At 38.9% G+C, this 72,089-nt stretch overlaps 4 protein-coding genes across 6 annotated transcripts in view; 1 reads left to right on the top strand and 3 right to left on the bottom strand.

Moving 5' to 3' along the window:
• The window catches only part of WNT8A (Wnt family member 8A), a gene marked incomplete at its 3' end in the record, with an annotated part of 4,592 nt that extends 739 nt beyond the window's left edge, over positions 1 to 3,853 (top strand). The window contains exons 4-6 of the mRNA XM_082621696.1: positions 990 to 1,115; positions 1,997 to 2,139; positions 3,305 to 3,853. Of these exons, the coding sequence (XP_082477822.1) occupies positions 990 to 1,115; positions 1,997 to 2,139; positions 3,305 to 3,853 (818 nt within the window). The remainder of the gene's footprint in view (positions 1 to 989; positions 1,116 to 1,996; positions 2,140 to 3,304) is intronic.
• Positions 3,854 to 23,951: 20,098 nt separating this feature from the next.
• On the bottom strand, positions 23,952 to 62,750 carry NME5 (NME/NM23 family member 5). Of its 3 annotated transcripts, none has more exons than XM_082621879.1 (6): positions 62,710 to 62,750; positions 62,145 to 62,319; positions 55,587 to 55,792; positions 54,847 to 54,947; positions 40,317 to 40,435; positions 23,952 to 24,902 (listed from the first exon to the last, which is right to left on the bottom strand). In XM_082621879.1, exons 2-6 carry the CDS (start codon positions 62,271 to 62,273, stop codon positions 24,819 to 24,821), a joined length of 639 nt encoding a protein of 212 aa, XP_082478005.1. In that variant the 5' UTR covers positions 62,274 to 62,319; positions 62,710 to 62,750; the 3' UTR covers positions 23,952 to 24,818. The 3 variants fall into 3 exon arrangements, with proteins under 3 accessions (XP_082478005.1, XP_082478007.1, XP_082478006.1); XM_082621881.1 differs by having other exon boundaries at positions 62,145 to 62,274; positions 62,710 to 62,745; XM_082621880.1 differs by lacking the exon at positions 62,710 to 62,750 and adding an exon at positions 62,424 to 62,492.
• On the bottom strand, positions 47,008 to 48,384 carry LOC309804413 (zinc finger protein 677; the record flags this gene model as incomplete). The annotated part of the gene is made up of 1 exon (XM_082621757.1): positions 47,008 to 48,384. The coding sequence occupies one exon, from the start codon at positions 48,382 to 48,384 to the stop codon at positions 47,893 to 47,895; it is 492 nt and encodes a 163-aa protein (XP_082477883.1). The 3' UTR covers positions 47,008 to 47,892.
• Positions 62,751 to 63,236: 486 nt separating the features above from the next.
• On the bottom strand, positions 63,237 to 70,848 carry LOC309805118 (bromodomain-containing protein 8-like). Its single transcript, XM_082622948.1, has 7 exons — positions 70,667 to 70,848; positions 69,549 to 69,818; positions 68,541 to 68,698; positions 65,663 to 65,752; positions 65,496 to 65,564; positions 64,086 to 64,263; positions 63,237 to 63,518 (listed from the first exon to the last, which is right to left on the bottom strand). The coding sequence occupies exons 1-7, from the start codon at positions 70,829 to 70,831 to the stop codon at positions 63,468 to 63,470; spliced, it is 981 nt and encodes a 326-aa protein (XP_082479074.1). The 5' UTR covers positions 70,832 to 70,848; the 3' UTR covers positions 63,237 to 63,467.
• Between the last annotated feature and the right edge of the window lie 1,241 nt (positions 70,849 to 72,089).

Raw genomic sequence — 72,089 nt, 5'->3', positions numbered from 1 at the left:
CTCCCTCTCTCAACTTCAGTGTTGTCATTTGGGTCAATAAGGTCAGCTGCTTAGCTCACCAGGAGTGTTGTGAGGGTTGAATGAGGTGAATACAAAGGTATCTCTAAAGAAATTAATTACTCTATTTTTTAATGCATGTCTGTATTTGTGTTTGTATACACTTATCTTGTACTGATTTGCATGAAACAAAAATGGGGAAAGGGCTCTGTGTTTGCAGCCTCTGAGGGAGTTTCAACTGTCATAAAATCCCAACAACAGAGAAACTGAGAGATCACACATGGAGCTATGCTTCAACTTGAGTGTGTGTGTGTGTCTGTGTGTGTGTGTGTGCAGTTGTTTGTAACTATGTATAGTAGTTTGCATGAAAGTTGTTTATGTAGAAACTATTAATGAAGAGAGTTGCCTGAGAAAAGCTGGGGGGAAGGGAGTAAAGAAGATGGGGAAAAAAGTATCTTCCTGTGGGGTATACAACTAGGATGAGAAATAAAATGGGACAATGTTTATAAAGAGTTAGGAAGATACAAGCTCAGTAAGTGGTAGGTATTATCATGATGATTATTACATCGTTCCAACTCCATGTCAGAGAGAAGAAAATACCCTTCTCTCTTTCATAAGCCAGCCTCATAGCTCTGAGTCCTCACTGCCTAAGGACAAGAAGCAATGGCTAACGAACAGAGGCCTAGGCTGGATATCAGGGGGATAGTGTCCTGGTCCCAACACCATAACTGGTGAGGAGAGTGGCCTTGGTCTCATCACTTTATCTCTGGGTTTTACTTTCCCCATCTGTAGCATGGGGATGCTCATTCCTGCCTGGATGAAGTAAGGATGCTGGAAAGGCATGCACTGTTCTCTCAAGTAGAAAAGCATTCTCTTAATAAACCCAAAGAGGGAGGGGGACAGGAGAGAGAAATGAAATGGCATTGCTTTTCCAAAAACTCTGCTTTGGGTCATCAGGGTCCTGGTTTCCAGCCCCCTCTTTCTTTCCAAAGCCACCAGGGAGACTTCCTTCATTCATGCTATCAGCTCTGCTGGAGTCACGTACACCATCACCAAGAACTGTAGCATGGGCGACTTTGAAAACTGTGGCTGTGATGAGTCAAAAAATGGAAAAACAGGTAAGTTGTGCTCTCTGATGGGGGTGGGAAGAGGTGAGGGGTATAGAGCTGAGCGTAGGCTAAACTCTTCCAGGGAAAGGCTGAGGGACACAGCTTCTTCAAACCCCTAGACTCTAGCAGCAGCTTCATTGGTGGGAGCTCCTAGATCTAGACCCTCCTAAGAACTGAGCTGGATCCATGATTCCAGGATCAGCAAGTAGCACCAAGCTCTAAAGCCAACAAGGCATCTAGGAAGGAGGCCAAAGAGAGTTTAAAGCTAACCCTTGTATTTCAGGCTTAGAATGACTTGTACATAATCCAGAGCTACCCAATTATCTGCAGACAGCCTAAGAGACTTAGATTTGTCACTAATGAGGGAGGAGGTGGCTCTAACAAGACTACTGTAGCATAATGGTACAGAATTCTAGAATGTTTGAACTGCAGTGAACATTTGAGATCCTCTAGGCCAGCCCCAGCATGCCTACCTTTACTTTGGGTATAGAGTTGAACTGTCTAGAGTTGGGGAGTGCCTGAAGGGTGGGCAGTTGGCTTTGGGAATAGGACTACCCTCCACTCCCACCCAAAATACCTCCATTTCCCTGTTTCACCTTTTTCTTTTTCCTTTTTTTCTTTTTTTTTTTTTTTTTTTTGGTTGCCCTGCGTGGCTTGCAGGATCTTAGTTCCCTGACCAGGGATTGAATCCCAGCCTTTGCACTGAGAGTGCGGAGTCCTAACCACTGGACTACCAGGGAATTCCCTCCCTGTCTCACGTTTAGCTATAGCTTTACACACTTCTAGGACTCTTGGGGATGGTTTGTCTATGTCAGCTAAAATGACCTTGATTCTTCTCCAGGGACTTAGCAGGAAGCTATATGCAGAACTTATTCTTTCCTTATGTGTAGGAGGCCATGGCTGGATCTGGGGAGGATGCAGCGACAATGTAGAGTTTGGGGAAAGAATCTCCAAACTCTTCGTGGACAGTCTGGAGAAGGGGAAGGATGCCAGAGCCCTGATGAATCTTCATAACAACAGGGCAGGCAGGCTGGTACGTATAAGAGTTGACCAATGAGCCAACAGGCTCAGTATTTACAAAAGCCTCACATCCATACAGACCTTCACAACTTACCAAGAGCTGTCTCATACATGTTTCATCCTCACACCACTCAGCAGGACTGGGATAGCTACCCCCATTCTCTGGATGACAAAGCCAGTTAAGGCAGAGCTGTGGCTTGGCCAAGGCAATACAGCTAATAAGTATCAGAACCAGGCAATGAACACAGATCTTCTAGCCTAGTCCTTTTATCACTAAACCTTATATGCTAACTCCTTCTACAGGCAGGTTTCTGAGAACACAGAACAATACAGAACAAAGGCCTTGCTTCCATGACTTAAAATTTTAACCATTTCAACTGCATTTCTAGGAAATTAACAGGGGTTTATCATACAACCTATGTCCTAATGTCTTTCTGGGCTTGGAGGGGTTGGGACTGATCTAAGCTTCTCTGGAAGGTCTAATCTCCCCCAAGACTTCTGGTGGGGTAGCAATCCTTGGAGTGTTCTGAACTGAAATCTGGAGTCTAGTTGTATTAGAAGCTAAGAGCATAGAAATTTCCCTTTGAACCTATACCTAGATGTCCTGGTTGCCCATGGCAAAGGGAAGAGGTTTTCAAGGCAATTACAACCATGGGTAATCACCTTGGGGGTAGGGATTCAGAATCCAGAGCTTCCTTCCCTCTGGGAGAGGGCCCAAAAGACAAATCCAAATACCTACAAATACTCTAGCCCCCAGCTTCAACACAATAACAGTGCCAATGATCATGTTTTTCATTTTTAATTTACAAAATACTTTCTTGATCATTCTTATTCTTATGGGCAGAAAGAGAAACAAGCTCACAAGTGATGAAGTTGGGCCTTCAGCCTAGGTTTCCTGACTTCAGTAACCTTCTCAACACTTGCCTCACTTCTTCCATAAGAATCACTCAGGGGAACGTTAAAATCACCAATACCATGGCCTTTAAACCTCTGAACTTCCTAATTGAGAAGATATGAGGTAGGGCCCAGATCTTCTTACGGGACTCCCTCATAATTCTAACGTACTCTAAAGTTAAGAAGCACAACTCTAAAATATTCCATTGATTGCTAGCCTTTGGTCTTCTCTACCCAGAGCCAATCTCCTTTTGTCCTCCCTCTCTCTTTCTCTCTCTGTGAAGGCAGTGAGAGCCACCATGAAAAGGACTTGCAAATGTCATGGCATCTCGGGGAGCTGTAGCATCCAGACATGCTGGCTGCAGCTGGCTAACTTCCGGGAGATGGGCAACTACCTAAAGGCCAAGTATGACCGGGCACTGAAAATTGAGATGGATAAGAGGCGGCTAAGGGCTGGGAACAGTGCCGAGGGCCACTGGGCACCCACTGAGGCCTTCCTTCCTAGCGCAGAAGCTGAGCTGATCTTTTTAGAGGAATCGCCTGATTACTGTACCCGCAATTCCAGCTTGGGCATCTATGGCACAGAGGGTCGGGAGTGTCTGCAGAACAGCCACAATACATCCAGGTGGGAGCAATGCAGCTGCGGGCGCTTGTGTACAGAGTGTGGCCTGCAGGTGGAAGAGAAGAGAACTGAGGCTATAAGCAGCTGTAACTGCAAATTCCAGTGGTGCTGCACAGTCAAGTGTGACCAGTGTAGGCATGTGGTGAGCAAGTACTACTGCACGCGCTCCCCAGGCAGTGCTTGGTCCCAGGGCAAGGGCAGCACACGATAGCACCCCACAGGAACTTACTTGCTCAGTTGCATGACAATGGAGGGGAGACAGCTTTTCTCTGGGAGAGAAGAGATAAGAAAAACAATTGGAAGGTCACAGGGTTGATCTGTAGTCCTCTTGATATCTGCTGTACATGGGAAAATGGAGGCCTAAGATTATACAGCATGTTCTTGACAGAGCTGAAATGGGAATCTGGGCTTGGGTAGACCCCATTTCATCTTTCCTACAAGTTACTTCCTGGTCTTTCTGCCTGTAATTTTGCAGCTTGCTAAGGGGGAGTTTTGGTTTGGGGTCCATATCCAAAAAGACCTTCAAAGTACTTGCCCCTGGAGTTTCAGACCATGTCCAACCCAGCTGTGTGGCTGAGAATCAGAGAATGGAAGCCAAAAATGAGAGTTCTGTCCAGACTCCTGAAGGAGCAACGTTCCCCCACTCTGGCAAGCTCCAGAAAGACCAACTACAAGTTCATACAGATAAGTGGGGCAGAGGCTACATACCTGCCTAGAAGGAGGTATTTAAGGTGTTGGGTTTTTTACCTCAATATGCACTTTTGAAAAGTTCACCCCACCCAACCCTGGGGAAACTAGTACCCAATATAACCTGATGACTTTTCCAGCTCAGAAACTAGCTCTGGAGCCATGGAGAAGGGATGGTTACAGTAAGTGGACAGATGACTACAACTTACCTGTTCAAGGCCCCCCAAGAGGGATTTTCCCCCAAAGAGCTGTACAACAACTCTCTTTTGTTATTTTCCCAGATTGGGAACTCATCTTCATTCTGCAATAAATGCTTCTAGAATATATATTTAATTGAGACCTTTTATTTCTCTCCTTGGAAACCTTAGGATCAGAAAGGGAATGAGAAACCCTGCTTCTATATCCCAATTATACACAAGGCTAAAAGGAGAAACTGGAAATATCCAACCCCCTTGATATCAGTGTTTGACAGATAATAAAATTGAGACCCAAGAACTGGCCTATAGGAAAAGAATCCAGATTTCTGGATTTGGAAAGTATTATTTTAATGCAACCTAAGCAACTTGAGGAACAAGCAAGCCCTTCGAACTTGAATCATATTCAAAGTGTGTTTGCTCTCTTAACTTGGGCTTCCTGGGGTGTCTGTACACCAAGGACCTGGGCCCCAAGGCAAGAGACTAGGAAAGTTGTGGATTCTACCTTCCTCATTTACACTTCTACATCTTCTACTGGTAAGCTTTGGGGGAGGAGTAGTTTCCCATAAAGAGAGCCCTAGGGGCTCAAACACTGGTCTCCTAAATCTGAGCATCTTGGCCTTTGGAGTCTCCCCTCTCTGCAAAGGTCAAGCACCCTGCAGGGGGCACGTATTTCAAAAATGTTGAATAAACAAGTAAAATGACTGGTCACCAAGAGTGGGAAAACATTCTTAGCTTAATGTTTTAAATTAAAAAACAATTTAAATGTTCAACATCAGGGCAAACTAGTTAAGTCATGGCTATACAATGGAATATTAGCCATTAAAATAATATTCTGAAAAATATTTAGTAACATGAAAAACATGCATGATATAATTAAGTGAATAAAGTTAATTGCAAAACAGCATGTTCAGGATGAACCCAATTTTGTTTTAAAAATAGGAAAATATTAGCTATCATGTAATACCAAAATAGAGTGGTTTGTTTTCCTTTTTGTGTTTTTCTGTATTTTTATATTTGTCTACAATAAACAAATATTTTTGTCATCAAAAAAATTAATAGTAAGTTATTTTTTTAATGTCAGCAGGGAATAACCAATCCATTTTTTTGTTTGTTTGAGTGAAAAGGAAGGTGAAATGTTCATTAAGGAAGTTGGCATCTCAGGAGAAAACATAAGCAGGTGCCTTGAAAGTCTACCCTGGTATCTATTACTTCTGTGCATTTAAAACTACCACAGATGCCAGACACCAGAGATAAAGAGAAATCCATAAAAATGCAGCCTATGTCAAGGAAATGGAAGATTTCCTCTACCTCCCTCCTTCTAAGGAAGGTTAAAAAAAACACACTACAGTTAGCAACGAAGAAGTGTGTATGTGTGTGCGTGTGTGTGTGTGTATGTGATGGTGGTGGTGGCAGTGGTAGAAGGGAGAATAGAAGAGATACCATCTAAGCACAAAAATTGTGGTGAAGCAATAGGCAACCAAAAGAAAAGATTATTTCCCTGGGGCTCAGACAAAAAAATAAAAAACAAAATTATCTAGCTTGATGTTAAACCCTCAAAACCCTCAGTAAACACAGACAATAAACACAGACGCCAAATTACTCATGAAACCTGTGTTGTGACACTGCCAAGGAACTGAACAAACTAGACTTTTCTCTTTATTCGTAACTGAATCTCCATCCAAAGACCTCAGGTATCTGATGCTTTGACATTTTCCCCAGGACCTTGTTGACATTCCCAAATAATCTTATGGGGGATTTTCAGAAACAAAACCATCCCTGATGCCTGGTACAAACTGCCATTCATGGAGAACATGCCTTGTGTTTTCTACGGGTTTGTATCTGAGGTTTTCACTAATGAAACTGAGAACAATTGGGAATTCCATGAAAAGTTTGCCTACTTCCCCAAAAAGCTCATAGTCCCACTCCTCCCAAGCCTCTTCCAACATCATTCATTTTACCCTCATGGCAATCAATCACATCAACCAATCTTCCCACATGGACCCTGGGCCAGAAACTAAAGGAATTTGGATTTCTCTGCATCCATCACCTTCCTGTCAAGGACTCATTCCAAGGCATTACAGTGGCATTCAGATTCATTAGTTACAACCATACACTCCTTCCCTTTTGGCTCATCCTTAACAAGCTGGCTATCATTAAGGTGACAGAACAGTAAAACCCCCGTGTTCGATAGGTCCAGGGCCCAAGACAGGCAGGTTGGCAGCCACAATCTGAAAGTAGATCTTGAAAAGCTGCTGAAAAAGGAATTGACTCAATGAGAGAAACCTGTCCATGAGCCTAGTCCCACATTTCAGTAAATCCAGGCACTGATTCACATTGCCTGGAGAACAGAAGCCTGTATTTTCTCAGTCTATGCTTGCCAGGCCGCTACAAAACTTTTTCTCCTCCTCCTCCACCTCCTCTTCCTTCTTCTTCTTCCTGTCTGATCTTTGCCATGGGCAGAATTAAGAATACCCTAAGGCCTATTCCCAGAGTTTCCCATGGTCCCCTGCCAGTCGCCTCAGGGCTTGCTGGTGGGTGATCACAAGGGTGGAAAGGGAGTAACTGAGCACCTACTAAGTGTCAGGTGCTTAATATATACTATATCCTTCAATCCTCAGAACAATACAGTTAAAGAGTTACATTTATTTCCCTCTTACTACTGAGGAAACTGTGGCTCAGAGAAGTTAAGCACCCAACCTAAAATTAAACACATGGAGGTAGATTTGAATTCGGACCTATTACCACATAAATCTATACTCTTCCTTTATACCACTTACACTCTGGGACCCCAGGGATCTCTTGCGACATTCTCCAGCTGTCAAGACAGCTTTGTAGAATGACTCCATTTATATGCAGTGAAAGGTGTCCTTTTCCTCCCTCTTCTACAAGTAGAAGAGTCACATTTCTCAGCCCTTCTCCAGAAAGAAGAAACCTAACTTTTGACTTGCAAAGGCCTTCCTTAGAATGATAAAGCAGATAGCCTGGCTCCTGCTGACTTGGGAGGGCAGAATCCTGGTTCTCCAGGGGGTACTCAAAGAAAAAGGCTAACCATTGTGGTCTACATTAGAGGTCAAAGTTTCAAAGGAATGTCAAAAGAGGGGTGTTTATTTTAGAGGATAGAGGAAAAAAATACAGGATCCTGAGAAAGACAAATTTCTAGCCCCAGATCACAAACTACTCATATCACTGATCACAAAAGACAGTGACCAAGGGCCCAGATAAAGAGGTTTGAGGTGTGGGGGATGAAACGAAAAGAAAGACCAGAGCAAAGACTTCCAGAAGAAGTTAAAGACCTTCGGGTGGGACTAGTGCTCTACACAATTTTAATTCAGTAGCATTCCCTACCACAGGAGGTAAGCTAGGTTTAGAGGAGGAAAGTTCCCCCGCACCCAGGATCACCAAGTGAGATAGCTGAACGTTAGACTCCAGGGCTCTGAACACTCTCCATGGCTGGTGCCCTGCCCACCCTGCCAGGCTGCCCTTTTTATCAGGAAATGAATGTATGATGACCAATGAAAGCACTGAAGACATTAGGCCCAGGCTCTGGGAAGCCTCAGACTGCACTTGGTCAGTGAGGGAGGAGGGAGGCTGTGGGTAAGAGAAGTGGAATATGGGTACGGGGTGGGTGGGATGTGGGTAAGGGAAAGGTGGTGCACATTCCTCTCAGATTCTCAGATACCTGCCTAGATCTATGATAGGACTAGGGGATCCTAAAATGGCCACTTCTTCATCAGGAGCTTCTTGCAATCTATAAGAGATCACTTGATTCAGCTACCTGCTTCTTAACAGGAGAGCTCCTAATCTAAGGCCTAAGGAAGAGGAGCACATTTTACACTCTGTGTTGAAAGACCATCAGAGCGGGAGGGAGAAGCTAGTACTTCCCTACCTGGGATAAAGTGCCTATTAGGACATTTGCTGCATGCCTAACCTGAATCAGCACTGCTATATTTTAGCAGTACAACCAAGTGAATCAGCTATATGTATACATATACCCCCGTATTCCCTCCCTCTTGAGCCTCCCTCCCACCCTCCCTATCCCACCCTTCTAGGTCACCACAAAGCACTGAGCTGATCTCCCTGTGCTATGCGGTTGCTTCCCACTAGCCGTCCATTTTACATTTGGTAGTGTGTATATGTCAGTGCTACTCTCTCACTTCATCCCAGCTTTCCCTTCCCCACCCCACCCCCGTGTCCTCAAGTCCATTCTCTATGTCTGCATCTTTATTCGTGTCCTGCCACTATGTTCATCAGTATCGTTTTTTTAGATTCCATATATAGGCATTAGTATACGGTATTTGTTTTTCTCTTTCTGACTTACTTCACTCTGTATGACAGACTCTAGGTCCATCCACCTCATTACAAACAACTCAATTTTGTTCCTTTTTATGGCTGAGTAAGCACTGCTATATTTTAAGTCTATGAAATCTTCTAGGACCTCTCATTATGGATTGAGGCCTTCAAAATACTCCTTTTCTCCAAGCCGAATAACCCTAATTACTTCAGTTTTTCACTAATTCTCTCTCACACACTTTTTCTTAGACCGTCTTCAAATGTACACCAGCTTTGGGTTTCTGTGAGGGGTTAGGTGAGGGTGTGAGCCAGAAACCCTTCTCAAACCTCAATTGCCATCACCTCTTTGCCCTCAAGTATCTGAAGAATCTGCCTATTCTTGGCTGTCACAGAGCTTTGATTGCCCCATCAGGCCCCACTTGCATTTCTCCATGGCCCAAGTTCATTTCTAACCCCTTCATTTCAGCCAAGTAGCCTTGATTCCCAGCTGCATCAGCTGGAACCTCAGTCATCAGGGTCCTCCTGTGCTAGAGGCTTGCAGGCAGTGCAGGGCAAGAACATGAAACTGACAGGACACACTTCCTTCTCTGCTCTCACCCGTGAAGCATTTAGCTACTTTAAAATTCCAGTTTTATTTCTGTGCTGATGATTCCAAAATCCCCACTTCTGTGCAAGGTCTAGGCACCACAGCTCTAATATTCCATGGGCTGTTTCAACTTGAGTGACAGAATTGATTTTCTCTATGATTCCTCTGCTTCCATCAGTAATCTAATGAAACTTTGAGTGACTAAGGCTTACTAATGAGTCACCCCTCACTTGTCCCTCTGCTCAACTCTTCATATTGTACCTGAATTTTCACTAACTCAATAACTGATATTTTGCCCCTCAACTCTCCACCTAACACAATGCTACCATACTTTTCTTACTAGTACACTACATTCAATTCATCATTACCTGATTAAAAACAAAAAACCTGCAGTGTCCTAGAGAATACAATTCCAGTTCTTTGGCCTGACATTTCAAGTCTCCTAAACTTGACACTATCTTACTGTAAACATTAAAAATTTTTTTCTATGAATATAATCTCATAAAAATCCAAAAAATTTAGAAGTAAACAGACCAAAAAGTGAATAATACCTTCACTCCCTTCTTCCCCCAGCTCACTGCCCTCCCCAGAGGTAACTGTTCCTATTTTGCTTTTCCAGTTTTATTCCTTGCTTCCTCAGTTCCAGCTAGACCAGGTTATGACAATTCTCTGTATATGCCATTCCCATGCCATTTCTGTATCCCAGTTGAGACCATTTCCCTCCCTGAGATACCTTTGCCTCCTCAACTTCAAATACTCCCTCCTTAAGGTCTATCTGCTCTTTGAAATGACCTGCCATTTATTTGAAAGAATCTAAATTTCACTGCCTATGATATCTAGGCATTATGTATTTCTTTATGCCTCAACAATAGAGCTGACAAGTCTCCTCCTTGGAGGTAGGGCCATGTTACCCACCTTGGTGCCTCTGCAAGCCTCTCACAACACTCTGCATTTGGTGGGTGATTATTGCTCTCCAGACATTAGCCAGTCTTGCCCAAAGGTGGTGTTAAGTGTACAGGTCATGGAATTTCAGAGATGGAAGAGACCTTAGAATTCATCTCCTACAAACCTCTCACTTTACAGAAGAGGAAAGACATTTGCCCAAGGTCATTTGCCTAGTTAAAGGTCAAGTTGAGGATAGACCTCAGGTCTCCTAATACCAAGTTCAAGCAACTGCTAGGACCTCTGCTTTTGCGGGTGGGGGGAGTGGCCCCAAGTACTCTCAGGACCGATCAGCTAGGCAGTAAATCAGACAGGTAACTGATGGGGGAGGACTTGTATATGGTATGTGATATTAAAAAAATTTTAAGTTTAAAGAGAACACTTGAGGTTCCCAAACATACCATTACCACTTGAGCCCAAAGCAAAGGAAAAAGTCAGCCCATTCATTCCCCCTGCTACACTACACTTCATGGCATGTACCCCTTTTCCCCCTCCTCGGTATTCACCTTAAACTGGCTTCACCTGAATAAAAATGTTGAAGGGCACAAAATCAGAGTCATCTTGGATGCTGATATCTCTAGAAATCCAGTGCTCTTCCTATTGCTTCATGGTTTATGCCTGCTGTCCCAAGTATAATTGTAATTGCGCTTCCTTTCACTCCAAAAAGTGTATTGTTTGATGGCAATCATATAGTCCTCCTATTTATAAACCAATTCATCCATTCAATAAACATTTCTTGACCACATATTCTGTTATAGGCATAGCACTAATGTGAGAGATGAAGAAGTTCATGACATTGACAAGGTCTCTGCCCTCATGGAACTAGCATTTTCATGGAGGACACATACAATGAACAAGTTAAAAAACAGATTATTACAGATTGAGATAAGTGTCATGATGGAAATAATAGGGTTCTTATAATAAGGTGGCAACATCTTAAGAAAAAGTGGTCAGAGAAGGTTCTCTGTGAAGTTGACATTTAAAGTTATACCCAAAGGAACTAGTTATAAGAGCTTCAAGAAAACATATTTCAGAGAGAAGCATTAACAAGCAATAAGGCCCAAAGCAGAAAAGAGCTTGGAAAATTCCAGGAACTGATAAAAGTTTGATATGACTGGAGAATGCTTTGCATGTGGTGGCATGAGATGAACTTAGAGAAGTAAGCAGGGGTCAGATCATTGAAGACCCAGTCAGTCACAGTAAAATGTCTGAATTTTGTTCCAGAGAAATGGAAAACCATTAAAAGATTTTAAGCTAGGGGATGATAGGATCCTATTTACCTTGTAAGAAAACTGGATGTTATCTGGAGATAGTCAAGCGTGGAAGCCTGAAGACAAGGAGGCAGTTGTATTAAGACAGGCAAGAGCTGATAGTGACTTGGACTAAGGTAGGGATAAAGTGAACAGAGGGAAGAAGGAAGACGGGCAGTATGTATAAAAGAGGTAGAACCAATAAAATTTGCTGATGGATTGGATGTGATGGGTGAGAGAAGGGGAAGGATCTAGGGTGACCTCCAGTTTCCTAACTTTAGTAACTGAGTGGCAGGTGGTGCTGTTTATGGACATAGGCAAAATGAGAGGACCAGGTTAGGGCTAATGGGAAGATGGGGATCAAGAGTTCCATTTCAAGCACATTAACTTTGAAATTTTTCTGAGACATTCAAGTGGAAATATCAAGCAGGCAATTGGCTATTAAGTCTGGGAAAGATACTAAATAAACTAGAAAAGAAATTTGAGATGGAGATGCAAATTTAAGAGTCGCCAATACAGAGAGAGTTTCTGAAGCCATGGGAGTAAATGAGATTTCCTAAAAGGAGTAGGAAGTGAAGGGAAGAGGGCACAGGTCCAAAGAAGCACCACACCTCTCCCATTGACAAGTGCCTATTGAATAACCTGAGCAACTGAGCCTCTTTCTTATTTTAGGAACAGATGGGTTCAGATTTGCCAGCAGGTAGGGAAATATGAGCTAATCTTTGTGGGGGGCCTCCATCAATCTATTCAATCAGTAAATGTCTTCTATGGGTCATGATGGACTGTGCTAGGTGCCTGTCTGGGAGGTAAACACGAAGGGACACGTTCCCCCCCCAACCAAGAAGGAAAGCACACCTATGCCCATAAAAACGTGGTGTGATATTCTAATAAAAGTGTGTACAAGGGGGCTTCCCTGGTGGCACAGTGGTTGAGAGTCTGCCTGCCGATGCAGGGGACATGGGTTTGTGTCCCGGTCCGGGCCAGGAAGATCCCACATGCCGCGGAGCGGCTGGGCCCGTGAGCCATGGCTGCTAAGCCTGCGTGTCCAGAGCCTGTGCTCCGCAACGGGAGAGGCCACGACAGTGAGAGGCCCGCGTACCTCAAAAAAAAAAAAAGTGTGTACAGGGGCAGTAGGAACATAGGGATGAAAGCAACCAATCTCTGCCTGGCCCAAAACTGAGGCAAACTCATCCAAGTAGTGAGAGGAGTTGAACATTAAAAGGGTGCTCTGAAGCCAGAAAGGCTTCCTTGCACCCTGTTTGTTTCTGTTTTGCTTTAAAACAAATCTCGTACTTCCTAGAATCAAGGTAAAATCATGACAGGTTGGTATGGGTAAAAAAGGCGTCTTTGGCTCTCTGTCCTTTGACGACAGAGACTAGCCCTTTCCCATGAGCCTTAATCAGGTGTGGGGTGGGGGTAGGGGTTAGAGGAAAAAGTGGAAGAAGAGAGTGGTTTATGGCTGTTCACAAAAAAAAAAAAGCAATAAAATACTTTGCCCTGAGCTGCAGAAGGGTCATAATTGGTATGATAAGCTATCATTTAACATGAGGAGGAAATTGAAGTTTCATTTCCTTGCTTTTGTGGCACCCCTTGAATTGGGTTGATGACACCATTCAGTCAGTCAGCATGAGGCCTGCCTTACCAATTTTGTTTTGCAAAACAAAGCCAGTCACGGTCAAACTCAGTTGGTCAATTCCATAGATTAACATGAGAGACCCCTGGAAAGCAAGACAGCTGGGTTAGCTCTGGCTGGGAAATGACGGGTTAATCCTAGGCCAGCTAGGCAGGGCGCTTTCATAAGATCTTTCAGGCCCCTGGCACCCTCCCACTCCTCACCCCTCCAAGAGCTTCCCACACTCACCAGTGTCCTGGGGTTGACTCTAAATAATCTCCAGAGTTTGAAGGACAGGGCTGAGCTGAGAGTATGGATGCATTTCCCCATTGTGCCATATGTTGATTGTCAGCTTCTCGTCATGATATTTTAGATGCAGACTGGGTAGTATGGTGTGACAGAAAAAAAAGCAGGCAGGAATCTATGAGCACAAACTGGGAAGAATGAAATTTTCTTTAAAAATTGACAATAATACAAAATTTCTCTCTAATTCTGGGCTCTAATAGGTGTACCTACTCATTCCACAACCTAAAGAAAACAGCAAGATGAAAATTTTGTTAAAGTTCTACTGAACAGCCAGACAGTTTTGTTGTCTCTATGGCTAAGACATTAGAAAAGAATCGTTGATTCTCTTAGAGAATGATTCCCATTCTGATTCCTCTTCATGTCCAGAAAGTTGCTGAAAAATCGAGGCCACTTCAGAATAGATCACAATCTGGAGACTTTCAAAGTTCCCATTTAGCTGAAATAATTCCATTTTTCTCTCTTTCTGAAGTCTGATGTTTCTGGTGAAAAACAATTCTGCCAGTAACACATAAGGACTATCAAAAAGCCAAGAAAATCTGCACATGCAATGAAGTTGCCTGAATAATAATGGGGTTCATGTTCCAAAAGGAGATTAAGGTAATGTTTAATTTTAGTTCCCTGAAGGTTGTCTTACATTTTTCCAAAAGGATTTATTCCTGAGATCTTCTGTGACAATCAACACAATTTAATTTTGAGGTAATCAAGAGAGGTAATTTAGTATTGTGGGAAAAGTGCTGCTGATTTTGCCACAGATTTTACTGTAAAGCCATGCAAATCACTTTTTGTGCTTCAAAATCTTTACTATAAAAAAGAAGGGAATTTGATTAGATTACATTAGATATTCACAAAATTTTTTTCAAATTCTAAAATTCTATTTTGAGCCTCTAAATTTTTCTATCCTGACAGTTCTGGCCTTTATAAGATGTCCCATGCCAATTGCCATACAGAATAAATTAGAACCCCTTCTGGTTTCAAGAAACATATAGCCTGTAAAATAGCAATAGTCAGATGTTCTTCATGTACACAGAGTCTTATGATTAGATTTTACTAATTTGAATTTAGTGCAGAAGGAGGCTTCTTTGTACATTATATGTTACAAGGATTTACTATTAAATTACCACAAGTAAGATGGCAGGTGGAGGTTTTTAACTGCTTATGACAATATTTTCAAGTGCTTCTTCTCAAGGGGTTCCTGGTATAATGAATATCACTCTGGGTATGAGCCAAGAACATGGATCATCAGCCATTAGCTTTATGTGTGACCTTGGGCATGTCTCTTAGCTACCCTGAACCTCGTTTGCTTCAATTATAAAAAAAGGGGTTGGATTAGGTGGTTTAAAATTAATTAGTGGGCTTCCCTGGTGGCACAGTGGTTGAGAGTCCGCCTGCTGATGCAGGGGACACGGGTTCGTGCCCCGATCCGGGAAGATCCCACATGCCGCGGAGCGGCTGGGCCCGTGAGCCATGGCCACTGAGCCTGCGCGTCCGGAGCCTGTGCTCCGCAACGGGAGAGGCCACAACAGTGAGAGGCCCGCGTACCGCAAAAATAAATAAATAAATAAATAAAATTAGCAAAGCTTTTTTTTTTTTTATAAAGTTGATGTGCAAGAGCATGTAGTGGTTAAGTGTAAATAAAGGTATCAGTGCCTTTAGTAATACGAAGAATGAAAAGGGGTTTGGAAGCACTTTCTGAGTGAAGAAGGAAGAAAACCTATGACTGTCAGCCACAAAAAGCAATAGCATAAATGGAGTAAAGGCCCAAGTCCCACTTCATTAATTTATACACAATAAATCCATTAAATGAATGAACTTGGTTTGTACACAACACTCAGTTGGCCCTATGAGAAAAATAAGAAGTTTCCCATGTCTATGACGAACCACTGTTAAGTAATGGAAAGGCTTTAGAGCCAAATATAATTAAGTTCAAAACCCCAGCTCTAATAATTCCCAGATATGGCCTCTACATCAAATCGCTTTAACTTCAAGATTGTTGTGAGGATTAAGATAACATAAGTGAAAGTGCTTAGCACAGTGCTTGGCACATAATAGGTAACAACAGATAGTAATCCTTCCATTAATGATGCGAAGAGAGTCCATATATAAGTTTAAAGAAAAAGACCTGAGGTAAAAAAATAATAGCTGGGGCTTCCCTGGTGGCGCAGTGGTTGAGGGTCCGCCTGCCGATGCAGGGGACACGGGTTCGTGCCTCAGTCCGGGAAGATCCCACATGCTGCGGAGAGGCTGGGCCCGTGAGCCATGGCCGCTGAGCCTGCGCGTCTGGAGCCTGTGCTCCGCAACGGGAGAGGCCCATGTACTGCAAAAAATAAAAATAAAAATAAAAAAAAATAATAGCTAACTTTAACTGAGTGCTTACTCTGTGTCACAAGGCACTGTTAGGTACTTTTACACATTTAATCCTTAAAACAACCCTGTAAGGTAGGTACTATCATTATCCCCAGTAGAGAGATGAGGAAACAGACTCAGAGAGGTTAAGCAAATTTTCCCACAGTCACAGAGCTAGGAAGACATGGAGTTATGATAGAAAACTGCTTTGCTGTTTCCAAAGCCCAAATGCTAAACCATTTCACCATATGTCCAGTACATTATGTCAAAGGAGTATATTATTAAGTGCCAGATAAGTCAGCAATTAAGCTGTATTAGAGCAAAACTATATGAAATTGTCTCCTAGGCTAGGAATTATACAAGCATAAAAGAATAGGAGAATCTTCAGTGTTTGTGATGTAGGATGGCAGAGTAAAGGAAAGAATGGCTTTAGCAAATGAGCAGAATTAGGAATGAGCAAGGTGAGCAAACCGACCACTCTAGCTAGAACAGTGTCCATAAGGCAGGTTCTGGGGATATATGTTTGGAAAGATAAGCATTGACCAGTCTGTGGGAGCCCTGAATGCCAGATTAACAATTATAAAATATTTTTCCAGCATATTATGTATATACAAGATAATAAGTATTTGTTGACTGTCACAAAGTAGTGAACATTAATTTCAAACAGCTACCCATGGAAGTAGGAAACCTGTTTTCTATACGGACAATGTCTATTCAACTTGGGTTCCCCTGACCAAATTGAATAGGAAGAAAACATGTTGGCACACTCTTTTTAACTCTTTCACTCTGTGATGTGCTTCATAATTTCAAAATCTTTTTAAAAATCATATTGCAATATAACTGACATATCAAGATCTTTATAGCAGTTTATGGTCAAGAATACTAAACTCACTGATAAAGATAAAGGGAAATGATCAAGATGAGGACAGGAAAAAAGATGAGGAGACTTTTAAAATAATAGAGATCTAAAAAGGAAGAAGAGTATTCTAAGAAGATACGAGGGCATGGAATCCAGTGAAAAGGTCAGCTCAGATGGCATAGGAGATCCCAGGGTCAGGCCTCAGACCTAGGTAACTACTGAAGAGCTGAGGACAGGTTGAGGGCACCCAGACCTACAGGAAGCTAGACAAAGGGTCTGGCTTCCTAAACACAAGAGTGTGTTCAGGTTGGACGTACAATATTAGCAACAGAAAGAGGAATATAACAACGTGATTTCACTAATGTGCCTAACAATATTACATTTTGACTTAATTTAGTATATTGTGTTTCTTACCATAAAGATTACAATGGTTTCAAATAATCCATTTTCTCAAACCATCTCTGAGAGGCATGAAGGAACTCATAATGGTTTGCTACTTACGTGTTGAACTTGTATCTCTGAAAGGTGCAAACAAGTTAGACTAGAACTTGGGGGTCCTAGTAGATATTTTATTTTAATTGAACTTTGAAAGACTGAAGCTTTAAAATCTAAAAATTTTCATCTGGGATGTTTAGTCTGTAGCTAGTCATCGGATGGTTAGAAGTTTGGCATGACTAATTCTTCACAGTCCATTTGTTAAATGACACATTATAAAAGCAAGCACCACTGAAAAGGATGTGCTTGTTTCCAAAGCTTCAACCTCATTGTAGACTGACTGTTTTATGTGGGTCCGTGGCTAACCGTTTTATGGTGCAAGAGGCTCTAACCACATATATATGTTAAAGACGCCTTGAAATGTTCTCACATTGGCAAGGACTAGGAACACTAGATAAAGACCAGAGAGGCTGTCATTCTGGCCCCAACATAAAGGCCACCCAGAAGGATCAGGATTTTATAATCCTGATTAAAATAAGATGTATTAACCCCTGAGACGCTTATTCTTAAAAAATAGCTTTACCCTCTCTATCCCAAAATTAGAAAACTTGGGCTGAAACGTAACTAGGTCTTAGTAGAACAGTTGAGAATGCTTACTAAGTAAGTTCAGTAGGGCTGCTTCAAAACTAAAGAGTTGAGCACTGAGAGATCCAAACAATGATGACAGAAAGTTTAAAGAAGGATCCACTGTGTAGAATTTTTTAAAATGCATATTCTGAATTAGAAATAAAACTGAAATATATTGAGTTTACTTTAAAAAAAAAAAAAAAAAAAAGAAGGATCCAGAAATTGTAGTTTAGGTTGACATATTGTTGGTAGCTGTGTCTTTAAAGGACTTTGTCTATTTCATCTAATTTGTCAAATTTATAAGCATAAAGTAGTTCCTACTATTCCCTTATTGTCCTTTTACTACTGGTAAGGTCTGTAGTGATTTGACAATATTGGGCTACATAGAATTGTTTGAGAAAGAAAAAAAAGGGAGGGAAATTTGAGATTGCTTTATGTGAAGCCATAACTTTTCCAAGGAGCATTCCATCGCCATCTCAGCCAAGAAATGCAGATGAGGCAAGTGGGGGAAAAAAAGGAATCTTTTTTTTTATGGTTCTAGTGATGGGCTGTTGGTTGGATTAGCTGCCCATTTGTTTGCAAGCTGCTTTCTCCTCCCATTCCGAGCTCCCTGCCATCACAGTGCAGCTGCTGGCCAGGAAGCCTGAGGAAGGGGCTCCCTCTGGAGCTGATGGCAGTGGCACTTTGGAAAGTGCTGGCAGGGGGTGGGCTATAAAAAACAATTTGGTCTGGGAACAAAAGGCATCAATCACAGCAGTGTCATCAACCCTTGATTTGGATGAGGGGAGAGAACTTTCTGGGTCATCCTGGAAGCAGGAAAGGAACAGACATCATATTCAGTCATCTCCCCTTTCCAATGGACTAAAGTATGTAGTTAATTTAATAGGAAAACTATGCTGGACTGCTCCACAAAGATTTTTTTCTTTAGTTATGTCCTCCAGTGAGGTGGGAGAAAGCTATCTCCCTTACAGTATTTATCTGAAATTGCCAAAAATCATTGGACTCTACCTTTAGAAGTGAACTTCTCTACTAAAGGCTCTCATAAGCCAAGGAGTTTCTGAGATTTAGTTAACTTCTGTAAAGTAAATGAAAGGTGCAAAGTTAGTACAGTGAATGTTATTAGTAAGGGGACTAACAAAAATAAAGAACCCAAGATAAGTACCTAAAGTCAAAGAAGTAGCAAACAAAGAAGAATTGAGCCATCTCTGAATGAAAATTCAAAGCTTAATCTAAATAGTTCTTATATAGAGTTAACAACAAGAGAGAAGTGGCAGTATTTCTGAGATGGAAAAGTACTTCTCGAAAGTATCTGTGACACTTTCAAATCAAGCTAATCTGTGGCACCCTTAAGCCAGGGCAGATAAACTATTGCCCTGGGTTCTCCAAATGGGGGGGGGGGGCTTCTACATGTCATCCCAGATCTAAACTTCTAAAGAAGTAAAGAAAAATCTAAACTTCTGTTTAGTCCCAAGTCATAAGAGAACTGCATGCTTGCTTGCTTTTTTCTCTGATCTCTTTGAGTCCTAGAGAAAGAAACTAAATGAAGTGGTATATCTTGATTAACCAGAATACCACACTATCATTCAGTGCAAGAGAAATGCATTAAATCACCACTACTGAACAATAACAAATGTGTACACAGGACTTTGATACCACCTGACAGGTTATATCAGAAGACAGTCTTCTCATTTTCTTATTCATTCTATGCTATACTTTCCAGTTCTGGCCCATGAAATAATGACCTCAAATGTGTCACAAGTTTAAAAATCCTATGGATAACTACATTGTTTTCCATCTGCATGTATTTTTATCTATTTTTTCTCCAAAATGTATCTCAAATTAGTCTGTTTTCTCTATTTTTTTCTTCCACTTAAAAAAAGAAACCAAAAACAAATGGCAGGTCTGACTTCCAGTATAGAATTTTTCTGCCATACACAGTGCTGCCTCTTTTTTGCACAAGAGGAGGCTCTTGTGGTGGAAATGACCTCCTGAAGCTGGAATCTCATTGTAGAAAACGATTTGCTTTTTCCTATATGCTCTTGACCATTGCTCAAAATATAGCCATCCACTATTTATCTTTGTTTTTAAGATTTTAGTTTGTCTTCCCAACACGATGTTAAAGGTGTTTTGAAATACAGTGGGCACAACAGTCCCAGGAGGAATATGTCCAAAAATTCATATAAACACCATGACTGAGAACTCATAAAACATCTTGGCTCTAGATAGCTTAAAGATAGTCTATTAATAAGGAAGTGTTTCTAACCCTTTTAATGTTGACAACCATTAAGATATTTATCTTTTTAAACCCTTTAAAAAATGACAAAAGCAGTAGTATGAACACTGTAGAAAAATTAAAATACAGCTAAGCAAAAAAAAAAAAAAAAATCAGTGTATTCCCACCATCCAGAGATTATATAATAACATTTGAGTGGGCGCCCTTCTACATCTTATTCCACACATATACACATATATGTATTTCTTCATCAAAGTAAGATCTCACTGGGCTTCCCTGGTGGCACAGTGATTAAGAATCCACCAGCCGGGGGGGTGGCCGCATGGTGCGGGGGGATCGGCTCGGTGCTTTGTGGCAGCCTGGAGGGGTGGGATGGGGAGGGTGGGAGGGAGGGAGATGCAGGAGAGAGGGGATGTGGGAACAGATGTATATGTATGACTGATTCACTTTGTTGTAAAGCAGAGACTAATAAAAAAAAATAATAATAATAATTAAAAAAAAAAAAAGAATCCACCAGCCGGGGCTTCCCTGGTGGCACAGTGGTTGAGAATCTGCCTGCCAATGCAGGGGACATGGGTTCGAGCCCTGGTCAGGGAGATCCCACATCCCGCAGAGCAACTAGGCCCGTGAACCACAACTACTGAGCCTGTGCATCTGGAGCCTGTGCTCTGCAACAAGAGAGGCCACGATAGTGAGAGGCCTGCACACCATGATGAAGAGTGGCCCCCACTTGCCGCAACTAGAGAAAGCCCTTGCACAGAAACGAAGACCCAACACAGCCAAAAAAAATTAATTAATTAATTAATTAATTATTAAAAATTTATTAAAAAAAGAATCCACCTGCCAAAGCAGGGGACGCAGGTTCAAACCCTGGTCCAGGAAGATCCCACATACTGCGGAGCAACTAAGCCCATGCACCACAACTACTGAGCCTGCACTCTAGAGCCCGCGAGCCGCAACCACTGAGCCCATGAACCACAACTGAAGCCTGTGCACCTAGAGCCTGGGCTCTGCAACAAGAGAAGCCATGGCAAGGAGAAGCCCGGGCACCACAGCAAAGAGTAGCCCCCACTTGCCACGACTAGAGAAAGCCTGCACACAGGAATGAAGACCCAGTGCAGCCAAAAATAAAATAAATAAAATAGGGACTTCCCTGTTGGCGCAGTGGTTAAGAATCCGCCTGCCAATGCATGGGACACGGGTTCAAGCCCTGGTACGGGAACATCCCACATGCCGCGGAGCAACTAAGCCCGTGCACCATAAGTACTGAGCCTGTGCTCTAGAGCCTGTGAGCCACAACTACTGAGCCCGTGTGCCACAACTACTGAAGCCCGTGCACCTAGAGCCCGTGCTCCGCAATGAGAAGCCACCGCAATGAGAAACCCACGCACTGCAATGAAGAGTAGCCCCTGCTCTCCACAACTATAAAGTCCATGCACAGCAATGAAGACCCAATGCAGCCAAAAATAAAGTTAAATAAATTTATAAAAATAAATAAATAAATAAAATTGATTTTTAAAAAAGTAAGATCTCACTGTACATATTGCTTTGTAATGTGTCTTTTCAGTTAACAATCTTTACCTTCAAAGAACACATTTTCATCGTATCAAATACTCAGTCTAGATTCAAATCTTCCCAGTTATCTCAAAAATGTCCTTTGCAGGGCTTCCCTGGTGGTGCAGTGGTTGAGAGTCTGCCTGCCAATGCAGGGGATATGGGTTTGAGCCCTGGTCTGGGAAGATCCCACATGCCATGGAGCAACTAGGCCCATGAGCCACAACTGCTGAGCCTGCACGTCTGGAGCTTGTGCTCCGCAACAAGAGAGGCCGCGACAGTGAGAGGCCTGCGCACCGTGATGAAGAGTGGCCCCTGCTCACCGCAACTAGAGAAAGCCCACACACAGAAACGAAGACCCAACACAGACATAAATAAATGAATGAATGAATGAATGAATGTCCTTTGCAGCTTGTCTGCATAAATGAGGGTTCAATCTAGAAACTAGTGTTGATTCTGATTATGTATCTCACGTCTCTGTTAATCTAAAAGAGTCCCTTTTCTCATAACACCAATTTGTTGAAAGACCAAGGCAGCTGTCCTACAGAACATCCCATCTTGTAAATTTTTGCTTCTTTATGGTATCATTCAGATGGCCACATTATTTCCTACTACTGTAAGCAGGAAGGTGGGCCTAAAGGCTTGATAATTTTAAGGTACACGTTTGGCTAAAACACATCACAGATGATTAGTATATGTCATTTTTATATCAAATCAAGAGCTATATAGTATCTGAATGTTTCCCTATCAACAATGTGAAAAACTGATCACCAGCTTTTGATAATAACATACAGATCTTTTTTCCCCAACTTCATTTGTGAATAGTTTTAAAGCACAGAAAAGTTGAAAGAATAGTACACTAGAGTGCCCACCACCTAGACTGAAAAATTGTTAATATTTTGCTAACTTTGCTTTATCTTTACATGTATAAAAATATTTCTTGCTGAACCATTTGAAAATAAGTTGCAAACATCAAAAAATTTCCCCTAGAAATTTCAGAATGCATCACCTAAACATGATATTCTTTTATGGCCATATCATTTTGACCCTTTGAAATTTAGCAATTATTCCCTAATATCACCTAATATTTAGTCCATATCTAAATCTCCTTAATTGTCCCCCAAATGTCTTCTATAGATGTTCTTTTAGTCAAGAGCTACTCATTGCTTTTGGTTAAGGTGTTTCTTTGGTCTTCCCCATTTCCATTTTTTGTTTTATAATGACATTGCCTTTCTGAAGAGATGAGGCCAGTTTAATTATTTACTCTTAAAAAAAGCCTTTTACAACTTGGATCTTTTTTTTTTTTTTTTTTTTTTGCGGTACGCGGGTCTCTCACTGTTGTGGCCTCTCCCGTTGTGTAGCACAGGCTCCGGACATGCAGGCTCAGCGGCCATGGCTCACGGGCGCAGCTGCTCCGCAGCATGTGGGATCTTCCCGGACCGGGGCACGAACCCGTGTCCCCTGCATCGGCAGGCGGACTCTCAACCACTGCGCCACCAGGGAAGCCCTGGATCTTTTTTTAAGTAAATTAAAATTTCTTTAATAACTGAGAATTTTCATTTTTTGAAAACTAGCACTTCATCACAAAAACATAATTGAGAAATATTAACCTAAAGACTTTGGTAGAGGGACCAATCATTCCATTTTGTGAAGAATTAAGGGGCCTCACAGGATGCAGGACTTTCAGTGATACAACCAGAAATGAGTTGTCATGCTACTGTCTGGTCACCCTTGTAGGGCACTTATTAATGTTGAGGAAATAGTTATATATGACTGGTTAAAACTATAATTGAGTTCTAACCATTTTCATTTTACTAAATATAGGTAGCCCCCCTTTCTGAAAGTTCACTTGATGCCACTTTGCTCTTACAAAAGACCTGCATTCGTATCTGTTTTCACTAACCAAAAGAAATCTGAAGAGGATTTTTGCTTTTATGATAAAAGGCAAAAAGGGAAAACAGAACTATTTGTTTTGCAATGAGCCAATTCAGAGGCAGTGCGCACACCAAGCAACAAGAGTAGCACCACCGATGTCATTCCTAGGGAACTACACTCAGAATCCCAGCATCCCAGCATCAAGCCGTGATAGCTTTGAACTGTCAGTGAGCACCTGGGCTTTATCCCAATTTATTCTGTGCATCTGTGAGCAACTTGTGAACTAAGGTAATTGATTCTTCACATTACACCCTTTCAGCTTATGAAAGGTTTCATAGGAACACTCTACTATTGGACAGTGGAAAAAACCCGTAATTATTTATATACTTATACTTTTTAAACTCAGCTGTCTGAACTATGCATTAATTATGCATGTAGATACAGAATATAGGCTAGGGAAAATATAACGGAAATTCCACATCTTCTCGAAATTAAAAAATAATAAGCAATATCTTACATCAGCCTTTTATTACTTAATGCTTACATCATTGTTAAAATCATATCCTAAATCGACAGCCATTGCAACACAATGAGCTCCACAGAGACAGCACCAGGGCAAGTGAGAGTCAGATGGGCACTGGATGACTGTGACTCAAGGAGGAAAAATAACTAAATATGAGAAAGGATATCCTAAGAGACCAAGAAGCACCATCATATGCATTCTTTGGGCAAACCTGCCAGAAGGAGCACAAGAAGTACCCAGTCACCTTCTCAGAGTTTTCCAAAAGTCCTCAGAGAGATGGAGGGCCATGTCTTGCACTGTAAAGCTCTGCAAAACTTGTTTTTAAACTGTATAGTGTCTTTTGTGTATAGTTAACATACTACCAAATGTGCCTTTAGCTACCCCTGTCCTGGTGGTATTTTCAATAGCTACTAACCTTGCCTAGTACATTATGGGGGTTGTAAATTGGCAGAGAAATTTAAAGTAGGTTCTTATTGGTGCACAGCAAAAATCAGTTATATATAGAAATGGTATCTTATTATCTTCAGTTGTCTCTGATGCATCCTATATGAATTATTGTTCTCTTAACTGAATACCACTTTGTAACTGTAAAAATAAAAAGTTGCAGTTACTTTGTTGACATTCTAAATCCTGCTAATACAATTTTCTTATTAGAAAAAAAATCATACCCTAAACCAATATTTTACTTTAGATAATGTTATCTGCTGCACGAAATAGTTATTCTTTTAAAATTTATTTTTAAGAAATAATTTATTTCACATGTAGTTACTTAAACCCTTAGGAGTTACTTCTTTCTTAAGTAGAAGCATGCCTTTTACAGTGAGATAGTTCGTGATTTGTTCTTTGAGGGCTTTATTTTAATAAGGTTCTTCTGCAACTGGATGATGACAAAGTTTGGGTTTGTTGGGATTATTTTTCAGCAACCAATCAGCCAGCCAAATCTACGGAAAAAAGAAAAAAAAACCCTTACGTTAATTAACATTTACATATTTCTTCAACATATACTATTTCAATTTAAAACAGTTTCCAAAATCACTTTAAGAATAATAAGAAAATGACCATTAAAAATTGAAACAGGGGCCTTCCCTGGTGGCGCAGTGGGTAAGAATCCACCTGCTAATGCAGGGAACACGGGTTTGAGCCCTGGTCCAGGAAGATCCCACATGCTGCGGAGCAACTAAGCTCATGCGTCACAACTACTGAGCCTGCACTCTAGAGCCCGTGAGCCACAACTACTGAGCCTGTGTGTGACACAACTACTGAAGCCCACGTGCCTAGAGCCTGTGCTCTGTAACAACAGAAGCCACCACAACGAGAAGCCTGCCCACCACAAGGAAGAGTAGCCCCCACTCGCCGCAACTAGAGAAAGCCTGCGCGCAACAACAAAGAGCCAACGCAGCCAAAAATAAATAAATAAATAAAATTTTTTTTAAATGAAACAATAAGTTTTACATTAGGCAATATTGTCAAGTATAGATCCAAATTGGAAAGGAAGGTAAAACTATGTCCATTCACAAATGACATGACCCTATTATATATAGGCAGATCTCCATCGGTTTACTGCACTTTGCAGATACTGCATTTTTTTTTAATACAAATTGAAGATTTTTGATCACTCTGCATTGAGCAAGATTACTGGCACCATTTTTCCAACAGTATTTGCTCACTTTGTGTCTCCATGTCATATTTTGCTAATTCTCACAATATTTCAAACATTTCCATTATTATTATATTTGTTATAGTGGTCTATGATCAGGGATCTTTAATGTTACTATTGCAAAAAAATTATGACTCACTGAAGGTTCAGATGATGGTTAGCATTTTTTAGCAATAAAGTATTGTTGCACACTTAATTGACTACAGAATAGTGTAACCATAACTTTTATAACCATTGGGAAACCAAAAAATTTGTATGACTTGCTTTACTACAATACTTGCTTAATTGTGATGGTCTGGAACCTAACCCAAAACATCTCCATGGTATGCCTGTATTAAAAAAATCCCAAAGAATCAAAGAAAGCTACTAGTGCTAATAAATTAATATGACAAGGTTGTAGGTTACAAGATCAATTCCCAAAAATCAATTGTGTTTCCATATATCAGCAATGAATGATTCAAAAAGGAAATTAGGAAATCACTTTCATTTATAATGGATTTGAAAAAAACATCTAGGAATAAATTTAACAAACTTGTGTCCTGAAAATATAAAACATTGCCAAAAGAAACTTAAAAACCTAAATAAATGGAAAGACATCCCATGTCCATGGATAGATTTAATAACGTTAAGATGCTAAGATGTCAATATTACTCAAAGTGATCTATAGAGTCAACACAATCCCCATCAAATTTCCAACAGTTGTTTTTGCAGAAAAGGAAAGGACAATCCTCAAATTCATATGGAATTTCAAGGAGCTCCAAATAGCCAAAACAATCATGAAAAAGAAATCAAGTTGGAGAATTTGTTCTTCCCAATTTCAAAATCTTCTATAAAGCTACAGTAATCAGGGCTTCCCTGGTGGCACAGTGGTTGAGAGTCCGCCTGCCGATGCAGGGGACACGGGTTTGTGCCCCGGTGTGGGAAGATCCCACATGCCGTGGAGCGGCTGGGCCTGTGAGCCATGGCTGCTGAGCCTGCACGTCCAGAGCCTGTGCTCCGCAATGGGAGAGGCCACAACAGTGAGAGGCCCACGTACTGCAAAAAAAAAAAAAAGCTACAGTAATCAAAACAGTGTGGCATATAGATATACACATAGATCAATGGAATAGAATTGAGAGCCAGAAATAAACCCATATATATATGGCCAACTGATTTTTGACAATGGTACCAAGTCCATTCAGTGGAGAAGATATAGTTACTTCAACAGATGGTAGTAAGAAACTGGATTTCCACACGCAAAAGAATGAAGTTGGACCCCCTATCTCACACCATACACAAAAATTAATTCAAAGTTAATCAACAACCTAAATATAAGAGCTAAACCCATTAAAATCTTAGAGGAAAATATAGGAATAAATCTTCACGACCTTGAATTTGGCAGTGGATTTAGACATGACACCAAAAGCAAAGGAACAAAAGAAAAAAGAGATAAATTAGATTTTTGTCAAATATTCAAAAATTCCATGTGTCAAAGGACCTCATTAAGAAAGTGAAAGGATAACCTATAGAAGAGGTGCATATATTTGCAAATCATATAAGGGTTTAAAATCTACAACAGGGGCTTCTCTAGTGGCGCAGTGGTTGAAAGTCCACCTGCCGATGCAGGGGACGCAGGTTCATGCCCTGGTCCGGGAGGATCCTGCGTGCCATGGAGTGGCTAGGCCCATGAGCCATGGCCACTAGGCCTGCATGTCCAGAGCCTGTGCTCTGCAATGGGAGAGGCCACAACAGTGAGAGGCCCGCGTACCGCAAAAAAAAAAAAAAAAAAAAAAAAAAAAAAAAAAAAATCTACAACATATAAGAACTCCTACAACTCAACAACAAAAAAACAATTAAAAATGGGAAAGAACATGAACATGAATAGAAGTTTCTCTGAAGAAAATATACAAATAGCCAGTAAACACATGAAAAGAGGGTCAACCTCATTTGTCATTAGGGAATTGTAAACCAAAACCACAATGATAGGCCATTTCACGTCTAATAGGACAGTTACAATTATTAAAAAAAAAAAAAAAAAAACAGAAAAGAACAAGCATTGGCCAGGACATGGAGAAACTGGAACACTCATACATCGCTAGTGGGAATGTAAAATGTTGCAGATCCTGTGAAAAACATTTTAGTGGTTACTCAGAAAGCTAAACTTAGAATTACCATATGACCCAGAAAATCCACTCTTAGGTATATACCCCCAAAGAAATGAAAACAGGTCCTCAAACAGATACTTATACACCAGTGTTCACTGCAACATTATGTACAATAGCTAGAAGGGAGAAACAACCCAAGTATCCATCAACAGATGAATGGATAAACAAAATATGATATATACATATACAATCAAATATTATTCAACTATAAAAGGGATGGAATTCTGATACATGCTACTACATGAATGAACTTTGAAAGCATTATGCTAAGTGACATAAGTCAGACACACACAAAAACAAATATTATATAATTCCACTTATATGAAATATCTAGAATAGGCAAATTTATGGGGACAGAAAATAGACTACAGGTTACTAAAGGCTGGGGGAAGGAAGTAATGGGGAGTTATTGCTTAATGGTTACAGAGTTTCTGTTTAGGGTGATGAAAAAATTTTGGAAATAGGTAGTGATGATGACTACACAACATTGTGATTATAATTAATGCCACTGAACTGTACACTTGAAAATGGTTGGGCTTCCCTGGTGGCAGAGTGGTTAAGAACCCGCCTGCCAATGCAGGGGACATGGGTTCAAGCCCTGGTCCAGGAAGATCCCACATGCCGCAGAGCAACTAAGCCCGTGTGCCACAACTACTGAGCCTGCACTCTAGGGCCTGTTAGCCACAACTACTGCAGCCCGCATTCCTAGAGCCCATGCTCCGCAACAAGAGAAGCCACTGCCATGAGAAGCCCACACACCGCAACAAAGAGCAGCCCCCACTCAACGCAATTAAAGAAAGCCCATGTGCAGCAATGAAGACCCAATGCAGCCAAAAATAAATACATAAACACATAAATAAAGAAAGAAAATGCTTAAAATGGCAAAGTTTATCTTATTTATATTTATCACCAAAAAACTTGTTAAGTATATACAGAAGTACTGAAAATGCTGTTAAAAGCAATTGTTTATTGTGGTACTGTTGTTAGAACATACAGATCCATGTAACAGAATACATGCCCATATATAGAATTTAATGTGTGATAAATGAGGCTTCAAAAATCAATGTACAAGGACACCTGGTCAGAATAAAAATCAATCTAGATCTTCATCTTGTAATTTATACAAAAGTAAATTCCAGATTCATAGGAAAGTTAAATATAAAAAAACTAGAAGAATAGTGAATATTTAGCAAAACTTTCAATGGGATAGAACTTCCTAAACTTAAATGGTAAAGTCAAACTCACAATATGAAAAAATCAAGGTTTGACTTATTAAATATTACTTAAAAGGCAAAATTAAAATTTAAACAAAAAGGGAAAAAATTTTGCAGCAAGTATGACAAAGGTTGATGTAACTACTATATAAAGAATTCTTACACGTATCCTTCTCAAACTCTTCCAAAAAACTGAAGAGGAAAAAATGCTTCCAAACTCATTCTATGAGGCCAGCATCCCCCTGACACCAAAACCAGACAAAAACACCACCAAAAAAGAAAATTAAAGGTCAGTATCACTGATGAACGTAGTGGCAAAAATCCTCAATAAAACGTAGAAAGCTGAATTCAACAATACATTAAAAGAATCATACACCATGATTAAGAGGGATTTATTCCAGGGATGCAAGGATGGTTCAATACCTGCAAATCAATCAATGTAATACACCACATTAACAGACTAAAGAATAAAAATCATACAAACATCTCAATAGATGAAGAAAAAGCTTTTGACAAAATTCAACATCCATTTACAATAAAACTTCTCAGCAAAGTGAGTATAGAGGGAACATACCTCAACATAATAAAGGCAATATATGACAAGCCCACAGCTAACATCATACCAGAATTCCCACTTTTGCCACTTTTATTCAGCATAGTATTAAAAGTCCTAGCCACAACAATCAGACAAAAAAATAAAATAAAATAAAGTAATCCAAATAGGAAAGGAAGAAGTAAAACTGTCAGTGTTTGAAGATGACATGATACTCTACAGAGAAAATCCTAAAGATACCACCAAAAAAAAAAATTAAAACTAATAAATGAACTCAGTGAATTTGCACAATACAAATTTAATACAGAAATCTGTTGTGTTCTATACACTACCAACAAAAAGATAAATTAAGAAATCAATCACATTTATAACTGCATCAAAAAAAAACCCTAAGAATAAATCTAACTAAGGAGTAAAACACCTGTACTCAGAAAACTATAATACACTGATGAAAGAAACTGAAGACACAAATGGAAAGATATGTCATGCTCATGGATTAGAAGAATTATTATTGTTAAAATGATCATACTACCCAAGACAAAATTCAATGCAATCCCTATCAAAATACCCATGGCATTTTTCACAGAACTAGAACAAATAATTCCAAAACTTGTATGGAAACACAAAAGACCTTGAATACCCAAAACAATATTGAGAAAGAAGAACAAACCTGGAGGTATCACATGTCCTGATTTCAAACTATACTACAAAGCTAGAGTAATCAAAACAGTATGGTACTGGGGGCTTCCCTGGCAGTCCAGTGGTTAAGACTCCATGCTCCCACTGCCGGGGGCATGGGTTTGATCCCGCATGCCATGCAGCATGGTCAAAAGAGATAAAATAAAATAAAATAATAAAATGTACAGTATTGGCACAAAAAGACACATAGATCAATGGAAAAGAACAGAGAGCCCAGAAATGAACCCACACTTATATGGTCAATCAATCTATGCCAAAGGAGACAGGAAATACAATGGGGAAAAGACAGTCTCTTCAATAAATGGTTTTGGGAAAACTGAACAGCTACATACAAAAGAATCAAACTGGACTACTCTCTCACACCATATACAAAAATAAACTAAAAATGGAATAAAGATTTAAATGCAGACAGGAAACCATAAAATTCCTAGAAGAAAACACAGGCATTATGCACTTTGAAATCAGTCTTAGCAATATATTTTTTAAAAATTTTATTGAACTATAGTTGATTCACAATGTTGTATTATTAGCAATACATTCTTGAATATATCTCCTCAGTCAAGGGAAACAAAAGCAAAAAAAACCCAAATGGGATGACATAAAACAAAAAAGCTTCTGCACAGTGAAGAAAACTATCAACAAAATGAAAAGGCAGCTTATTGAATGGGAGAAGGTATTTGCAAACAATATACCTGATAAGAGATTAATATTCAATATATACAAATGACTCATACAACTCAACATCAAAAAAACAAAAACTGAATTTAAAAATGGGCAGAGAACCTGAAGAGACAATTTTCCGAGGAAGACAAACAGATGGCCAACAGACACATGCAAAGATGCTCAACATCACTAATCATCAAGGAAATGCAAATCAAAACCACAAGGAGATATTACCTCACATCAATTAGAATGGCTATCATCAAAAAGAACAAATAACAAATGTTGGCAAGGATGTGGAGAAAGGGAACCCTGGTGCACTGTTGGTGGGAATATAAATAATTGATACAGCCACTACAGAAAGCAATATGGAGGTTCCTCAAAAAATTAGAATCAGAACTACCATATGATCTAGCAATTCTGCTTCTGGGTATCTTTCTGAAGAAAACAAAAACATTAATTTGAAAAGATATATGCACCCCTATGTTCATTGCAGTATTATTTACAATAGCCAAGATAGGGAAGCAACCTAAGTCAATAGATGAACAGAGTAAAAAGATGTGACAGAGGGCAGACAGCAGAAGCAAGAACTACAATCCTTCAGCCTGTGGAACAAAAACCACATTCACAGAAATATACACAAGATGAAAAGGCAGAGGGCTACATACCAGATGAAGGAACAAGATAAAACCCCCCAAAAACAACTAAATGAAGTGGAGATAGGCAACCTTCCGGAAAAAGAATTCAGAATAATGATAGTGAAGATGATCTAGGATGTCAGAAAAAGAATGGAGGCAAATATCGAGAATATGCAAGAAATGTTTAACAAAAACCTAGAAGAATTAAAGTACAAACAAACACAGATGAACAATACAAAAATTGAAATGAAAACTACACTAGGGCTTCCCTGGTGGCGCAGTGGTTGAGAGTCCGCCTGCCGATGCAGGGGACATGGGTTCGTGCCCCAGTCCGGGAAGATCCCACAAATCAAAATCAAAAAATACCTAGAGACAATACCTAGAAATAGAAAAATACCTAGAAATCAAAAAATACCTAGAGACAAATGACAATGAAAACACGACGATCCAAAACCTATGGGATGCAGCAAAAGCAGTTCTAAGAGGGAAGTTTATAGCTATACAAGCCTACCTCAAGAAACAAGAAACATCTCAAATAAACAATCTAACCTTATACCTAAAGGAGCTAGAGAAAGAAGAACAAACAAAACCCAAAGTTAGCAGAAGGAAAGAAATCGTAAAGATCAGAGCAGAAGTAAATGAAATAGGAACAAAGAAAACAATAGCAAAGATCAATAAAACTAAAAGCTGGTTCTTGAGAAGATAAACAAAATTGATAAGCCATTAGCCAGACTCATCAAGAAACAGAGGGAGAGGACTCAAATCAATAAAATGAGAAATGAAAAAGGAGGTTACAACAGACACCACAGAAATACAAAACATCCTAAGAGACTACTACAAGCAACTCTATGCCAATAAAATGGACAACCTGGAAGAAATGGACAAATTCTTAGAAAGGTATAACCTTCCAAGACTGAACCAGGAAGAAATAGAAAATATGAACAGACCAATCACAAGTAATGAAATTGAAACTGTGATTAAAAATCTTCCAACAAACAAAAGTCCAGGACCAGATGGCTTCACAGGTGAATTCTATCAAACATTTAGAGAAGAGCTAACACCCATCCTTCTCAAACTCTTCCAAAAAATTGCAGAGGAAGGAACACTCCCAAACTCATTCTATGAGGCCACCATCACCCTGATACCCAAACCAGACAAAGATAGTACAAAAAAAGAAAATTACAGACCAATATCACTGATGAATATAGATGCAAAAATTCTCAACAAAATACTAGCAAACAGAATCCAACAACTCATTAAAAGAATCATACACCATGATCAAGTGGGATTTTTCCCAGGGATGCAAGGATTCTTCAATATATGCAAATCAATCAATGTGATACACCATAATAACAAATTGAAGAAGAAATACCATATGATCATCTCAATAGATGCAGAAAAAGCTTTTGACAAAATTCAACACCCATTTATGATAAAAACTCTCCAGAAAGTGGGCATAGAGGGAACCCACCTCAACTTAATAAAGGCCATATACAACAAACCCACAGCAAACAGCATTCTCAATGCTGAAAAACTGAAAGCATTTCCTCTAAGATCAGGAACAAGACAAGGATGTCCATTCTCACCACTATTATTCAACATAGTTTTGGAAGTCCTAGCCATGGCAATCAGAGAAGAAAAAGAAATAAAAGGAAAACAAATTGGAAAAGAAGAAGTAAAACAGATGACATGACAATATACAAATAGCTTCCTAGAGATGCCACCAGAAAACTACTAGAGCTGATCAATGAATTTGGTGAAGTTGTAGGATACAAAATTAATGCAAAGAAATCTCTTGCATTCCTATACACTAATGATGAAAAATCTGAAAGAGAAATTAAGGGAGAACTCCTATTTACCATTGCAACCAAAAGAATAAAATACCTAGGAGTAAACCTATCTAGGGAGACAAAAGACCTGTATGCAGAAAACTATAAGACACTGATGAAAGAAGTTAAAAATGATACAAACAGATAGAGAGATATACCATGTTCTTGGATTGGAAGAATCAATATTGTGAAAATGACTATACTACCCAAAGCAATCTGCAGATTCAATGCAATCCCTATCAAATTACCAATGGCATTTTTCAAAGAACTAGAACAAAAAATCTTAAAATTTGTATGGAGACACAAGAGATCCCGAATAGCCAAAGTGGTCTTGAGGGGAAAAAATGGAGCTGGAGGAATCAGACTCCCTGACTTCAGACTATACTACAAAGCTTCAGTAATCAAGACAATATGGTACTGGCACAAAAACAGAAATGTAGATCAATGGAACAGGATAGAAAGCCCAGAGATAAACCCACACACTTATGGTCAACTAATCTATGACAAAGGAGCCAAGGATATACAATGGAGATAAGACAGTCTTTCAATAAGTGTTGCTGGGAAAAGTGGACAGCTACATGTAAAAGAATGAAATTAGAACACTCCCTAACACCATACACAAAAATAAACTCAAAATGGATTAGAGACCTAAATGTAAGACTGGACACTATAAAACTCTGAGAGGAAAACATAGGAAGAACACTCTTTGACATAAATCACAGCAAGACCTTTTTTGATCCACCTCCTAGAGTAATGGAAATAAAAACAAAAATAAACAAATGGGACCTAATGAACTTCAAAGCCTTTGCACAGCAAAGGAAACCATAAACAAGACGAAAGACAACCCTCAGAATGGGAGAAAATACTTGGAAACGAATCAATGGAAAATACTTGCAAACGAATCGATGGAATCAATCAATCTCCAAAATATATAAACAGCTCATGCAGCTCAATATTAAAAAAGCAAACAACCCAATCCAAAAATGGGCAGAAGACCTAAATAGACATTTCTCCAAAGAAGACATACAGATGGCCAAGAGGCACATGAAAAGCTGCTTGACATCACTAATTATTAGAGAAATGCAAATCAAAGCTACAATGAGGTATCACCTCACACCAGCTAGAATTGGCATCATCAGAAAATCTACAAACAACAAATGCTAGAGAGGGTGTAGAGAAAAAGGAACCTCGGGCTTCCCTGGTGGCGCAGTGGTTGAGGGTCTGCCTGCCAATGCAGGGGACACGGGTTCGTGCCCTGGTCCGGGAGGATCCCACATGCCACGGAGCGGCTGGGCCTGTGAGCCATGGCTGCTAAGCCTGCACATCCGGAGGCTGTGCTCTGCAATGGGAGAGGCCACAGCAGAGAGAGGCCCATGTACCGCAAAAAAAAAAAAAAAAAAAAAAAAAAAAAGGAACCCTCTTACACTGTTGGTGGTAATGTAAATTGATACAGCCACTATGGAGAACAGTTGGAGGTTCCTTAAAAAACTAAAAATAGAATTACCATATGATCCAGCAATCCCACTACTGGGCATATACCCAGAGAAAACCATAATTCAAAAGACACATGCACCCCAATGTTCACTGCAGCACTATTTACAATAGCCAGGTCATGGAAGCAACCTAAATGCCCATCGACAGATGAATGGCTAAAGAAGATGTGGTACATATATACAATGGAATATTACTCAGCCATAAAAAGAACAAAATTGGGTCATTTGTTGAGACATGGATGGATCTAGCAACTGTCATACAGAGTGAAGTAAGTCAAAAACAAATATCGTATATTAATGCATATATGTGGAACCTAGAAAAATGGTACCGATGAACTGGTTTGCAGGGCAGAAATTGAGACACAGATGTAGAGAACAAATGTATGGACACCAAGGGGGGAAAGTGGCGGGGGGTGGGGGTGGGGGTGTGCTGAATTGGGTGATTGGGATTGACATGTATACACTGATGTGTATAAAATTGATGACTAATAAGAACTTGTTGTATAAAAAAAAATTCAGGGCTTCCCTGGTGGCGCAGTGGTTGAGGGTCCACCTGCCGATACAGGGGACGCGGGTTCGTGCCCCGGTCTGGGAGGATCCCACATGCCTCAGAGCGGCTGGGCCCGTGAGCCATGGCCACTGAGCCTGCACATCTGGAACCTGTGCTCCGCAACGGGAGAGGTCGCAACAGTGAGAGGCCCGTGTACCCCCCCCAAAAAAATAAATAAATAAAAATAAAAAATTCAAAGAAAATGATGTGATATATGTACACACACACACACACACAATGGAATATTACTCAACCGTAAAAAAAGAAAATTTGCCATTTGCAACAAGATGGATAAACCTAGAAGGTATTATACTAGTGAAATAAATCAGAGAAAGACAAATACCATATGATTTCACTTATGTGTAGAATCTAAAAACCAAATGAATAAACATAACAAAACAGAGTCACAGATAGAACAAACAGGTGATTGCCAGAGAGAAGGGGGGTTGGGGATAAGTGAAAGAGGAGAGGGATATTAAGAGATACAAACTGCCAGTTACAAAATAAATGTCACAGGGATGAAATGTACAGCATGGGGAATATAGTCAACAACATTTCAATAAATTTGTATGGTGACAGGTGGTAACTTGACTTAATCATAGTGATCATTCTGTAATGTACAGAAATATCAAATCACTATGTCATGCACCTGGAACTAATATAGCGTTGTAGATTAATTATAATTCAGTAATAAAAAAGGAATTCATACAAAACTCCAACAGATAAGTGGACAAAAGATAAATAGATAATTCATAAAGGAGGAAATACAACTAAACATAGAGGAAAATGTTTAACCTTACCATTGTGTGAGGTTAAAACAACTGAATGGAAGTTAAAACAATTGAATTACCATCTTTAATCTATTTTTCCTCTTATCAAATCAGTCCCACTCCCACTCCAGTATTTTTAACTTATATCTAATACTTATGTGGATGAGGTGAAATGGAAATTATACATTGGTGATCACACTATAACTTGGGATGGCCCTTTAAGAAAGCAATGTGAGGGGCTTCCCTGGTGGCGCAGTGGTTGAGAGTCCGCCTGCCAGTGCAGGCAACATGGGTTCGAGCCCTCGTCTGGGAGGATCCCACATGCTGTGGAGCAACTAGGCTTGTGCGCCACAACTGATGAATCTGTGATTTGGAGCCCATGAGCCACAACTACTGAGCCCGCACACCTGGAGCCTGTGCTCTGCAGTGGGAGGGGCCACTGCAACAAGGAGCCTGCACACCGCAAACAAGAGTGGCCTCCACTCGCCGCAGCTAGAGAAAGCCTGCGCGCAGCAACGAAGACCCAACGCAGCCAAAATAAATAAATTTATTTTAAAAAAAAGTAATGTGAGAGTATGTATTGTGACTGAAAATATTCACATTAGAAATAATAATGCAAAACAAAATTAAGAAAATTCTGAAAAAAGAGTAATTGAAAGGTTTAGAACTATCTGATTTTGAAATATATTACAAACCTATAAGACTTAAAGCAATGTGGTACTTACAAATGAACAATGAAATTAACAAACCAAAAAGAAAAAAAAAGAAACCACTAAATGCATGTAAGAACTTAGTATATATTAACAGTGGATTTTTAAATTGATGAAGAAAATACATACTGTTCAATAAATGGTTTTCGTCCATTGAGTAACCAAGTGGAAAATAAAATAAAATGTGGCTCTCTACCTCACTCCCTATAGCAAAAAAATATTCCAGATGATCAAAGACATATACATGGGGGGAGAAAAAGGAAATATTAAAAAGTACTAGAAGTCAGAATGAGAGAATGTTATTTATAATCTTGAAACAGAAAACCTTCTTCAAAGATAACAGAAACCTGGAAGGCATAAAAGAGCTCAACAAATATAGTACAAAAATTAAAATATATCGTGGAAATAGTGATAAACTGAGAAAATCTACTAACCAACAAAATATGTTGGTTAAAATATGTTTAATTTCTTAAACATAGAGAGTACCAATACAGTAAGAAAAAGACCTAGACGATAAAGCACTGGCAAATGGACAAAGGCCTGGGGTAGGAAGTTCACAGAAAAGGAAATGCAAATGGCTTTAAGTAGCATATACTAAAAGATACTTAAACTCACTCACAACAAAAGAAATACTAATTAAGTTACGAGATAACCATTTTTCACCTGAGACTGGTAAAAAAAAAAAAAAACCACAAAACTTGAAAAAACATCAGGTACTCTCATTCACTTTTTAAATTTTAATTAATAATTTATTTTTGGCTGCATTGGGTCTTTGTTGCTGCGCGCGGTCTTCTCATTGTGGTGGCTTCTCTTATTGCAGAGCCTAGGCTCTAGGCACGCAGGCTTCAGTAGTTGTAGCTCACGGGCTCTAGAGTGCAGGCTTCAGTAATGGTGGCACATGGGCTCAGCAGTTGTGGCTCGTGAGCTGTAGAGTGCAGGCTCAGTAGTTGTGGCTCTCGGGCTTAGTTGCTCCACAGCATGTGGGATCTTCCTGGACCAGGGCTCGAACCTGTGTCCCCTGCATTGGCAGGCGGATTCTTAACCACTGCACCACCAGGGAAGTCCCCTCTCATTCATTTTTGATCAGAGTATAAAATGGTACAACCACTACAAAAGGTAATTTGGCAATATTTATCCAAACTAAAAATGCACATATCAAAAACATCAAAATAACATTCTTTTTGACTTAGTATTTTCATTTGTAGGAATTTATTCTACAAATAAATGGTATGCTGATGAATGAATATATTCACTGCAGCAGTTTATAATAACAAAAGAGTGGAAACAACCTGAACAACCATCCATATGTGACTAATTAATAAATTGTAGGGAATTCCCTGGCTGTCGAGTGGTTAGGACTCCACCCTTCCACTGAAGGGGGCATGGGTTCAATCCCTGGTCAGGGAACTAAGATCCCACAAGCTGCGTGGCCAAAAAACAATTTAAAAATTTGTAGAAAATCCATAAAACAGAATGCCATAAGCTGTTCTTTTAAAATGGGGCCGTTTTGTTTATGGTGCTATTTAATAATTTATAATACATATTAAGTATATAAGGTAAAAAGCATCAAATAGTGTGTTTAGTAGCTAGCATTTGTATCTATATGTGTTTTTAAGTACATATAAATAATAAGTATTTTAGTTTATGCTTATATATGTATAGAGTTTCTCTGAAAGGATATACTAGAAGCTGGTAACAATAATCAACTCCAAGGAACAACTGGGTAGCTGAGGAAGAGGAATGGAAAGGAGAGTTACTTTTCACTATATATCCTTTTGGAAATTTTAAATTTTGTACCATATTCCAACATCGCTTATTCAAAAAATTAAACAGCTTAAAAAATAAGTAAGTTCTTAATTTAAGGGATAAAAAATTTTTTAAAATTTCATGTTTTGAATTATAATTTGACTTTTTGATCTCTTTCCAAATGAAATAATCTCAATGTGTGAAAAGCGTTATACTCAGAGATGTTTATTGTTACAGTATTTATAATAGCAAACAACTCAAACAGCAAAAGAATGGTAAAGGTAACAAAAGAAACATCATGTAACTATTAAAATAATCTCTATAAAATATATATTTAAAAATAGCAATATTTATGGGATATGTGTTTATATGTAGTGATATATAAAAATAAAATCTGGGCAAAGAAAAAAAAACAGGACTAGTTGTTTTGAAATTAAACAGGATTAGTTTCATTGGAGATACAGGCTTTAAAAACCAAACCAAACCAAACCAAACCAAAACAAAACCAGTAATAGCAGCAGCTAATGTTTGAGCACTTACGCACCAAGCGCTTTAAGAATTTTGCATGCACTAATACATTTAATCCTAACAATATCCCTACTAGGTAGGTAGGTGCCAATATACCTACATCTTACTGATGAGAATAAAGAGACTCAGAGAGTGGTTAGGTGTCTGGAGTCAGAGCTGAATCCAAGCAAGATGACTTGGGAGACCATGTTTAGGAAATGGAACCAGGAGTATCTTTTTCTTCTCTTCTTTACATTTTTCAGTAGTTTCAGGTTTCTTACTAAATGAAAATATACTATTTTCACAATGAAAAAGACATTAAAGAAATAACCTGTCAATCTTTTTCTTTTTGGTAAAAGTGGTAATGTTAGTGGGAAAGATTAAATCTTTTGTCTTCCAAAGGGGATTCCCTTTGAGAATGCTAACAAAGGCTAGAGATATTATTTTGGTACGGCTGGTATTAAAATAACCTTCCTTGATTATCTCAGATGGGTGGGAGTATCTATAAAGAAGGACCCCGGCTGACACTTGGCCCTGGACAATCATCCTAGGTCCTCATACTCAACCGTTCTTCCCCCTGAATGAGCAATGTTGAAGCCTCTAGGTATGTGAATAAATACGTTTTCTATTAAAAAATTTTAGATAGCATGAGAAACAAAAATGTTGAACACAATTCAAGTAAATAATTTTATCATTTGATTATATAAATTATATACAAAAACAATGCTCAGCAATGAAAGGATGCAATGACTGAAAATGTACTTAGGAAGAATTTTTTTTAAGAGTTAAAACACAGCAAGAAAATAAGTACAATTGACCCTTGAGCAACATAGGTTTGAACTGCGGGGGGTCCACTTACACGCAGATTTTTTCCAATAGCAAATACTACAGTACTACACAATCCACGACTGGCTGAATCCAGGATGCAGAATCACAGATACAGAGGAAATGAGGATACGAGGGTCTATTATAAGTTATATGCCAGATTTTTGACTGCACAAAGGGTCAGTGCCCCTAACCCCGACTCTCAAGGGTCAACTATAATCAAAAGTTATACAAAATGAAGTATCTAAAATGTATATAAAAAGTTTTTTAAATGACTCTCAATATGTTTCAAAGAATATAATATTTTAACTATGAAAACTATAGACAATATTCTTTAGTATGAATAAAAAGATTTCTTACAAAAGGATCTGCTGGTTTTTGCTTACAAAGCTCTGCAAGTCCTTTAAGCAGAGTTGGCGTTACATACAAATTTAAATAGTCCTTAGCAGCTTGTCCAACTGGAATGGGCTCAACGATCACTGAAAATACAAATGATTAAAGCTAATATGAATGACAAAATATTATACAATCATTAAAAAGGACACCTTCAAATAAATTTTAACAGCATGAGAAATACTTAAGAGTTATTATTTTTTTAAAAAAAGGAAACAGAACTATATACATAGCAATAATAGTTTGTTCAAAAACACACAAGCACACACATACAGAAAATAATAAGACTCATAAGACTGGCAAAAAAACCATCAAAATGCTGATAGTGCTCATACCTAAGATTCTGATTATGTTTTCAACAATCTCCTTTTCTGCATTTACATTTCCATGTTTTTTACAGTAAATACATAATGGACAATGTTATGAAAAAGAAAAATATGAAGAATGTATATAATCTAGGAGATTAATTCATCACAAAAATTAACTCAACAAAATGGTAGGCATTTTGCAAAGTGTTACAGATACAACAGTGAATAATACATGCTTTTTGCTCACTTACAGACTACCGAATATACACATAAAACCTATTTCTATAATAGTTTGAATATTCCTGCTCTTATTTTTCAGGTTTTAAAATAAATAATGTAAGATTTAGGGAAATTTTAGTGTTTTCAGCTTTTTTGAACACTATGTAGGTGAACCAGACTTGCAGTACAACAAAAAATATATTTCTACCAGAAAGAAATGTGTAAGTCTTCATAGGTCTTTTGAGGTTGATCTCCATCAATGTGCTTTTTTTTTTAAAAAATAAATTCGTTTACTTATTCTTGGCTGAGCTGGGTTTTTGTTGCTGCGCACAGGCCTTTTCCAGTTGTGGCTAGTGCGACTACTCTTCATTGTGGTGAACGGGCTTCTCACTGTGGTGGTCTCTCTTGTTGCAGAGCATGGGCTCTAGGTGCGTGGGCTTCAGTAGTTGTGGCTCACAGGCTCAGTAGTTATGGCTCACAGGCTTAGTTGCTCCGTGGCATGTGGGATCTTCCCAGACCAGGGCTTGAACCCATGTCCCCTGCATTGGCAGGCAGATTCTTAACGACTGCACCACGAAGGAAGTTCCAATGTGCTACTTTTGATAAAGATAAGAAAGCAAAGCTACTAGTCTCATGTGTTCAGATCTAAATCCTCATTGGCCCAAGGCAAAAGAAGGTGGGAGGATAATTTCTGTATGACTGTATGTATATGTGTATAGGCTCAGTCTCAATGAGACAAAGACTAACAATGGGAGTCATTTGCCAGGATGCCATGAAGAGCTGGGAGAAGTCTCACAGGTATTGGGTAACAGGTTCCTTTCCTATTATTAGTCTCATAATAGTACCCTTTATTACACTGATTACTGTAATAATTTTGTTTTAATTTGATTATATAAATATTTGTCATCTGTCTCTTCTACTCTGTAAGACCATGTTAAGACCATGTTTATCATGTTCATTGGCCCCAGGTCCTTTTATATTATTTTAAAAATGAAAATCTGAAAAAAAATAAATTAATTAAATTAAATTTAAAAATAAAAATGAAAATCTGATGTCACTTCCATCCTTAAAATGCTTCACTGATTCATTTCTTTTCTGTTTTTTTTTATACACCAGGTTCTTATTAGGTATCCATTTTATACATAGTAAACATGTCAACCCCAATCGCCCAATTCATCACACCACCCTCCCCCGCCACTTTCCCCCCTTGGTGTCCATACATTTATTCTCTACATCTGTGTCTCTATTTCTGCCCTGCAAACCAGTTCATCTGTACCATTTTTCTAGGTTCCACATATATGCGTTAATATACAATATTTGTTTTTCTCTTTCTGACTTACTTCACTCTGTATGACAGTCTCTAGATGCATCCACGGCTCAACAAATGACTCAATTTCATTCCTTTTTATGGCTGAGTAATATTCCACTGTACATATGTACCACATCTTCTTTATCCATTCATCTGTCGATGGGCATTTACATTGATTCCATGACCTGGCTATTGTAAATAGTGCTGCAGTGAACATTGGGGTGCATGTGTCTTTTTGAATTACGGTTTTCTCTGGGTATATGCCCAGTAGTGGGATTGCTGGGTCATATGGTAATTCTATTTTTAGTCTTTTAAGGAACCTCCATATTGTTCTCCATAGTGGCTGTATCAATTTACATTCCCACCAATAGTGCAAGAGGGTTCCCTTTCCTCCACACCCTCTCCAGCATTTGTTGTTTGTAGATTTTCTGATGATGCCCATTCTAACTGGTGTGAGGTGATACTTCATTGTAGTTTTGATTTGCATTTCTCTAATAACTAGTGATGTTGAGCAGCTTTTCATGTGCTTCTTGGCCATCTGTATGTCTTCTTTAGAGAAATGTCTATTTAGGTCTTCTGCCCATTTTTGGATTGGGTTGTTGTTTTTTTAATATTGAGCTGCATGAGCTGTTTATATATTTTGGAGATAAATCCTTTGTCCATTGATTCATTTGCAAATATTTTCTCCCATTCTGAGGGTTGTCTTTTCGTCTTGTTTGTAGTTTCCTTTGCTGTGCAAAAGCTTTGAAGTTTCATTAGATCCCATTTGTTTATTTTTGGTTTTATTTCCATTACTCTAGGAGGTGGATCAAAAAAGATCTTGCTGTGATTTAGTCAAGGACTGTTCTTCCTATGTTTTCCTCTCAGAGTTTTATAGTGTCCAGTCTTACATTTAGGCCACTAATCCATTTTGAGTTTATTTTTGTGTATGGTGTTAGGGAGTGTTCTAATTTCATTCTTTTACATGTAGCTGTCCACTTTTCCCAGCAACACTTATTGAAAGACTGTCTTATCTCCATTGTATATCCTTGGCTCCTTTGTCATAGATTAGTTGACCATAAGTGTGTGGGTTTATCTCTGGGCTTTCTATCCTGTTCCATTGATCTACATTTCTGTTTTTGTGCCAGTACCATATTGTCTTGATTACTGAAGCTTTGTAGTATAGTCTGAAGTCAGGGAGTCTGATTCCTCCAGCTCCATTTTTTCCCCTCAAGACCACTTTGGCTATTTGGGGTCTTTTGTGTCTCCATATAAATTTTAAGATTTTTTGTTCTAGTTCTTTGAAAAATGCCATTGGTAATTTGATAGGGATTGCATTGAATCTGCAGATTGCTTTGGGTAGTATAGTCATTTTCACAATATTGATTCTTCCAATCCAAGAACATGGTATATCTCTCTATCTGTTTGTATCATTTTTAACTTCTTTCATCAGTGTCTTATAGTTTTCTGCATACAGGTCTTTTGTCTCCCTAGATAGGTTTACTCCTAGGTATTTTATTCTTTTGGTTGCAATGGTAAATAGGAGTTCTCCCTTAATTTCTCTTTCAGATTTTTCATCATTAGTGTATAGGAATGCAAGAGATTTCTTTGCATTAATTTTGTATCCTACAACTTCACCAAATTCATTGATCAGCTCTAGTAGTTTTCTGGTGGCATCTCTAGGAAGCTATTTGTATATTGTCATGTCATCTGTTTTACTTCTTCTTTTCCAATTTGTTTTCCTTTTATTTCTTTTTCTTCTCTGATTGCCATGGCTAGGACTTCCAAAACTATGTTGAATAATAGTGGTGAGAATGGACATCCTTGTCTTGTTCCTGATCTTAGAGGAAATGCTTTCAGTTTTTCAGCATTGAGAATGCTGTTTGCTGTGGGTTTGTTGTATATGGCCTTTATTAAGTTGAGGTGGGTTCCCTCTATGCCCACTTTCTGGAGAGTTTTTATCATAAATGGGTGTTGAATTTTGTCAAAAGCTTTTTCTGCATCTATTGAGATGATCATATGGTATTTCTTCTTCAATTTGTTATTATGGTGTATCACATTGATTGATTTGCATATATTGAAGAATCCTTGCATCCCTGGGAAAAATCCCACTTGATCATGGTGTATGATTCTTTTAATGAGTTGTTGGATTCTGTTTGCTAGTATTTTGTTGAGAATTTTTGCATCTATATTCATCAGTGATATTGGTCTGTAATTTTCTTTTTTTGTACTATCTTTGTCTGGTTTGGGTATCAGGGTGATGGTGGCCTCATAGAATGAGTTTGGGAGTGTTCCTTCCTCTGCAATTTTTTGGAAGAGTTTGAGAAGGATGGGTGTTAGCTCTTCTCTAAATGTTTGATAGAATTCACCTGTGAAGCCATCTGGTCCTGGACTTTTGTTTGTTGGAAGATTTTTAATCACAGTTTCAATTTCATTACTTGTGATTGGTCTGTTCATATTTTCTATTTCTTCCTGGTTCAGTCTTGGAAGGTTATACCTTTCTAAGAATTTGTCCATTTCTTCCAGGTTGTCCATTTTATTGGCATAGAGTTGCTTGTAGTAGTCTCTTAGGATGTTTTGTATTTCTGTGGTGTCTGTTGTAACCTCCTTTTTCATTTCTCATTTTATTGATTTGAGTCCTCTCCCTCTGTTTCTTGATGAGTCTGGCTAATGGCTTATCAATTTTGTTTATCTTCTCAAGAACCAGCTTTTAGTTTTATTGATCTTTGCTATTGTTTTCTTTGTTCCTATTTCATTTACTTCTGCTCTGATCTTTATGATTTCTTTCCTTCTGCTAACTTTGGGTTTTGTTTGTTCTTCTTTCTCTAGCTCCTTTAGGTATAAGGTTAGATTGTTTATTTGAGATGTTTCTTGTTTCTTGAGGTAGGCTTGTATAGCTATAAACTTCCCTCTTAGAACTGCTTTTGCTGCATCCTATAGGTTTTGGATTGTCGTGTTTTCATTGTCATTTGTCTCTAGGTATTTTTTGATTTCCTCTTTGATTTCTTCAGTGATCTCTTGGTTGTTTCATAACGTATTGTTTAGCCTCCATCTGTTTATGTTTTTTACGTTTTCTTCCCTGTAATTCATTTCTTTTTTTTTTTTTTGGAATTAGTCCTGAATTCATTTTTTATTATTTGACTACTAACAGCTTTTAAGTCTCCCACCCCTCTTCCCATTCTACCTAACTTAGGCAAGATGATTAGAAAGCCCGGGTCTCCTTTGGCACTGGTGGAAAGTTTAAACCACATTCAGATACCTTCTCTTCAGCCCCACCCATATCACCATAGAAACCCCGTACCAACAAAACTGAAGAAGAGAGCCCATAATACATTAATCACGACGACTTAGATCATAGTTTTACATCTATTATATGCCACTCAAGCCCTCATTCAAATTTATACTGTATTGTCTCATAAATTCAGTGTTCTTGCTCTTTCAGGAAACTTTGAACATGAACCTCACCCAAGGAAGGATGTTCTTTCATCTGATTAAATCCTTCATGGTGACATACGAAACAACAGTAACGAAGGCATAAAATAAAGATTTCAAAACTCAGGTTGCAAGCCATCAGAAAGTAAAGTAGCCTTTTCAAGAAATCTCAAATAAACTTATTAAATTAAGATCACAGAACTTTTCCACAGGTATCCTTGTAACTCTGACAGCCATTAGAGGCTTTATGATTTTGATTTTTCATTACTAAGCAGAATTTAACTTGAATAACCTCTGATAAGAACTTAGTTTCCTCTAGTATGAATCTGATGTGCAGCCTGTTGTGAGAAAATGGTGAAACAGTTTATCATATTCATTACTTCTAAGATTTTTCTGCAATATAAATTCTGTGGTGAATCCTGAGGTCAGACTGTATGTTTTCTCTCTGATGTGAATCGTCTCATGACCCCAAAAGTGTGAACATTTGATAAAAGCTTAACACATTCATTACATTTATAAAGTTTCTCTCCAGGAGGAATTCTAACATTACATAAGGCTTGATCTTTGGATAAAAGCCCTGCCATACCCATTATATTTATGTGCTTTCTTTCAAAGATGTATATTCTGTTGTCTAGTTAAGTGTGAGCCCTACTTAGAGGCTTTGCCAAATCCGTGACTTTTATATGGTTTCTATTCAGTGTGGACTCTTTGATGTCGAGTAAGGCTTGAATATGCATAAAAGGTTTTGCCACACACATTACATTTGTGAGGTTTCTCTCCACTATGAATTATCTGATGATCTCCAATGCATGATCTTTGGATAAAAGCATTTCCACATATATTAGGTTTACAAAGTTTCTTTTCAGCACGCATTTTCTGATGTCTAGTAAGGTTTGCAAATTGGCTAAATGCCTTGCCGCACTCATTACATCTGTAAGGCTTCTCCCCTGTATGGATTCTTTGATGTCGGGTAAGGCTTGAACACACATTAAAGGCTTTGCCACACTCATTACATTTGTAAGGCTTCTCTCCAGTATGAATTATCTGATGTATGACAAGGTTAGAGGACTGGTTAAAGGCTTTGCCACATTCCTTACATTTGTAAGGCTTTTCTCCACTATGGATTCTCTTATGTTGGGTAAGGCTTGAACGCTCCATAAAGGCTTTGCCACACTCATTACATTTGTAAGGTTTCTCTCCCGTATGAATTCTCTGGTGAATTACAAGATTTGAATGTTGACTACAGACCTTGCCACATACACTACATCTATATGGTTTCTCTCCCGTATGGATTCTCTGGTGTCTAGTGAGATGTGAGACTCGGTTAAAGGATTTGTCACATTCATTACATTTGTAAGGTCTCTGCCCCGAATGAATTCTCTGATGATTAGTGAGACTCGAGCTTCCTCTAAAAGCCTTCCCAGGGCTTCCCTGGTGGCGCAGTGGTTGAGAGTCCGCCTGCCGATGCAGGGGACACGGGTTCGTGCCCCGATCCCGGAAGATCCCACATGCCGCGGAGCGGCTGGGCCCGCGAGCCATGGCCGCGGAGCCTGTGTGTCCGGAGCCTGTGCTCCGCAACGGGAGAGGCCACAGCAGTGAGAGGCCCGCGTACAGCAAAAAAAATAAAAAATAAAAAAAATAAAAGCCTTCCCACATTCGTTACATTTATAAGGTTTCTCTCCAGTATGGATTCTCTTATGTCGAGTTAGGCTTGAATGCCCAGAAAAAGCTTTGCCACACTCACTACATTTGTAAGGTTTCTCTCCAGTATGAATTTTCTGATGACTTGCAAGAGTTGAATTCTGACTATACCTCTTGCCACATATATTACATTTATAGGGTTTCTCTCTGATATGGATTCTCCGATGTCTAGCAAGGTTTGCAAATTGGATAAAGGCTTTATCACACTCATTACATTTGTAAGGTCTCTGCCCAGAATGAATTCTCTGATGACTGGTGAGGTTTGAGACATCTCTGAAAGCTTTCCCACAGTCATTACATTTGTGAGGCTTTTCAGTAATATGTGCTCTCTGAGGTTGTGTAACTAATGAAGGATGTACAAAAATTTCCCCAGATTTATTACAAATGTTGATGCTGACACTAGGAAGAATTCTTTGAAATGGTGGAGCAGAACAACTATTGTTGATCAACTTCTCAACTTGGTTGCATTTATAAATTTTCTCTTTGGTTTGAAACTTCTGAAGTTCAGCCAGATGAGACTGAAACCTTAATCCAACTTCATTCTCAAAACATGTTATATGTGTGTTTTCTGCATAGGTTATGTTAGTTTTTAGTTTTAAAAATATCTCATATATGACTTCTCATGTTTATAACATTGATAAGTACTTTTTCTTACAGATACACTCTGCTTTAGAGGGAAATCATTCCAGGATTTGTTCTGTTGTTGATCTCTTCTACTAGTGAGATTTTTGTTATAGGTTGTAATAACTCCTTTGCAATTTGTTTCATCACATCCACAATGACTTTCAAACTCATGCATATTTTGCTGGACTTCCCTGAAATCAAAATCCTTGATGTCATTTCTTTTGTGTTTTCCCAACATCAATGTTCGGAATAATTCTCCTTTGTTAATATCCTCTTTTGGTGACAATTCCTTGATCACACATCGAGTAGAGATATCCAGGGAGAGGACGTTCCTGTAGGTCTCCAACATCACGTCCCTGTACAAGGCCCTCTGAGCAGGGTCCAGGCATTCCCACTCCTCCTGAGAGAATTCTATGGCCACATCCCTGAAGGTCAACAGCGCCCGAACGCGTCTGCCGCTCATTCCCCTGTAATTCATTTCTAATACAATAGCGTTGTGGTCAGAAAAGATGCTTGATATGATTTCAATTTTCTTAAATTTGCTGAGGCTTGATTTGTGACCCAAGATGTAATCTATCCTGGAGAATGTTCCGTGTGCACTTGAGAAGAAAGTGTCATCTGCTGTTTTTGCATGGAATGTCCTATAAATATCAATTAAATCTATCTGGTCTATTGTATCATTTAAAGCTTCTGTTTCCTTATTAATTTTCTGTTTGGATGATCTGTCCATTGGTGTAAGTGAGGTGTTAAAGTCCCCCACTATTATTGTGTTACTGTCGATTTCCTTTTTTATAGCTGTTAGCAGTTGCCTTATGTATTGAGGTGCTCCTATGTTGGGTGCATATATAATTGTTATATCTTCTTCTTGGATTGATCCCTTATCATTATATAGTGTCCTTCCTTGTCTCTTGTAACGTTCTTTATTTTAAAGTCTATTTTATCTGATATGAGTATTGCTACTCCAGCTTTCTTTTGATTTCCATTTGCATGGAATATCTTTTTCCATCCCCTCACTTTCAGTCTGTATGTGTCCCTAGGTCTGAAGTGGGTCTCTTGTAGACAGCATATATATGGGTCTTGGTTTTGTATCCATTCAGCAAGCCTGTTTGTTTTCATTGGAGCATTTAATCCATTCACGTTTAAGGTAATTATCGATATGTATGTTCCTATGACCATTTTCTTAATTGTTTTGGGTTTGTTTTTGTAGGTCCTTTTCTTCTCTTGTGTTTCCCACTTAGAGAAGTTCCTTTAGCATTTGTCGTACAGCTGGTTTGGTGATGCTGAATTCTCTTAGCTTTTGCTTGTCTGTAAAGCTTTTGATTCCTCCATCGAATATGAATGAGATCCTTGCCAGGTAGAGTAATCTTGGTTGTAGGTTCTTCCCTTTCCTCACTTTAAGTGTATCATGCCACTCCCTTCTGACTTGTAGGGTTTCTGCTGAGAAATCAGCTTAACCTTATGGGAGTTCCCTTGTATATTTGTCATTTTTCCCTTGCTGCTTCCAATAATTTTTCATTGTCTTTAATTTTTGCCAATTTGATTACTATGTGTCTCGGCGTGTTTCTCCTTGGGTTTATCCTGTATGGGACTCTCTGCGCTTCCTGGATTTGGGTGGCTATTTCCTTTCCCGTGTTAGGGAAGTTTTCGACTATAATCTCTTCAAATATTTTCTCGGGTCCTTTCTCTCTCTCTTCTCCTTCTGGGACCCCTATAATGCGAATGTTGCTGTGTTTAATGTTGTCCCAGAAGTCTCTTAGGCTGTCTTTTCTTTTCATTCTTTCTTCTGTTGCCCAGCAGTGAATTCCACCATTCTGTCTTCCAGGTCACTTATCCGTTCTTCTGCCTCAGTTATTCTGCTATTGATTCCTTCTAGTGTAGTTTTCATGTCAGTTATTGTATTGTTCATCTGTGTTTGTTTGTACTTTAATTCTTCTAGGTCTTTGTTAAACATTTCTTGCGTCTTCTCGACCTTTGCCTCCATTCTTTTTCCGAGGTCCTGGATCATCTTCACTATTATTATTCTGAATTCCTTTTCTGGAAGGTTGCCTATCTCCACTTCATTTAGTTGCTTTTCTGGGATGTTGTTTCTTCATCTGGTACATAGCTCTCTGCCTTTTCATCTTGTGTTTCTGTGAATGTGGTTTTTGTTCCACAGGCTGCAGGATTGTAGTTTTTCCTGCTTCTTGCTTCATTGATTCCTTACTGCACTTATATTCAAGACAGAGTTCCATACATTGGCCCACAGACTACACTATGTGACCTCTGTTTACCTCTTCAACCTCATCTTAGTGTCTCTTCCTCCAGATCTTTCAGTTTATATATGTGCCATATTCTTTCCTGCTCATCACTTGAGCACTTGCTGGTCTTCTGCTAGAATGTTCTTCCCTTTCTCTGGTTAACCACTATTTATCCCTTGGATCTCAACTAAAATGTCACTCCTCAGTCGGGCCTGTCTTGTTACCAGTCTCTCATGATACCCTCTAATTGCCGTTTAATACCACACAATAATTATGCAACTGTTAGATAATAACTATGCAATTATATAGGTAATTATTATTTAATGGCTATCTTTTAAACACTAAACTATAAACTCCATGGGAGCAGAAACCTCATCTATTTTTTATAATTTTATTAAGTTTTATTGAGGTATAATTCCCTTATCATGAAATTCTCCCACTGAAGTATACAACTTATTTAATAAACTTATAATTGTGTGATCCTCACCACAGTCATTTTAGAAAACTTCCATCATTGCAAAAATGTTTCCTTGTATTCATTTGCAATTCACCACTACCACTCCCACCCCCAGCCCTTGGCAACCACTAAGCTTCTTTCTGTTTCTAAAAACATCTTTTCTGGACATTTCCAATAAATGGATTATATAATATATGGTCTTTTGTGCCTGGATTCTTCTACTTTGCATAATGTTTTGAGGTTCATCCATGTTGTAGCATGTATCAGGAGCCTGTTCCTTTTAATTGCTGAGAAGTATTCCACTGTATGGCTGTATGGCTATACTAAATGCTGTTTATCCATTGGTGAACAGTTGGATTGTTTCCAGTTTGGGGCTGTATTAAATAATACTACCATGAATATTCACATGTTTTTTAAGTAGAGTTTTGTTTTCATTTCTCTTGTGTGGGTACATGCTGCCAGGAGTGGAACTGCTAGTGGAGTTACATGTTATGTAGATGTTTTAACAGTTTAAGAAATCACCAAACTGTTTTCCAAAGTGGCTGTACCATTTTACAATAATGTATGAAGAATGCCAGTATCTCTATACCCTTGCCATTGATTATAGCCATTCTAGTGGGTATGCAGGTGGTATCTCATTGTTTCAATTTGCATTTCCCCAATGATTATGTTGAGCACTTTTTTATGTGCTATTAGCCATTCATCTTCTTTTGTGAAATGCCTATTCAATTCTTTTGCCCAGTTTTTAATTCAGTTGTTTGTCTTAGTATTGAATTGTAAAAGTTCTTTATATATGCTGGATACAAGTGCTTTACCTGATATATCATTTGCAAATATTTTCTCCCAGTCTGTCGTTATCTTTTCATACTTTTTTTTTTTTTTGTGGTACACGGGCCTCTCACTGTTGTGGCCTCTCTTGTTGCAGAGAACAGGCTCCGGACGTGCAGGCTCAGCAGCCATGGCTCACAGCCCTAGCTGCTCCGCGGCATGTGGGATCTTCCCAGACCGGGACACGAACCCATATCCCCTGCATTGGCAGGCGGACTCTCAACCACTGTGCCACCAGGGAAGCCCAATACTTTTTTTAAAAAATTTTATTTATTTCTTTTTGGCTGCGTTGGGTCTTCGTTGCCGTGCGCGGGCTTTCTTTAGTTGTGGCGAGTGGGGGGCTACTCTTCGCTGCAGTGCGTGTGCTTCTCATTGCAGTGGCTTCTCTTGTTGCAGAGCACGGGCTCTAGGCATGTGGCCTTCATGTGAGCTCAGTATTTGTGGCTCATGGGCTATAGAGTGCAGGCTCAGTAGTTGTGGTGCATGGGGTTAGTTGCTCCATGGCATGCAGGATCTTCCTGGACCAGGGATAGAACCCGTGTCCCCTGCATTGGCAGGTGGATTCTTAACCACTGTGCCACCAGGGAAGTCTCCTTTTCATACTCTTAATGATGGCTTTTGAAGAAGAAAAGCTTTGAATTTTGATGTAGTCGAATTTATCAATATTTTCCTTTATAGATCATACTTGTGATGTCATATTTAAGAGCTCTTTGTCCAACTCAAGGTAATGAAGATTTTCTATATTTTCTTCTAGATGTTTTTAGCTGTTATGTTTAGGTCAATGATCCATGGTGAGTTAAATTTTGTGTGTGGTGTGAACCAAGGGTCTAAGTTGTTTTGTTTGTTTTTGCATGTGGATATCCAGTTGTCTCTGCACCATTCCTTGAAGAGCCCACCCTCTCCCCATCAAATTTTCTAGGTACTTTTGTCGAAAATCAATTGTACATAAATGTAAGAATCTAATTCTAGATTCTGAATTCTGCTTCATTGATCTTTATGTCTACCCTTATGTCAGGACCATACTGCCTTAATTATTGTGGTTTCATAATAGGTTTTGAAATCAGGTTAGTGGAAGTCCTCCAACTTTGTTCTTTGTTTTCAGAATTGTTTTAGCTCTTCTAGATCCTTTGCAATTCCATATAAATTTTAGAATCAGCTTGTCAATTTCTACATAAAAGCATTCATAGACTTTTATAGGGATTGTATTAAATTTATCAATCAATTTGGAGAGAACTGCCATCTTGACAATATTGACTCTTCCAGGAACAAGGAATGTCTATTTATTTAGATATTCTTGAATTTCTCTCGGCAACATTTTGTGCTTTTCAGTGCACAAGAATTTCACTTCTTTTGTTAAATTTATTATTAAATATCTTATTTTTGATGCTATTGTGAATAAAACTGTTTCCTTAACTTCATTTTTGGATTGTTTGTTTCTGTTTTTGCTGACCATTTATTATTTGTCTCTGACCACTTACTATTTGGAAGTTGGAGGACTTCCACTAACCTGATTTCAAAACCTATTATGAAACCACAATAATTAAGACTGTATGGTACTGACATAAGGATAGACAATAAAGATCAATGAAGCAGAATTGAGAATCTAGAAATAGATCCTTACATATATGGCAAACTGATTTTCGACAATAGGGCTGGATGAATTAATGGGAAACTAAAAAGTGTTTTCACGTTTCTTACATAAACTTTCAATGTACTTTTAAAAGCTTTTTCATAGCATAATTTATATACTGCATTGTATATTTATTTTTATAGACTTTTAAAATACAGTCTTCTTGAAAAGAGCAGAGGCATCTTATTCATCTTTGTATTTCTGGCACACAGTAGTTACCTCAATAAATTTGTTGAATGAATGGAATATAGCAAAGCTTTGAATCAGCCATCCCTATTAAAAGGGAAGGGAAGAGCACTAGCTTTTTCAAGGATTAGGAATATGTTTTAGAATATCTTTGTAACTTGCTTTAGTGACTCGTCATCATATAGGGTTTTGCATATAGTTCCTGACTGGCTGCTAAGCAAGAGGGAGCTCATATAATAAACTCTGAGAACTTTCTCTCAAGAACTTCACATTCTCATAGCAAGAGATCTGCAAGGTAGTAGGTAATAAATCATTTATCTTTATCCTACAACTAATGCTTCTCAAATGTCTAACTGTATCTAGAGGAGTAATTAATGGGTAAAATCAAAGGCAATCTAAGATAACAGTTTAGGGATAAAACCCTATGAGTAAGAAGTGCTTCCAAAAATATCTTCTACTTAAGATAAATGAGCTTTAAACTCTATTTTAGTTAAAAGTTAAGGAGGAAAAGTCTAATTCACTAGTAGGACTAAATCTAAAGATCTACCACATTAAAAAGACATCTCATGTTTAAGATGTGCTCCAAAATAATATGGAAGCAGGAAAAGTAGGAGCAGGGGTTATAGATGAAATAATACTGAACTAAATCAACTATACTTCAATTAGAAAAAAAAAAAAAGACTGACCAAAATTGTTGAAGCTGGGTGATGGGTTCATTAAGGGTTTATTATACCATGCTATCTACTTTTGTGTAAATATTCCACAATAAACAGTTCCAATGAAAAAGATATCTTAATGGGATGGATATGACAGAAATTTCTGTCACAGAAATAAAGTATATAGTAGGCAAATCCTTTTTGTGTACAGATATCTTTAAAACAGTTTTTGTTCAAAAATCTGAACTTTTAAATCTCCAAGACAATTTTCAATTTTCTTTGAATAAATCTTTAGCAGAAAATACTGAGGAACAGGTCTAAATTACTTACAGAAAAAAAATGCCAAAAAAATTCAAAATTGCCCAATGCTTTGACTTTTCTTTATAATGAAAATCACCAAATTCCTTTCTGCTCTAAAAATATTATTGAAAATAAACTAAAAACCTCAGTGCTGCTCCTTATTATACCCACTTATAAAAGGTTTGTAACTTTCATAACAGATTGGAAACAAAAAGAGGGCCTGAGAACTATTAATTTTATAAAACCATGAGTGTTTGTTAGACAAACAGTAAACTGTTAGAGAAAATAGCAAATCAGTCATAATTTCCAAAGAAGATTCTTTTTTCAAGTGTAACAAATTTGACTGATGCATTTAGGGATAACTAAAAGGAATTACAACACAGAAGAAGAAAAACCCAAGAGAAAAGAAAGAAAAAAAAGTAAACTCTTCTCAAAAGATTCCCTAGAGGTCACAATTTAGTTCTGAGAAAAATGTTTTCTACTCTTGCCTTCAAGTTAAGTAACTACAACTTGAAAATATGACAGAATATACTGGAGAAAAACCCTGTTATCTTCCTTCCCAGCTTCATCTCCAAAATAAAAGGCAAACAATAAGTAGATGCAATTGACTAATTACTCATCTGTAACTCACCTGCAGGAAACATGAATCGCATTTCTCTTTCTGCTGCAGCAAAATCATTACTTCCATGAAGTGCATTCCTTAGCTCATCTGTGCCATAAATTGCCCTTAGACTAAAAGCAAGTTAGAGATGATGACCATCCAATCTGACATACTTTCTTTACTTTTTACATATGCATTCTATTTAGGAATTTTACAGAAGCATCGCCACTTCTCACATATGGAGGTCTTAATCTATTTTGAATTTAAGCATAAATCTATCTACATGAGGGTCAAGTATATTTAAATCTGCGGGAGGGATACACTGGAAAAATGAGTTACCTGGGTGAAAAAGAGGTGTTGTTTTGTGACAACTGAAAAAGCAATGCATTTTCAAAGTGCAAGAACTCAATGCCCTCTGGTTTCCAGACATTAATGATAATGCTGAAAATCTGAGTTTCTGGTCCTGCGTTACCAATATTCCCATGAAAAATCCTACATCAGTGGCAGTTTAATTCAAGGATGAGAGAAAAATAAGGCTAGTCAACCATAAATCAAAATTCTCTGAGACCTTTTGTGGTATTTGGTATTAAAATACACATTTAAGTAGTTAAAACACAAAATGGACCTCCCCAACCCAGCCCTCCACCACCACCAAAAAAAATCAGGTTATTTAGGAAAACCTTCAAATTAAAGAAAATTCCTATTACAATGTAATCAGATTTTTTTTTCATTTTCATAGTTGGATTCCATTTCTCCCCCAGGAAAGTTACCTGTCTGGGTGTGTCTCCTTAGCTACTAAGCTATTACTTGGTCCCAAGAGTTCTTTCCAGTAAGAGATGGCTTTATGTCTAGCTAATATCATGGCAACAAGTGGTCCAGAACTCATGTAAGCTGTTAAATTGGGGAAAAACATTTTCCCATACTGTTCCACATAAAAGTTACTACAGTGCTCAGGGCTGAGATGCAGTTTTCTTCTCTAAAAGAGAAACAAAATCAACAAAAGCATTATTGACAGTTCAATAATACCTCATTAAGTCATTAATAATTTGAAATTAGTACCAATCTGACCACAAATTTGAGATTTATTTTTGTATTATGAACAAAGGGCAAGATAAGAAAGTTAAATGTAGGCTGTAAATAAGAATTATTTAACCTACTTAAGAAAAACTATTCCTGTTGGGCAGCCTCTTTCAACATATGGTATGTTAATGACAAATTCATCATATCTCCTTCTTAAAGTAAAAACACGCCAATCATCAATATTCTGTTAATACATACTTTGCATAAAGTAACAAAATTGGACTTTAGAATATTCCAAATTCATCTTTCCCTATCTATTTGTGATATTTTCCTATTCATTGTGAAATTTTCCTACATATTTTAGGGAGCTGGTCTCATTATGGTATTTAGAAATAGTACACAGGATAATGATGCAGTAAACAAGTTTTTCACTTGAACATGAAAGTTGTATATTCTTTATTCTGGTTCTGCCATAAATATGTTGATTCACTATGATTTTAAGAATAATTAGTTAGCATTAAGTTTGTTAATTTGAAAGAATATGAAATGTTTGGGACAAATAAATGTTACTTTTGTTCACAAATGAGAAACTATATGAATGAATTATTAAATTTTAAAAACCAAAGAAGCTGAGTCAGTCATTCTTCCAATTAGAAAGCTTCACATTTTCCCTAAGAGCAACTATTTGAGTACATCTTGTTTATTTATTTATTTTTGGCTGCGTTGGGTCTTCGTTGCTGCGCATGGGCTTTTCTCTAGTTGTGGCAAGAGGGGGCTATTCTTTGTCGCCATGCACGGGCTTCTCATTGCGGCGGCTTCTCTTGTTGAGGAGCACAGGCTCTAGGCACGTGGGCTTCAGGAGTTGTGGCACGTGGGCTCACCAGTTGTGGCTCACGGGCTCTAGAGAGCAGGCTCAGTAGTTGTGGAGCACGGGCTTAGTTGCTCCGTGGCATGTGGGATCTTCCCGGACCAGGGCTCGAACCCGTGTCCCCTGCATCGGCAGGCAGGTTCTTAACCACTGTGCCACCAGGGAGGTCCCTTGAGTACATTTTTTAAAAAATCACTCCATTACTACTGTTTATCAGATCCACTAAAGGTGGATCATGAGGGAAAGGGCTCAAAATATAATAGAGGGATTCAAAGTAGACATCAAGGAAAACTCGCTGGAGTAAGGATGATGAGACATGGAGATAAATTACTAGGGGAAGGCTAAAAATCTCCAAGATTAAGGCAGATATCCATCTTTCTAAAATGGGTTAGAGGGCTTCCCTGGTGGCGCAGTGGTTAAGAATCTGCCTGCTGATGCAGGAGACATGGGTTCGAGCTCTGGTCTGGGAAGATCCCACGTGCCACGGAGCAACTAAGCCCGTGCGCCACAACTACTGAGCCTGCGCTCTAGAGCCCGCGAGCCACAACTACTGAGCCTGTGCTCTAGAGTCCATGAGCCACAACTACTGAGCCTGTGTGCCACAACTCCTGAAGCCCACGAGCCTAGAGCCCATGCTCCGCAACAAGAGAAGCCACTGCAACGAGAAGCCCGTGTACTGCAACAAATAGTAGCCCCCGCTCGCCACAACTAAAGAATAGCCCAAGCACAGCAATGAAGACCCAATGCAGCCAAAAATAAATAAATAAATAAATAAATTTAACTAAATAAATAAAATAAAATGGGTTAGATTTTCCTGAGAGTACAGTGTGAATTTTACCAAGTGACCTACTTCTTAAAGTCCCTTCCAAAACTATCATGTGTCTTCAAGTTTCAGAAACTTGATAATATTGCTTGGTTTGTAGAGAGGGATCTAAACTGCCCAGAGCAAGAATCTTGTAGAGATGCTTACTAGGTAGGTCAGCAATGCTATGAACAGGCTCTACTGGACAAACATAATATTCTCACTAGTCAAGGATCAGTTACAGTACTGTAAAAAAAAAAAAAGGTGCTGACATCTATTCTCATATTAAAATTCATATAGTCAAGAAATAGAAGAAATTTGAGAAGTTATAACAGTGCCTGATTTAGTATAATCCTTGATTTTATTATTTAAAATTAAGGGGCCTCCCTGGTGGCGCAGTGGTTGAGAGTCCGCCTGCCGATGCAGGGGATGCGGGTTCGTGCCCCGGTCTGGGAGGATCCCATATGCCGCGGAGCGGCTGGGCCCGTGAGCCATGGCCGCTGGGCCTGCGCGTCCGGAGCCTGTGCTCCGCAACGGGAGAGGCCACAACAGTGAGAGGCCCGCATACCGCAAAAAGAAAAAAAAAAAAAAATAAAAAAATAAAATTAAGATATGCCAGTATTTGTGATTCTTATGCATATTGATTTGAGTGCTTTTTTTGCTGCATTGTAAGCCCTTATCTGCCATTATACCCCTTAACAAGCAAGGGAAGCTATATTCTGCAGGTATGCTAGCTAATGCAGCATAATTTTAAAAATTAAGGGCTCATCTTAAACTAAAGTTGATACTGAATCAGTGATTCCATCAGTTGCTTTAAAATTAGATCAGAAAAACTTTTTTGGAATTTAGATTAATATTTTCACAAAGAGGGAATTTCCTGGCAGTCCAGTGGTTAGGAGTCTGTGCTTTCACTGCCAACGGCAGGGGTTGAATCCCTGGTAGGGGAATTAAGATGCCGCAGCCGCGGCCAAAAAATAAATAAATAGAAATCAACAACAACAACAACAACAACAACAAATATTTTCACAAAGAGGAGTCATTAGTTTGTAACACAGGAAAGACTGCTGCCTACTGAAAGAATACATCATATTTTAGGAGGTTTTTCCTAGATGGGACAAGAAAGCCTCAAGTTCAATGAACTCCCACCTATAATAGAGCCTATTTTTAAAGCATACTATACAAAGGACAAATGATTCCACTGACATGAGACACCTGGAATAGCAAAGTCATAGAGACAGAAAGTAGAATAGTGGTTACCAGGGGTAGGGAGAGGGCTAAACAGGGAGTTAGTGTTTAATGGGTACAGTTTCAGTTTGAGATGATGAAAAAGTTCTAGAGATGGATAGTGGTGATGGCTGCACAACAGTGTGAAGGTACTTAATGCCCCTGAAATGTACACTTAAAAATGGTTAAAAAGGTAAATTTTATGTTGTGTATATTTTATCACAATTAAAACAAAAAAGAAGCATACAATATACCAAGGTGTTCTTTGGTTTGAAATTTCTTGCTGACTAGGGAAAGTGTTAAATATTAGCATTTATACTAAGTTTTTTTTTAACAGTTTTAATTTATAGTTATCATTAACTCCTTAATTATTTTTTCACTAATTTTTTTCAAAATATGGACTTAAAAGACAAATTGGAAACTTTATATTATTTTGTTTTTTTCTCAAATTAATGAGTAATATACTTACAGGGCTAAAAAACTCAAAGCAATATAAAAAGGTTTATATGAAAAATCTCATTCCCATCTGTCCTAACCCAGCCTGTTCTTCCTTGCCCTCAATATGCAACCATTTTTTAATGGTTATTTATCTCCTAGTTTCATTTTGCAAATACCGGCAAACATGAATATATATTCCTTTTTCTCTTTCTATCACAGAAAGTAGCTACACATTGTTCTGCATCTTGCTTTTTTCCAGAACAGGACACAGAGAGGTTTATAATTAGTTGCATGGTATTCAATTTGGTGGATCGCCAGGGTCAATTTAACCAATCTTCTAATGCTGGGTTGTTTTCAATCTTTTACTTGTAAATAAATAATGCTGCAAAAAATAACCTAGATATAGGTCACTTCATATTAATACATGGGTTATAGGAGAGATTCCCAGAAGAGTACTGCTGGGTTTAAGGGTATATGCATCTGTAATACTGATAGATAATTGCCAGATCCCCTTCCATAGGGGTTATGTCATTTACTTTTATATTCTTGCCAGATGGTATCTCAGTGTCATTTTAATTTGCCTTTTTCCTGCTTAGAGATTGAGCATCTTTTCCTATGTTTCAGAAGCATTTGTTTTTCTTTTTCTGTGACCATCCACATGTACTGCCCATTTTCAACTGAATTTTTATCCTGTTCTAGCAGCTTTTTATATACTAGGGAGATTAGCCTTTGTGATATGAATTACAAATCTTCTTCCCAAGTTTGTCATTTGTTTTGACTTTGTTTATTATGTTTATTTGGCCATGTGCAAGTTTTTTATATTTATACTTTTATCAATCTTTTCCTTTATGGTACCTAGACTTTTTTTTTTAAATAAATTTATTTATTTTTGTCTCTGTTGGGTCTTCATTGCTGCACATGGGCTTTCTCTAGCTGTGGCGACCGGGGGCTACGCTACGTTGCAGCGCATGGGCTTCTCATTGCGGTGGCTTTTCTTGTTGCAGAGCACGGGCTCTAGGCACACGGACTTCAGTAGCTGAGGCACATGGGCTTCAGCAGTTGTGACGCGTGGGCTCAGTAGTTGGGGCTCGCGGGCTTTAGAGCACAGGCTCAGTAGTTGTGTCACGCGGGTTTAATGGCTCTGCAGCACGTGGGATCTTCCCAGACCAGGGCTCAAACCCATGTCCCCTGCATTGGCAGGTGGATTCTTAACCACTGTGCCACCAGGGAAGCCCGAGTTTTCTCCTTTTTTTATTTTTTAAAAGATTCAATAGGCAATATAACACTGTATATTTATTAGAGAATAAAAAACTGAAATTTCAAATAAGGATGGTAGAGAAAAAAGGAAGATTAAAAATATTCCATTCTAAAGACACAGACATAGAGAATGGACTTGAGGACATGGGGAGGGGAAAGGGTAAGTTGGGTCACAGTGAGAGAGTGGCATGGACATATATACACTACCAAATGTAAAATAGATAGCTAGTGGGAAGCAGCCGCATAGCACAGGGAGATCAGCTCGGTGCTTTGTGACCACCTAGAGGGGTGGGATAGGGAGGATGGGAGGAAGATGCAAGAGGGAGGAGATATGGGGTTATATGTATATGTATAGCTGATTCACTTTGTTATAAAGCAGAAACTAACACACCATTGTAAAGCAATTATACTCTAATAAAGATGTTTTTAAAAAATTCCATTCTATTTGTTAATTTTTTTAAATTTGATAATGTTTAACAACACTCTATATTCATTTTCAAAACTACCAACTGCAGAACAAGTATAAGGCTTAAAACATTAAACGTTTGTAAATAACTGGAAAAAAAAAAACAACAACCAAAAAAACCACCCAACAGGTGCTTCCCTGGTGGCGCAGTGGTTGAGAGCCCGCCTGCCGATGCACGAACCCGTGTTCGTGCCCTGGTCCGGGAAGATCCCACATGCCATGGAGCGGCTGGGCCCGTGAGCCATGGCCGCTGAGCCTGCGTGTAAAAACACTCAACAGTCAAGAGAATACCAAGTAAATAGACTGTGGCTCATCTGTACAGAAGAGTATTACACAGAAGTTAGGAAGAATGAGATAGATTCAGATGTAATGATCTAAGGGACTATGATAATAGTAATATCTGAGGGACTCTGTAAAGGGGGTCAAGGGAAGGGGACTGTCCTACTTTATGGGGGGAAAATGTTTGTAAATGCATTAAAAAAATTCTAGAAGAACAGGAAAAGTGTTAAGTGGTTGCCTCTCTCTGGAGTTTAGGACTTGAGCTGGGAGAGGAGAGATGGAAGAAAAAGAAATTTTACTTCTCATTTTATATCCTTTTGAAATGTAAAAAATCTTTTGTAATATTATCACATGTAACTTTTATACTTACAAGAATAAACCTAAATTTCATGCTAAATACTAAGGATCTAAATGGGCTAACACATTTACATAAGCATTTTTAAAAGGTAAAATCAAAGGTAATCTTGGACTTCCCTGGTGGCGTAGTGGTTAAGAATCCGCCTGCCAATGCAGGGGTCACGGGTTCGAGCCCTGGTCGGGGAAGATCCCACATGCCGCGGAGCAACTAGGCTCGTGCACCACAACTACTGAGCCTGAGCTCTAGAGCCCACAAGCCACCTACTGAAGCCTGCGCGCACAAAGCCCGTGCTCCGCAACAAGAGGAGCCACTGCACTGAGAAGCCCACGCACTGTGACAAAGAGTAGCCCCTGCTCACTGCAACTAGAGAAAGCCCGTGTGCAGCAAAGAAGACCCAACGCAGCCAAAAATAAAAATAAATAATAGTAATTAATTAAAAAAATAAGGTAATCTAATATAAGTTTAGGGATATAACCCTATGCCTAAGAAGAGTTTCCAAATATATCTTCTACTTAAGATAAGTGAATTTTAAATTCTATTTTAGTTAAAAGCTAAGGAGGAAAATCCTAATTCACTAGAGAGAAAAAAAAACATGATGATCCTGCCCAGAAGTTACCTGAACAATGGTGAATCCAGATCTGAGAATAATATCTTGTATCTCCTCCTCTTTGTCAACAATATCTGGTTTGATAATGGCCAGAGTCTTTTCTACATAGATCTGAGGTGGGGGCATTGATAGCTCCATTCTGGCTTTTCAGGGTACAATTTAAGAGATTCTTGATTGGTATCAACTGCAATGACAGGCACCCCCTGCCCCAAATTTAATGTAATTGTGACTAAACAGCATTATCAGGTGCTTGATTTTATTAATTTATAAAGCTGGAAACTGTCATACCTTTTTCAACAAGCAGCGTCTCAATAATACGATTTCTACTCTGCGTCTAAGTCCTGCCGTGGGTTTTCCTAAGCACTTTCATGGAGGTGGAGAGACCAAGGAGCAAGGCGAAAGCCTAGGACCCTGGGGGCCCAGGAGGAGACTAGGTCTGCAACCCTCCGCGCTGCTCAGCGTCCCGCCCCCCGGGAAGCTTAGCGTCAGGCCCGGTTGGAAAGCAGAATCCCTGACCCTCTGTAGGCTGCACCCCCAGATTCCTTCTGAATCCGACCCTCATCTGGGCACTCACCTCAGCCCGGGCTCCTCGAGAGTCACCACATGTTGTTGCTAGGAGACCGGAAACTCAGCTTAGAGACGGTGGCTGCAGAGGCCCAATTCCAGCAGAGCGCTTCACAGCCCTTGGCTAGCTCAAGAAAGGGAACCAGCCACAGGCATTTTTATTTCCCTTGCACATTTTAAAAGCAATAGACGTTTTCTAACATTTTCCTCATAATTTATCTTACTTCATCCTCCTAGCCATTCGAAGGACACTTCAATTATCTCCACTTTATAAATGAGACAAATCATACACACTTTCCCTCGTCCTACCCCAGCCCCTTCCAGACAGTGTATGTAAGAAAACCCATGTTAAATACCTTCCCTATTTCACCAGATAATGCTATCCCCTCTATTCCCAGCTTCTGTAAACATGAAAAGGCAATCTTCGACTTGTGAAATAACATTTATTTAAAGAGCAGTAAAAGAGGTTTCATCTATTTACCTCTAAATTAAGCCTATGGAACAAAGACATGGGCAACATATATGGCATAACCCCAAATCTCAGTTTTCTGTGTTTTCTTTATATTATGTCCACGGGCACCTTTAGTTCTTTGGTTGTAAGTTAAGGCATTATTCTTATTGGAAAAGAAAACAGAGAAGTGGTAAACAAGTACTGGGATCTTCTCTAGGTCAGAGTCTCAATGAAAGATCCAAATTCCAGAAAAGTTCAGGGTAGCAGCTCCAAGTTAGCAAAACAGGTTTTCCATCATCCATGGGGTTGGTTAGTTCTCATTCCAGACTATTTAAGTCTCTTCTTTCGTCTAACCAAATACTCAGCACCTACAGGGTCAAGGAAGACAGCAAGCTATGAAACTTTATGGAGGTTTGAAAGCAGTTTTCTTTCTTTCTCTGCAGAGATTCGACTACACTTTTCTTCTTTAAAGTAAGAAGCTGCCCAGAAAAGAAACCCTGAAATGTCTTCTTCTGACTACCATATCTTATCTCCTATAGATGGGAAAATGTGAACATATATTAATACCAACAGGTACAGCAACCAAAAAATGGACAGTGACTCCAGCCTCTGGTCTGCATGTTCAGCCCTCTGACTTGAGGCTCTGGAAGCAGATGCGCCCATTATTTATCTATCCCCAGGTCTCTTAAGAGCTCTTCACTGCTGCCTGCCTTCCTAGACTATTTTACTTCACTATCTATTAAAGCTGGTCCCACAGAGGCTCAGTTTTCCAAACCAGCAGGTACAATGTCAGTCCTTCAGGTCCTTGAATCACCTCTGAACATAAACTCTGGGAACACAAGGTCACTTCAACATCACCCTTATTCTCACAGACTTTCTAAAATCAGATTCCGGAAACTACATTCCTTTTTCTTGCAGCTCTCTACCTACAGTACCTGAATCTGTTCCAAGACTTCTCGCTGCATCTCCACAGCCATATGGTACACCTGATGATCAGAGTCATTGTACATCACAGCATTCTGGAACATCAGCATCAGGTCCCTCTGGAACTGAGTCATGGTGCGAATACGTCCCTTAGACAGATTCCTTTTCAGGCTAGTTAAGTCCATGGGTCTACAGGTGGCCAAGAGAAACCAGAGGAAATCAAACCTTCATGTGGAACATGTGGTGACCTCACATGCTCTCCTGAAGAACTAACCAGCTCTTAATGAAAACTGTAGTAAAGATAACAATCCCCATCAGATAATAAAATAGCAACAGCAGCTAATATACGACTGCTTACAATAAGCCAAGTGCTATGCTAGGTACTTTCTAAATGAACTCACTTGATCCTCTCAATAAACCTATATGGTAGGTACCATTATCACAATTGGCAATGAGGAAACTGAAATCAAAGAAGTTAGGTACTTGCCCAAAGTCACACAGCTTAGTTTCCAATTCAGAAACAGCCTGACTCCAGAGCCCATAGGCCCAGCCATTTCACTTTACAATTGGAGGTATCAAAGTTATAAAGAGCTCCAATGATCAGTTTGTCACAGGGTGGTTACTGACCGATTGTTTACAATGTGTAGTCATATACTAGGTATTTAATCAACTGTTTTTACTGTATAATCAAAAGCTCAGAGTTTTTTTTTCTTCTTTCATGGAGATGAAAAGAGAATCAAGTGAATATTAAGGTAAATATTATATAATGTGATACAGAGAGTGGGTATATAAGAGAAGGCACAGCAGCGTAGAAAGAGGACTGAACTGAGAGGTAAGACTGGGGTTTAGTTCTAGCTCTGCTATTCACTGTTGATCACAGACAAGTCATGACCACCTCTGAGTCTTAGTTTCCTCATCTACAGAATTAAGGAGTCTGTCTCCAAAGGTTCTTTTCTGATCTTTTATACACTAACATACACTGGTTTATGACAGCATTTTAGATGAACTATGCTATAAAAATCCAAAATACTGCAATCAACCAGTGTTTATAACATCCATTTGGATTACCATCTTTGCCTTAGCATACCTATAACTGCCTGAATGAATAGTGTTCCTTTTAAAGTTTTGCTCTGAAATAACAGTGACAAAAACTACCAAAGGCTAATGTAAGATTATAATAAATGGATCATATTACTTAAAAGTCAATACTGATAAAAGCCTCTTTAGCCTCTTGTTCCCTATATTCTCAAATGAGGACTGAGCTTACCTTACCATAACTTTATAAACTTGTTCAGCTGTAAAGTATATCTTGAGCTTAAGTAATGTAAATGAAATAAAGAAATAATATAACAGATGTGAAATAAAGTATGAAAAGACAGATATAAAAGCAACCAACCTTTCTTGACCCCTTTTCCACTGACCTTTTCACCACATCCTTGTATCCTGGGGCCTGCCTTTCTGACACAGGCTTCAGAAACGGACTGCTGAACCTGTTAAGGGACAAACCCAGAGAGGATGAAGAAACCCTGGAAGGTCACCCTAAATGAGAAGAGTGGCTGTGAATACCGAGAGTGGCTTGGAGTCCTACCTGTGACTGGCTATCATCTTCCAGACTGGCAGGAGAGTCTTCTTAAATAGCAAGTGATCCTGAACAGGGTCACTATGGCCTACACCAGACCTATAGGATAAAGCAGAGCAGAAAAGAAACAGTAACTTCACAGATGGTATTCTGTTCCCCCTAGATGCTTGATAAGGTTTCCTCAACACATAGTGCTCCTAGTTAACATCTGAAGGAAATAACACCACAGGAATGAAACATGCTTTCATAAAGGACCCCAGACTCTATAAATATTCTCTTACTGATCAGTATTATCAAATGAAGTGGTTAGATTCTTGTAAAGTGTACTAAAAATAGGCAACTGCCTTTGCCTTTTGGAATCTTGCTGATTTGCCCATTAGCACCTGTGACTCTAAAGAACTGGTCTATAAAAGTAGTCTTTGTTCACTGATGTCTCCCAAGTTCCCGGTACATACTAGGTGCACAAATAAGTATTTGATAAATGAATCTGGTCCTGTTTTTTATGCAGAAATATGCCACATTAAGAAGTATCTCTCCCATACTTCCAGGGGAAAAAATACTTGGTTTCATATCCCACGGAATTCTCTTACACTTCATCTGAATGCTATACAATTTAAATATTTTTCCTTTTCACTCTCCTCTGTACAGTAATCTTTAAAATACCAAGAAAAATCCATTTCTCCTCATGGTCCTTCCTTCTCTGGGCTAAACTGCCTAATTTATTTAGTTTTTCTTTAGAAGTGCAACTGCTCAATGTTTTATTTCATTTTATAATTTTCCCAGTTGGCAAGTTTTCTATTTACCTCAAAGTTAAACATCATGTTACACCTCACACTTTATACACTGCATTATTCTCTCTAAATAGGCTCTCTTCACACCTAAGGTTTCACACCCTCATTTTGCTTTATGTACCACATTGTGTGCATCCATTTGAGCACAACTCATAGCTTATCATTCTCCAATTTGAATAGCTCCACATAACTAGTCATTTTCATGATGCACTATCTCACCTGTATCTAAATTACATACCGCAAAAATCAATTTTTCCTTAAGCCCAGAACCCTACAAGAACAAGGGACTTAAAGCCCAAAGCAAACCTCTTCTTTTGTCTCTCATCAATCAGAATAAACAATAGGTCCTTGGTACTGATGCAATTTTGTTCATATAGCCACAAAACAGGTATTTATTGTTTCCATTACATGAAAGGTACTACAATAGGTTTTGTAACTTCATAATCACCTTTGCAATATCTTAAGAAACAATCCCTTGCTTACCTTTATTTCCATCTATTTGGAAATGCATGCCAAGCAACTACAAGTAAAAGTGTGGGAGTGGAAAGGATATGCAGACTTAGACTGGTACTCCAAAGGTTCTACTTTACTCCTGAGAGTCAGTACAGACTAAGGAAGAAGCCAGAAAAGAGGGGCCTAGGGAATGTCTATCTTTCGAAGTAGTTTTAAGGTTCCCTAATGATAGCACAAGAACTCAAATGCCTATCTCCCCTTAAGCTATCTAGCCAAGCAGACTCAATTACTAATATCTACTGCTTTCTAATAAAGATTTCATGTTTAACCTAAATTCTAAGATAAGAGTGTGGTGTTTGCGTTACAAGATGCTGAAATGTCATGAGATAAAACATCCCAGATTAGAGATTTCCCGTTTTGGGGATAGTCATCATATGCCATCTGCTCATACTCACAATTGGAGTTATAGAAAAGCAAAGGAAACAATTCTTCAACAAGCTAGGTTTTTAGCTGCATTCTATTTGTGTAACAAAATTTTGTAATCTGCTATTTACAAAAATATATATGCATGGTTCAGTTGTATACATTAAACAAAAGAAGGCTAAAATAATTACTGGTTTGCCTTCCCACAGATAATGTAGGTGGATCTGGGATAGAGGAAAGAAAAAAAAACAGTTCATACTATCTTCTCTCAATACTTAGACACAAGACTAGGCCCAGAAGATGAACTATTTGTTACATAACAAAAATAACTTTGTTTTTCTGATTTAAAAAGAAATTCATTTTTTTTTTTCATGAAACCAACTTTTGAGCCTGAGCCCAAAATATTTTATTTAATTTATGTTTTTCCTGTGCAATATATCTTTTTTTTTTTTTTTTGCTTATCTATTTTTTTTTTAATTTTTTGCCTTATAACAAATTTAATCAGTTATACATATACATATGTTTCCATATCCCCTCCCTTTTGCGTCTCCCTCCCACCCTCCCTATCCCACCCCTCCAGGCGGTCACAAAGCACCGAGCTGATCTCCCTGTGCTATGCAGCTGCTTCCCACTAGCTATCTACCTTACGTTTGGTAGTGTATATATGTCCATGCCGCTCTTTCACTTTGTCACAGCTTACCCTTCCCCCTCCCCATATCCTCAAGTCCACTTTACTGAAAAAAATTAAGATTCTAAAATGTGCCCTCTGGCCCCATAGTTATTTATGTTAAAAACAGACAATTATATAAACAATTTCCCAAGATGTGTGAAAAAGGAACAAGGGCGATAATAACTTTAAAATAATTTTTAATTTCAAGTTAATAGGAGATGCTTTAGTATTTTTAAAAGTATAGTTTGTATAATATTGGACTTGAGTGATAATCTGACTCAGCAACATTTCCTGAATAAATAGAGAGAAGGATTACTTATGAAAGAGATTCTTAATGTTGGTAAAACAGTCTTGTTTTATAAGATGAAAGCATACAGACTCTATTTATACAGTAAAATTATATTTAATTCTAGTTCTAGTGTTTTCGAGCTCTAGTTCTCTACTTTTCAATTTACAAAAGTAATCAATGTCCGTGGCAACAAATTCAAATAGGCGTAAACAGAAGTAAAAGTATTAATCCTAACAACATGGGATAAAAGTCTATACTTACAGCTTTGAGGAGGTAGCATGGCTGAAAATGATATCCACCAGAGGAGTCTCCTGGATGCTGAAGCTATCATCACACTCACCTGAAGAACGCTGGTCTTCCATCTCTGACACATACCCTTCACTCTGGTCCTCCTCTTTGGATTCTTGCTGAACCTCCCCCTGGGAATGCCAGGAAACAAAGGAAAGTTTAGAAAGAGATTTACTATCTTCAAGGTAATTTTTCTTGCATGGGGTAACTGAAGGCTGACCTTAAGGTAAGAATAGGCCAGTTATATAAAGTTATAGAATAAGTTGGAGAAAGGTGACTTAACTAGACCTAAGACAAAGAATTCTTAGAGAACTCTGACTCTGTATCCCAAGAAAAAATAAAAAAGCAATATACTCTATTCTAGATAGATGTTGTTTTCTTTTAAAACTGTCATTATTACTTGTGGCCCTGGAGCTAACTAGTCTAGCTGGCCAGATAATATTAATGATAATGGTATTCTAAATTTTACTGATTGCTTACTATGAGCCAGGGACTATGCTAAGTGCTGCACGTGAATTATCTCATTTAAAATTCACAGTACACCTATAGGTAGAGCACTATTATTCCATTTCAGAAGAGAAAACTGAGGTTCTAAAATGTTCACTAGGGCTTCCCTGGTGGCGCAGTGGTTGAGAGTCCACCTGCCGATGCAGGGGACATGGGTTCACGCCCCGGTCCGGGAGGATCCCACATGCCGCAGAACGGCTGGGCCCGAGCCATGGCCGCTGGGCCTGCACGTCCGGAGCCTATGCTCCACAACGGGAGAGGCCACAACAGTGAGAGGCCAGCGTACCGCAAAAAAAAAAAAAAAAAAAAAAATGTTCACTAACCTGCCTAAGCCTACACAGCTAACTGATGCTAAAACCAGGATTTAGACCCCGGTAACTGAACTCTCTGGAGTTAGCCTATGTGCTCTAACCATTCGGCCTGCCTCTTTGTGCAGAGGACTGATCAGACAGCTGGTTTAAGTTATTCACTTACCTCTTCACTCTCTGTGGGTTGTTCCTGAAGTGCCCAAATATCTGAGGGAGGTGGAGCCACCTCTGGCCTTCCATTTTCTCCCAGTAATGACTTCTCAGCTACCAAGGGGTCTACCTTGGCTGAAAGCTCTTCAGGCTCTTTGCAGGGCTCCCCCTCTCCTCCAGTAGCTTCAACTCCCCTCGCCTCTTGTTGTCTGGTGCCAGATGAAGGGCAGCAGCCTTCACCTGATTCTTTGCTGCTAATGCACAATGGCTCCATTAAATAAGCTACCTGCAATCATAGTTTACTGTTAGATGTATAAGAACACCAGTGGAAATCATCATCTACATATCAATAATGCCACATCATTACACTACCAGTGTGACTAAGTTTGAGATGGTAAGGGTTAATTGATTCATTCAGTCATTTTAAATTTATCAAATATCTTATATACACAGGTACTGGGCTAATTGGTAGGGACCTAACAGTAAACAAGATAGACATGATTCTTGCCTCAAGGAGCTTATGTTCTAATTTTTCATCTCAAGTGTCAACTCGAAACTGGTAACGACTGTCTAAAAAACTGCTAAAAACTTTGCCTGCCACAAACAATGCAGATAGAATTGGCAATATGTGAACAATTGGCAAGACCAGATTCTTGCTGGTCTTGACCTAGGTTCTACTGAGTATGTAGAGTTGCCACATAAACTCTCTGTCCAATTCTCTTTATTTCTGGTCCTCAGCCCTTCACTAGGGAAATACGAACACTGCAAAATATTGCCTCGAAGTCTTAACATTATAAGCTTCAAGGGGAGTTTGGGCAAGTGTCACCTCCCATGACTCTGAAAGAATGAATTACAAGGATACTCCTAAAGATAGGCCTATATACAGAAATCCCACTTCCTCTGATCAGGCTCCTAATGACTGGGATCTTAGAACATTCAGTCAAAAAGTACATATTTGGCACATGTTTTGTATCAGCACCAAGTGCTGGAGACACAGAAATGAACTCAGTTCCTGCCTATGTGGACCTTATATTTTAGTAAACAATAATGAGAGTGGTAGAAGTATGTATGGGTAAACATTCTCTTAGGAAGTTGAGATTCTTCCCACCTTTGGAAATAATGGCTCCCCATTACCTCAGAGAGAAAGTGGAGGAGGTTCTGGCGGCTGACTTGCTCCGCCTCTTCCTGAGATTCCTCACTGCCTCCGTCCCCCACAAGCAGCTCATGAGGTTCTCTCCCTGGGCTGCTTTCCTCTAGTTCCTCAGCCCCTGGCTCCTCAGTTTCCCTCCAGCTGCCCATATCAAGATCCAAACTGGAGTCCCATGAGCTGAAGAGTGACCTGCAATCGTTGCTCAACTCAGAGTCATTGGGATAATCTTGTTCAGAATCCAACCAAACCCATTCATGCCCCATCTGTAAATACACAGAAAAAAAAATGCATTAAATTCACTCAAATCAATATCCCTAAGGCATTTCCATCTCCCAATTTTGGTAGAAAGGGGTCAGAAATTTTTTTCGACTCAACATCAGGAAGAGTAAAAACTAGCTGAAGGGAGACATCAGGATCCGTCATTAGGAATAAAGTGATCCGTCATTGGGAATAAAGAAAAAGCCCTATGTCAAACAGTATAATAGAATTATCACCCAATAATTATTTGATGTTAGATTTCCTCATACTCTAATTTAGAGAAATAACTGGAGCATTGCTAGCTGAAATGAATTCCTCTATCCCAAACCACCCTTAAACTCAACTGCAAGGCAACAATTATGATGGACAAGGGATCTTTTCCTCAGCATATAGACATTTTTAACCTATCAACCATTAAATCCTCAATGCATACTAAGATACCTGTGGCATCCTTCTGGTCATATCCAGCTCTCACTTCTCAGAAACAGAACTGCAAATCAAGTTTTAAAAGTATCTTTCCTTGCTTTCAGGACACCACACTCCTGGTTTTCTTAGTCCTTCGTCCTCTCCCTTTTACAATTTTAATACATCCATCTGCTATGTTCTTGTTTGGGCCTCTGCTTCCTTAATACGTCCTTAAAAAAATGCAGCTACTTTGAGGTTTCAACTTTGATCTTTATTAAGGTGGCTTCCAAATCTCTCCACCTTTACTTTTTATATGCATTCTGGTCTCATTTCTCCATGCACCCAAAGGTCAACTCCCTTTAGGTGCCCTACCACCTCCTTCAACACTTATAAAACTAAAATCACTTTTCTTTCTGAACATCTCCCAATAATTTGCTCTCCCGAAATTCCTTACGCCTATCACTATTTTCTTAGTCCTGTTTTGACTCTTTCTTCTCTTATATTCAGTAAACAAGTCCACTTCCCAATTTACTTCCACAATAATTTTTCTCAATGCCCATCCTTTATATCTGAATAAATGTGATAGCCTCCTGGTCAGTTTCTCTATTCTTAATCCAACCTGCTCTGAATAGTCTCCCTATTCAATGCTTTACAATAGCTATCACCTCAAATTTCTCAATCTGTCACTCAAAGCCCTCCATAAATCAGGCTCTATTTTGTCCCCTTATCCTGGTACCTGTAATT

The sequence above is a fragment of the Mesoplodon mirus genome, assembly GCF_964341445.2.
Source record: "Mesoplodon mirus genome assembly, chromosome: 5".
Lineage (NCBI taxonomy): Eukaryota > Metazoa > Chordata > Mammalia > Artiodactyla > Ziphiidae > Mesoplodon > Mesoplodon mirus.
This window is presented reverse-complemented; position numbering and strand designations above follow the sequence as displayed.

Bases quoted from the DNA above. Each gene is read 5' to 3' on its own strand.
- NME5 (XM_082621879.1), bottom strand. From the start codon at position 62,273: ATGGAGCTATCAATGCCCCCACCTCAGATCTATGTAGAAAAGACTCTG. The intron at 55,793-62,144 runs GTAACTTCTGGG...TTTCTCTTTTAG, and splicing joins CTGGATTCACCATTGTTCAG to AGAAGAAAACTGCATCTCAG. The intron at 24,903-40,316 runs GTAAGAAATCTT...TTTTTTCCGTAG, and splicing joins AAAAACCAGCAGATCCTTTT to ATTTGGCTGGCTGATTGGTT.
- LOC309805118 (XM_082622948.1), bottom strand. From the start codon at position 70,831: ATGGGCAGCTGGAGGGAAACTGAGGAGCCAGGGGCTGAGGAACTAGAG. The intron at 65,565-65,662 runs GTAGGACTCCAA...GTCCCTTAACAG, and splicing joins AAGATGATAGCCAGTCACAG to GTTCAGCAGTCCGTTTCTGA. The intron at 63,519-64,085 runs GTACTGTAGGTA...TTGACCCTGTAG, and splicing joins AAGTCTTGGAACAGATTCAG to GTGCTGAGTATTTGGTTAGA.